Raw genomic sequence first — 72,089 nt, forward strand, 5'->3', positions numbered from 1 at the left:
GAATTTTAGTTGTATAAAATAAATATAATAAATGTTATGTAGGCTTTGAGCGTTCTTTCAAATTTCTGAATTTGAAATATCTGAAAAAATATGTTAAAAAACGTTGTGAGAAATTTTTCGATATAACTTCTATAGTCTGTTTTTTCTTTTTTATTCCCAGTATTCTTTATTACTCAGTATTCGTTAATTTTCACGAAATCCAGGTAACATTATGTCATTGATTATTTTCTTAAAACACCGTTTTCGCATTGAAAAAATTAGTTTTTCCTCGAAATAATTGAATGATCGTAAAAAAAAGAAATATTTAAAAGAAAAAATACATAAAAATATATTTAAATTTATATTTAAAAATATTTGATGTGAACAGAGATGTGACCTCTCCGGTGGTAGCGAATGAATTCTGCGTTTGCGAATATTCCTAAACGCAGGGGTATCCCCTTACTTATAAAACAATCAATTTTATAACCGATAAGAAAAATGACAAATAATTTGTGTTTTAGAATTTATGGCGCAATATCGATTAGAATTTCCGGTAGAATGCGAGTTAACCGGCAGAAGATGATTTATCGACGCCGTGAGAGATGTATACATATTGAAATCCGCGGTGAAATGGATGTAATGTCAACATTTTCATGTACGACAGGCCCCGAACCAGTGGTGTGTCATTCATCGTTCACTTTGTGTAATACCAAAGTAAACAAAAGTATGTATCTTCTTTCTCTCTTTAAAAATGTTATATTTGTACAAATCGCTCACTCCTTTAAACAACGTTATGACGTATATATATGTATAAACAAAAAAACTTTGTTTTTCAGGAGATCGTTTTTAAAGTTTATAAATATAATGAAATGTATTAAAAATAAATATCAAGCCACTTGTTGAACTTTTCACTGTGCAACAAAACATTTTAGGTAAAACTTGAATGTTTTTTCACAATTTGAAAAATATTTAGTGTATTTAAAAAAATAATTAAACAATACCTTTTCTTCAAAATGCAAAAACAACACTTTCTGTCCTGTAGCGGGTAAATATTAATTAAAAAAATATGCCGCTTTTGCTGGGATATAGTACATTTTCTGGGCATTCCGGAAAACATGCATGAAAATTGTCGATTTTCGATATATGACGTTGTTGAAAGGAGTGAGCGATATGTCAAATTGTAATAATTTTATTTTAATGACATGATGGAATGATTATTCCAAAACCAGTAGTCACGTATTAGTGTTTATTAAAGTGGTATTACACAAAGTAAACAATGGATGATAAGGAGTGTTTTATTACCATACTACAAAGTTATCAGTCCTTTTAATATACAAAATATTTTATTTTAATATTTAATGTATAAAACAAATACTATGTTATTATTTTGAATTGTTTGAAGAGACTTATAGCAGTAGATATTTTTTGAAATGTAATATTTGTTGTACGATGAAAAAGTGCCGACTACGCCACTGCACTGGGCCGAAGCAAGTCTAAATATCCGAAAATAAATGTTTCAAAGTGTGTAATAATAAAAACCGTTTCCTCTGCGCCGGCCCCATACACGCGCGCAGCATCCGCTCCGGCTCCTGCCTGCTATACGGCTACACGGCTACACGGCCACTGGGCTACAAGCGGCCGGCCCACGAGTAACAAGGTAACGACCATTGCCATATTCTTACGCGATGCACACTGCCAGGGGTATGCAAGCTTTTTTTCTTCTTCAAAATCGGTAAAAAAAAAAAAAATAATATATATATATATATATATATATATATATATATATATATATATATATATATATATATATATATATATATATATATATATATATATATATATATATATATATATATATATAATCATCTTCTTCTTCTAACCCTTGTCCGTACCCAACGGTGCGTAGGGTATTGCATTGTATTAATGTTGTGTTATCTTCATCGTTACTTACACGAAGGTAAAGCGATCACTCCTGCGCTTCAGGGACTAGTTTAGGGTAATATTAAAGATAAATTAGAGAGTAAAATCGCTAATCACAAAGAAAAAATATCATAATACAATAAATATCGTAATACAGAATAGGGCTATAAAATATCGTGTCAGGTTGTGGTCCCGTGGTTAGTGTCGCGGACTCTCGAGTCAGAGTATCTGGGTTCGAACCAACTAAACCAATCATTCTAAACTATTAAACTACTTAAAACTATTTAACTTTATGGAAGACAGCGGCAATTTTAAATACCTAAAAAAAAGAAAGATATTTGTGTTAGTCCAATTATATTTTCTCATTTGTTTCTTTTAAACATGCTTCTTACCTTATGTTTTTTGCACGTGTTTTCTTATTTGTTTTTTAGTCTTGTTAACCTTAATCCCATGTTCAAAAACGAAAATGTAATGGAAATTACTCATCGTGAATATTTTATATGTGACTTTTAAATTGTGATTGTATTATGTAAATTGTGATATATTATTAGAAATACGCATCAAATTGTGGTAGAGTGGGTTCGAACCGAGAAACTTTAACTTAAGAGTCCACGACACTAACCACGGGACCACAACCCGACACATTTGTTATTTGATTGGTTTATTTTATAACTTATTGTATTTAATTTATGGTTTGAAAACAAATCCCGGAATACCGCTAGAATTAGTTAAAACAAGAAAACTAATAAACATTCTAATTATTTTATTGTGATATTTTTGGATATTTTATGCAACGACATATTCAAGAATGAATCTGTGTACGAAATGGATGCTGAAAAGTTTCATTCGAATATGTATTTTTCATCAACCTATTCTGTTTATAGCAGATTAAATTGGTAAAGCCTTCTAAAATGATACATCGCTACATGTGACATATTTATCAACCTCTAGATTCCAGATTAATGTTTTTATAATACACTTCGACAAAAACCCAATAATATAATAGTGTAAACGTGACCTTACAGGGTATCCAGTGCCAAGCGTGTCAGAACGCACCGATTTTTTTGTCAAGTTTTCACACGCCATTGATAAGTAAAATCGCGCAATTTTCTTTAGTCAATGAAATCTTTGTAGGAATCCGATTCGACGGTATTTTTAGTTAGGTGCCACCGAGACCCCTTCACATCAGCTCAGGAAATGGCAGAGCGAGAAGGCGAAACCGGGCCGAGTATAGGCTAAAGACTATAAGCTTCGCGTAAAGTTCCGGATATGTGCATCAAAATATTTCTATCTTTGTCTCTCTTGTTGTATACGCGAAGATAAAAAGAGACATAGATGGAAGTATTCTTTCATCGTAAAAAACGGATATTTTCGATGGATGATAATTTGTATTGCGCCATCTCTCTCTTCCATGATGTGTGTAGAATTTGAGAACCGTGACATATTAGAGTGCGTATTGTGAGCTTGCTATCTGTATTACAAATAGACTATCAGTTATGGATTCAACATGGCCGGTGATGCCCGTGAAGTGCGAATTGAGGAGAGATTAAAAATTAAAATCGGTACGTGAACGTTCATTTGAGTGCTAATTTGTTTTCAACATAATCAAAAATAATCCTACCGATGTTGCGCGACGTGTGTTTGTTCAGTGCTGCGCGTTCTTTTTCCCGCTATCGAAAATTCTATACTCGTTCTAAAACAGGTGGTGCCGCAGAAGTTGACATAATACGAAAATTCGACGCTAAATATGAGTTTTTCTTATTGACGGACCTTCGACAACGTGTCTTCTTGTGGAAATTACACGAATTGTGCCTTCGAACGGCTGATTTTGGGCGAGGAGAGCTCTTTTCCGGAGCACCTAACCCCTTTTGTGTCCTAACATTTTTTGTTATGAATGAATGAAGTTGACTGTGCATGCGTACCTACTCCGACGATTCGTCGAGTTGTAAAATAGGCTTTGACTCATTCATCGTTCAATTAATGCCTATGTTTTACCATAATTTGCGTTATTAGACGGAGTTATTCACTATCCGTGGGATATTTTGTGTTTTTACGTGGGGTTTACGATATTTTGACATAAGCTGGTCCGACGACCTAACCTTACTGTCAATTCATTATTCCTTCGATTTTCATTCATATAATTGGTTGTTTGTTTTTTTTTGTTGAATCAGATGCTTTAATCGGTTCAGTCGGATAATAACATTTCGATATAATCGAATAGGTTAGCGATTCGTTCGGTGAAGGTTTAGCGTAATATGGATTTCTGTATTTTGCGGCGGCCATAATTTCTTCCTCGCGAGTTTGTATTTACGGACATCTTCCTGTTACTATTCATTTGGATCTTCTCGAAACTCACGCTAAATTGTTTCGATTTACCGTTTTTTATTTTTATAAAATTGCACAACCATTTTTAAATTTAATAAAATTCATCAAATTCATTTTGTTCTTAAAATTATTTTTGTGAGTTGGAAAGTGAGGACTGGGGGACTATTTATATAAAAAAACCTTTTTTATATATTTTTATGGACTTTTCCGTGAATTTTTCAAGTTTATGAATTGTTTGTAGAAACTTAATGGATGTATTTCTAAATGAGTTAATGCGTTTTCGCAAAAAGTGTCTCAAATCTGTGTTTTGGCATATCACCGACTGACCTCTATCCTTACTTCATGGGGTATAGATCACCGTCTTGGGTTGACTTATCGTTATCGTCCCGTGTTCCATTTTCTTGTATAAAAAAGTGGATTATAATTGATGAGACATAAGAGAAGGAGTACAGGATGAAGGACATATATATGTGAAACTTGCGCGACAAACATGTGGGGACTTGTATGGAGTTAGCTTTTGGAATATACTCGAGTGATATGTACACAAAAGTTCTCAGTTGCAATAGTCTAATTTTCAACTGAAAAAGTTTCTATAAAACTAATATCTATTGAAAGAGATATTTGCAAAAAAAAAAACTGTCAACTATATTGTGTAAGAAGTTTTGAAAGTTGTTTAAATTTAAATTTTCGTCTTAAGACGCATAAGAACACAACAAGTATAAAGCTTTATCCAAGTGACCGGGTTTTCATTGTTACCAACATTATCAGACTGGTGCGTTGTTAACGATGAATTTCAGTCACTGGTCAAATAAAATAAAGGTGGAAAAACCTTTATACTTAGTTGTTATTTTATTCTATGAAATGCAGTTCTACCAAGAAATGTCAGTACAAAACTTAAATTATTTTGTTTACATTATTAAAAGACATTTGTTATTTTGGAATGTTGCATTTGTTTTGGCTGTTTTGACCCATTTTTTGAATAATTCAAAATTTGCTCCATACGTAAAAATAATGCTTTTAAATACAGTGAAACCTCTATCTGTCGTTTTTAATGGCACCTATTGTGAAATAAACTATGAATGCGGGAAGAAGTCAATAAACAAGGAGATACGATCGAATAAAGATACCGTCCTCCCGATCTGCATAACCATTGGTAGTTTAAATTCTAATGAGAATACAAGCTTTAGATGTAAATAAATATATTTATTTAAAAAAAAATTACAAAGCTGAACAGAACCAAAAAATATTAAGTTTATTGCATTGTAAATAATCTGTGATCGACATTTGTTTTTTTTTTAATGAAATATTTCCGTAATTCAAAAGGATATTTTTGGCTTTGCATTCATATTTTTTTCGGCATCAGTGCGTAGTAGAAAGTTTTCAATCTTTCAGAGAGTGTGCATGCTTCTGAAAATGAAGTTACAGGCAGCGGCTTTCTTCATCAATATCGACCTCTTCCGCTGTATCCGTCAACCTTGCGTCGCATAAGCTTTCGATAGTTTCTATCTTACACGTTGGAACATTGTCGTTGAATGCAACAAAATTGAGAAGCATGTAAAAAACACATACAAAATATATCAAATATGCAGCGTAAATCAAACGATGAATGCGGTAAAATGGAGACAGAGGAACGATCGATGCGATATATTTTTGTATGGAATGAATTGGGGGTAGAAGAAATAAATGATACATCCGGGAAAACGATTATTCGAGGAACGATAGATAGAGGTTGCACTTTATTGTAATTTTCAATATAAATGTTGATTTTCACTGTCATTGTCAGTACCATAGAACGGGGCTACTTGAACTTTGATATGTTACTTGTGAGCCCAGTACAAAAAAAAATATTAAGATCTGTATTTGGTCTACAATAATGAACATATCAACATGATTCATTGTTTCCCTGACAGGTGACACTTATTGTCAAGATATGTTCATTATTGTAGACCAAATACAGATTTCATTTTTTTTGTTCTGGGCTCAAGTAACACATCAAAGTTCAAGTAGCCCTGTTCTACTGTAACAGAATACATTTTTTTCTGCTAAGTATGTATTATTATTTTAATATAGCATTATTATTTTTTCCTTTATAATTATCATAGTTTTTTACTGATTATTTAAAAATATCATTTTATTAATGAATTCATTGTCATAAATTGTAATGCTAAAAACAAATGCGGCCACCTCCAGCCACCAACTTTTAGATGATTTATATTTGTATGACTTCTTCTTCTTCTTAAAACCCTCATCCGCACCCCTATGGTACATCGAGAACCGTCCAAAAATATTATTTCAAACCCTGACCTATCCAGACAATACAAAATAAATAAGATCTTCACTGAAATTTCAATGTATTTAAAAAAAATATTTAACGGTTTTGGATTACTAAACTAACCATCACGGCGCTTCTCCTCAGGGGTAGGCAGAGAGAATAGAACACGAAACCAATCTGTCTTTGCAAACATTCTTCGTCTCTTCCACGTTCATGCATCTCCTCATAATTGTTTAAATCGTATTTGTTTATTTTAGAAAATTATGTAATAAAAATCATTGATTTTATTATTATTCAGATAATAATTTTTAGTTTAATTTATGGTGGAGATAGCCACCTTTGTTTTTGAACTGCGCAGTTATCAGTGAATGAGTATCATGTTATCTGGTATCATATGAAGCCTTATCTATTATCCAGGATATTGTATTTATTATGTCACAACACAGAAATCATTGTGTCTCCTTATCTGCACAAAGGACCTTATAAAGACTTAATTAAATGAATATCTTATCTTCTGCATTCTCACTGGTAAATAGGACTTGTAGTGGATTTGCATATGCATATGCCTACTTCACAATTTAAATTTTATCAATTTTGATCACAATTACATTTTTATTAACATTATTATTCATTATCTGGTAATCTATGATATAGTGCAAATATGTTTTTAAAAAAATCACTCTTCAAACACGCGGGAACTAATTTATTAGATTTATGTTTTGTACTTGGGAGTGTACATAACTGAAAATGCCAGCCTTTAAAAGGAACTTGGAGTGCGATTAGGACTCGCAGGGTCCGCATTTAACAGTATGAAGGCTGTCTGGAGATCGGATCTATACTCGGTGAAGACCAAATGCCGCCTATACACTGCCTGCATTGCTCCTGTTCTCTTAAATGGCTGTGAAACATGGCACCTTACAAGGGCCCAGAGCAGCCATGTACTTAGCTTGAAGAATAGGTGTCTGCGAAGAATTTTAGGCCTGCGGTGGTTTGACTTTGCGAGAAATGAAGTAATAACGCGTAGGAAGCAGCAAATTTTGGTTACAACTGTCGTTAAGAAAAGGCGATTCAGTTGGCTTGGCCATGTACTCCGCATGCCACCCGAGAACCGCCATCGAGCTTGCCTCTTTTACAAGGCATCAGGTTCTGACAATTTGTCGGCAGTTCTTGTCAGAACTTCGGGACGCGGACCTGAGTTAGGAGGATGCAAGGGACCTGGCTGCTGACAGAAGAGCCTGGAGACAGTTTTTGGACTCCATTTGCTCCACACAGGGAGCGGGTATGGCTTAATAATATACTGACATTTCTTGGTTTCTTTCTTGGACTACATACTTATTTGGTTTTTCCCCATATACTTTAGTGACCGAATTTCATCATTACTAACATCATAAGACTGGTGATGTCGGTAACGACAAAACCTGGTCACTGGTCAAATAAAATACATCTGGAAAAAACTATATAGTTGTTAGGTATTTTATTTTACAAGAACTTACTCTGACAAGTCAAATCATAGATGAATATCAGATTTTACTTGCTCTTCATCAAATTTCGTTCATTAAAAAATGAAATTTTATTAAACTGACCACAAATTGCAACGTATCTGGCGCATAAGATCTTCTTGATATCTATTTTAGAGATTGCAAGGTTCGCTATGGGGAAAATATGATTTTTGAACATGTAATGATGTCACACCTCATGGCGTCGTGATGTGTTATTACAACCAATGGCAGTTCTTTCCTCACTCTTGTACGCTTCATATGTCCAAACCATCTCAACACACACTTCTTAAGGCCCAATATTCGTTAAGTGGCAACTTTATTTTCTCTGAATGCAGGCAACATTTTACGTAATCGATTATTTTCTTAAAACAGCGTTTTTGCGTTAAAAAAATAAGTTTTTCTTCGAAATAATTATATGGTTTTGAAAAGAAAAATGTTATTGAAAGGAAATAAGTTTAAAAAAGTATATATAAATATTTTTTTACATATATTTAAAAAAAACAAAAAAATATCCGATATACATTTTTTTTAATCGGGCGCAAATAGACAATTTACCTCTCCGGTGGTCGGCCGGTGATTAAATTCTGCGTTTACGTTATATCCCTTTAATTTTCCTAAATTGTTTTTCAAAAATAGCTACTCACTTACTCGTTAAAGACGCGTTTGGAAATTGCATTGTATTTGTGTTGTCGCGTACGAGGCGTGTGTAGTATGGTCGGTGCTGTTATCTGTTCACACTAGAGTACTTGTAATGTTCCCCTGGTGACCTGATAAGTCAGGTTAAGGAACATCACTTCCTGTGTAGATATGGCCATTACGAGTCTTGTATCTCCTTGCGGCTTACACGATAACTCCGTCTATCCGACGTGAACACTGTTCCCCGAGTCTGCTCGCCCCAGTAATATAGGATACCTTCACTTTGTAATATTTGACGTGAACTCGTATAATCCACGCTTTGGTTCGCAAAACAAAATTCCCCTTAATACATTCCCAATCAAGATCAAAGCAATTGAAATTTCAGATTCATGCTCTTCCTGTTTATTATTTTTTTTCCTTTATTAACAGCCGTGGCCAATTTGTACATAATATATTAGATGTTGTATAAAATAATATGATGAAATAATTTGTTTTCTTTCATTAATTGATTCGGCAGTCACTTTGTGGTAAAATCTATCCATTTTTAATCAATGTTTTATTTAGTAAATACCACTATTTCTTAAAATCTACTGTGACACGTGTTTCGATGCATTCCGCATCATTTTCGATGCATACCGTTGATACGGTGTTTGAAAATGATGCGGAATGCATCGAAACACGTGCCACAGTGGATTTTAAGAAATAGTGGTATTTACTAAGTAAAACATTGATTTAAAAAAATATATGTTTTCTCTTTTTAAGTACCGTAGAACGGGGCTACTTGAACATTGAGGTGTTACTTGAGCCCAGTACAATTTTTTTAAATCTGTTTTTTGTCACAATAATAAACGTATCAACATGATTCATTGTTTCCCTGACGGGTGACACTTATTGTCAGGATACTTCGATTGATACCACGATGTAAATATTTTTTTAATTCAAGTAGCCCCGTTCTACGGTATATTAAACAAAGATGAACATATGAACAAGGAATTATGCAGTAGCCTGAAATATTGTAATTATTCTTGTTTAATAGTTAGGAACTGACATATTCCAGATATCGAAATCATTGCCGAGGGTTTGCATTCAGTGTATAGTAGTATTGAATCCAGACACTGTCCAGCTGTTTCTACAATAAAATATTTGACGATTTCTCGTATTTTTTGAGGCATAAATATTGATCATTTGCAATAACAAGGGACAGTCTAAAATTTTGTACAAGTTAATCAGATCAAATAGTTTTGTGAACAATTACCTAAATTTGCTTTGCTCCGCAGTTCACAGTTATTCAGATTAGATTTATTGTTGTAATGTAAATGAATGTCTCGTTGCAACAACAGCTTAGTGACCCATTCACAAAAAAATCACGTATTGTAATATTATTGAATGAACAAGAAAAGAGTTGATAATACGACTAGTTTAGCATTTCGGGGGCTTCACTCCGTCAGGCCGGGTCAAGTCAACAACACAATGGTTTCATTTGAATATGTCACCTTGAGATTTGCTATTTTTTTTTTGTATTATACATACACTAATGTCAAATTCGAAAATGTCCGCCTCCGTAGTGTAATGGCCAGCACGCTCGGGTACCGTACTGGAGATCCCGGGTTCGATTACCAGGGAGGGTCAAATAAATATAAGTGATTTTCTCACTCTAATATTTATTCAATATTACCCTGGACTGGTACCTGAAGCAGAGGGCTGATCACCTTTCGTTCGTGTGTAATGATCAAAATAGCACTGCGTTTATATGATGCAGTGCCCTATGCACCATTGGGGTGCGGATAAGGGTTTGAATGAATGAATGAATGTCAAATACTTGAAAGTGGTCAGGTTAGGAGTTGAATTGATCGTGGATATGTATGAACTTGGAACAGGCCAAAAATGTGTGCAAAGACAGAGTGGTGTGGCGTTCTATTCTCTCTGCCTACCCCTGCGGAGAAGTGGCGTGATGGTTAGTTAGTTAGTTAGTCATGCCTATTTTATAACATTCAAAAATTTAATAGGATCTGTTTCATAATTTAAAATTATCTTCTTCGTCTTATTCCTCATTACTGAGGGTTGTGACCCTTGTGGAAACAATGACTCTTCTCCAGTTATCCCTTGACTGCGCTGCTTGTAGCGCTCTAACCACCTTGAATCCATCGGTCCATCGTGTGGGGATCTTCCTCTCCCTCGCTTCCCCTCCAGGCTACCAATCACAACCAGTCGCTCCAGGCTATCCTCGTTGCTATGCGCAGCGTGTCTAATGAACTGAAGAATCCGTAATTTAAAATAAGGCAGTTTTATTTTTCTATGATTTGTTTTTTTTTTAAATGCGGTTTGTTGCGCTTTCCCAATCGTTATGAGCAAAGACTTCCGAGAATTTCCGCATGGCAGCTGTTAAAACAGTCAATATCTTCAATATGTTTCTTTACAAATTATAATATTTTGATAGTACGCTTGCAGAAATGCTTTCCCATATCAATAAGTATGTGAAGTATGGAGAATACAAATCTATATACCTTTTCACACAATTCTCTGTGTATCTTGATGATTTATTTCCATAATAAGTAGTTTTTATATTTGACACTGATATATATCTTTGTGTTTTCCCTTATGGGGCTTATACTGTTTCGACACGTGACACGTGTTTCGATACATTTTGCATCATTTTCAAACACCATACTACGTTGTTTGAAAATGATGTGGAATGCATCGAAACACGTGTCGCAATAGATTTTAAGAAATAATGGTATTTACTAAGTACAACTTAAATAAAAAATGGATTTATTTTACCACAAAGTGACTGCCGAATTAGTTAATGAAATAATTATTTAGGATAATTTATATGGCGCTATTTTCGTAAAATATTACCTCAAGGGCTATCAATACCGCATCATGACAATGCAGTGCCCTATGCACTACTCGAGTGCGGAAAAGGATCAGAAGAAGAAGAATGTAAAATGTTATGAATAAGTTCTCAGAGGAGAGATTTATAATGTTATTGATAAGGAATGGTGACAAAATTGTATTTTTATCATGGTATCTAAACACCAAGCCAATGGTTTCCAATATTTTGGCATTTCATTATTTGCCAACGTAATTATTACTGCTTTTTTTAAATAATTAAATAAATAACCGACCACTGCTTAATTTTTATAATCGACCAAGTATAATTTTTTGGTACGTTCTACACTTCTCTATTAGTTGTGATTAGTTTTAACACATTTTGGACGGATGATTATGACCAAATGTACGGTAAAGTATGTGTACATATAGTCAAGACCTTAACAAGAGATTGCTACATAATAGTCATATAAAAACATTAAATATGTAATTCCTTCTTTTCTGACTTTGAAATGAGGCCAGCGCAGAAGGTAAAAATACCCTTCCCGTCCTTAAGTATAAGCCGACCAAACGGGTAGAAATACCTTTCCCGTCCATAGTGTGTTAATATTATAATCAAACCCTTTGTACAATACCACTTTAGTGTTTATTTATGTAGACATCATAGTTTTTGTAATATTCTCAAAAATATATATAAAACTAATATTCTATATATTTAAAACTAATCACATGTTAATACATGTGATTAGTTTTTCGAACATAGTGTATGTTTTTACAGTTATCATATGAATTGGTCAACTGCTCCATAGCCCATACTCCAACTATCCAAAACTGTATTTTATTAGATTTAAAAATAAAATTGAAATTCCCACAGTTTGGTAGCCGTGTATAGTGTGTTGTTATCAATGCACACATTCACGCGACGGAAATGTGGTATGAATGAATTGTATCTGTAACACAGGTGTGAGTGTACCTCCGTATTGCCTCACACATGAATGAACACATACCAGACATTAAACATCATGCATAATATTTGCCCTCCTATACAGTGCGACATATTCTGCCAAACTCGGTAAATACAACTTTGAATATATGTATTATATGGAAGTGAAGTGTGTAGCTTTTAAAAGAAGGATGAAAGTAGACTGAATGCAGTCGAAATGCCATCTCTCAGTGCGGCAAAACCATGTATGATAGATGTTCCAATGGCGATATAAGGAACAAATGCTGAGATAAGCATTTTTTTTTTATTTATGAATTTTACAGAATAGTAACATCAAGTCATAAACAAGTATCACAAAATAAACTCTTGTACTATTCCAATTACAAAATTTACATTTGTAAATTTGTGAAAATACCTGGAAGAGTGACGGGAAGGAGGAAAAAGGGAATGATCAGAGTTCAAGTCAAAGACAAATGGTATGAAGCTATCGAAATGCTATTATCGATAAAATTAAGAAAGCTGTGTTGAGATGGTTTGGGGAAGTGAATCGAATGAGTGAAGAAATAATGGCACAATATATTTATGAGGCGAATTTGTTGGAAATAGGAGCGCAGGAAGACAGAGGAATGCTTCCCATGATCGAGTGTTTCAAATACTTGAAAGTGATCGGCTCAGAAGTCTAAATTGACGTGTATGTATTAGAAGACAATGGAAGAAGCGAACGTTTGTAAGGATAGAGTAGTGTGGCGTTCTATTCTCTCTGCCTATCCCTGCTGCATGTGAAGCGGCATGTTGCTTAGTAAGTTTAGTTGGTCTATGATTATGATGCACCCGATGCAAATTTGCACAGTCTTCCGCTGTTACGTTTGGCAGAAAGCTAGATGGATCCCGTTAAAATGCAAGTTTAAGTTTTTGTATTTTGTGTGTATATTGTTTTTAAATCGTCAAAAAAAAAAAAAAGATATTTATTGACGTAGTAGCCAAGTGGCATTGTAACCGAATTGATAATCTAAGGTGCTTATTTTCATCTTATCTGCACCCAATGGTGGATTCCTATCGCATAATACAGCTTCAATCGTAAATTTCTTAAATTTCCTCAAGGCAAGATGATCATTCTTGTCTTATAGATGCCAGTCTAGGGTTTCATATTTTTAAATCTATTCTCCAAATTTTCTATTAATGTTTAAAGTGCAATAAAACCTTGATATGATGGACTAATTGTGAGGGAGTGGGTGTCAGTTAAAGCTGAAAGTCTATTATATAAAAATAGGTTTAAAATAAATGAAAATACTTTTTTTTTAAAATATGAACACTGTATTTAGATACAAATAAACAGTACAAAACACAAAAAAAAATTATATTGATTGTCTTGGGACACTCTTCGTGAAGTGACGTTGCTGTTTGATATCGACTCGCTTGCTTTCGGCAATCCCGCTTGGATAGAGGAATCAGTTTATATTTGCACTTTTTAAGTTTTGAGACATAATTTGCGATTATTATGGCCGCTCTAAATTGTTTACATGCGGACATACTTGAATTTAAGCATGTATAATATTAACACACTATGGATGGGAAAGGTATTTCTACCCGTTCGGTCGATTGATGCTTAAGGACGGGAAGGGTATTTTTAAGTCACAAAATAAAGAGTTATCCGATGTTTTTATATGAATATTATGTACCAATCTCTTATTATTTTTTTTATTTTTTATAATCCAGATTTTGTGAACAAGTATTTGGACACACTCAAAATATTGTATACCAATCTCTTTGTTAAAATCTTAACTACATGTACAAAATTATCAAATCCCGTTGCCAGCGATCTATAGGCATAAAAAAAACACTCGTCTGAAATGTCTCAATTTGACCGGATTTTCGTCCGTTATATCCAAAGTTCGCCAAATACAAGTCTGTTATATCAAGGTTTTACTTTATAATGGAAAAAATATTGGACAGCTTAAAACATTTTTAATATGGATTGAGGATATATTTTTTTATAATGCTGTTATAATTCATGACTTATTTTATAAGTGTACGCCCTCTTTAATCTATACTTCTTTTAACTCACCTCCATTAATATAATATTACTCATCGGCATATCTGCTCCACAATGTTAAACCCCCCTGTCATTCAATGTCCTCTTTTTGTTTGTTTAAAGCAACTGACGCTGTCATCCTGACATCCTGGCTATGACTCCCTTACTGTTCCTTTGATTTGCGTAATTAGCATTACAAATGATAATACTAAATATCTTTTAATGGTTCGCATATCTCCACTCCTCTCCACAGCATTAATATATATCTTCTTATTCACAAATGTTTATCAGCAAAGACACTGAGACGGGTTTTCTTCAGTTCCAAGTATTATTCTATTTTAAGGACAGTAAACTGATATTTGTTTGATAAAACGATTTTTATTTTTTATTGTTCCTTAACTGGGCAGTTGATAGAAAAAATAATTTAAAAAATTAGTCATCGCTATCATGCATTATGAATTTTTAAGCATCTTTGAGCCGATAGAGCGATGGTAGTCAGAAAGGCTGAGATCTGAATTATGGGTGATTATTGTAATATGTATAAATAAGAACATGAGTTGTCTAAAGACAACTAAACTGAAGCTTCAACTTTAATTTCCGAGTTATTCCTACATACCTCCTCGGATATATATCTTCTTGTCATAATGGGATTACAGTTTTTGATTGATTTTACTATGCCGAACCTTATAATTCGTCTTTTTCTGTCCCTTAGTAGTCACATTCAATAGTGCCTTGGGTTTTCATTATTCATTTGATCCATATGGCCATCCTACAGGCTCTGAATCTTCTTAATTATACCTGTTTCTGCTGCACATTCTTCTTCTTCTTCACGAGCCCTATGTCTTCCACTTCTTGTCTCTTCCCTTTCTTTCCATTTCCTTTGGTCAGTTGCTGCTTGCATCCAGTTTCTACCCCCCACAGCGACTATGTCGTCGGACCATCTCTTTTGGGGTCTTCCGACGCCTCTTTAGTTCTCCCAATGTCTCCGTCTTAAAATTGATGTGGTCCTGTCTTGCAATATGTCCCACCCATTGAGTCTTGTCCGCAATCCATGATATCCTCTATTTTGGTCATGTTCCTGGTATCTCCATTTCTTACTTTATCTATCAGGCTTAGAACCGAGCATGTATCTTTCCATGGATCGCTGTGTGAACTCGAGCTTCTCTGCATTTCTCTTTGTCAGAGCCATAGTCTCTAGTGCATATGTGTTCACTGGCAGTATGCAGGATTTGTACACTTTTCTTTTCAGATACATACATAGGTCGGAACTCCTTATTTTGTAGAATTTGTTTGAGTTTGCCAAAAGCCGCCCAACTCAGTCCTATTCTACTTGGCAGCTCTGCCGTTTGGTTCTCCTTGCCCAGTTTTATCTTCTATACGTTCTATTCCCTATAACCTTCTATACGCTCTATTCCCTATAACCTTCTATACGTTCTATTCCCTATCACAGTTATAGGGAATGTGGATTGGTGTTTCGTTATCTTCTATACGTTCAGCCGCTTGATCCGTAGCATCAAACGTTGTGTACAACCACAATAGCTGCGATAACTGTGGAGAGTGATGTTTTTCACTGTGGATAGTCCTTTGGTTGTATAGAGTGCAACTTAGTGCACATTGGTCATTAGCATCATATTGAATTTTTTTACTTTTTAATTTTAATTTTTTTAAGTGAGGTCCAGGGATCTTGCATCCCTTATGTCACTGCGACCATATTAGGCCTGTTGTGACCTTCCTCTGTATCATAGCTCACTCTCAAGACCTACATGAGTCATATAGCTTACGACCTGTCTCGGTGATAAGAGCTTCACCTTCTTGGAGTCTAGTAGTGGTCCTCCAAGGATGTGACTTCGTTTGCGAGCGAGTGCGTCACAGTTATAGAGAATGTGGGTTGGTTTCGTTATCCTCCATACAAAATCTGCACACTGGGGAGTCATGTAGTCCAATTTTTGATATGTGTTTTCTCAGTCCGCCGTGTCCTGGTTAGGATCCTTATTTGTTTATTATTATATTGCAAAGCTGTTTTTTTTTCTAATTAATCTAAATTGGCCAGTTCCTATTGTATTTTTTTTATATCTCCATTTGTGTATCATAATTTATTGTTTATACAATTTTGTGTTCACTAATATTTCAACACGATTCTAACTGTTTTACGCATCTCCGTGTGGTTGCTGAATTACATCAGATCTAATTATAGTTTTAAGATAGTAGTAGAAATTGATTACTAGTTGTAGCATGAATGAACACTTCCTATCAAGTCAGGGGGCCCGATAATCATGTTTGTTTTGCAACTCTGAGACTTCACATATTGATAAGGAAATTACTTATATATTTTTTAAAGAATAATTGGCTTTAAACAATGCATTACAAATACAATAGAATAACTAACTAATTAATCATCACGGCGCTTCTCCGCAGGGGTAGGCAGAGAGAATAGGACGCCACACCACTCTGTCTTTGCAAACATTCTTCGCCTCTTCTACGTTCGTACATCTCCTCTAACATATCCGCCGATTATTTCGACTCCTAACCTGAATAACTAAAATTCCACATAACTTTTTCATCTACTTTTGGTAACCTTCAGTATTGGTAAAAGTGGAGCCTACTACCGATAACTTGCTATCGTTGCTACGTTTCCCAGTATGTAAAAATTATTCGGGGTTCGAGTCTTGCATACATTCAAATAAAAGGGTCTTTGCTAAATAAAAGCTTTCTCGGTCCGCCATAGATGGCTGTTGTGAGCTCATATGTACTGTGTCATGAGAATGATTAAATATCTAGGTCTACTTCTACGTCTTATTCCTCATTACTGAGCGTTGTGACCCTTGTGGAAGCAATGGTTCTTCTCCAGCTATGCCTTGACTGCGCTGCACGTAGCGCTCCAACCACCTTAACTCCATCGGTCCATCGTGTGGGGATCTTCCTCTCCCTCTCTTGCCCTCCAGGCTACCTATCACAACCAGGCTACCCTCATTGCCACGCGCAATGTGTCCAAAGAACTGAAGAATCATTTCTTGACTGTTTCGCAGATACTTTGTGGCATATTTTATAAACTTTATCAAATAAAACAACTCTGTTTTAACCACTTTTTATTGGTACACTTTTTCCAACCGATTTCGACAAGAACCTTGTCATCCTCAGGGTTTATGTACTAATTCTAAAACATTGAAGTACTCATAGTTAAGTTATAGTTAATTACCCTTCTCTTACGATACCAACAATTTCCACGCACTCCGTACACCATATGAAATGTGAATTTATTTTATAAACTGAAGAATCCCTCGTATACACACATTAAGATGTATATTTGTTTAATTTTAATTTGATGGTGACCTTTTTAAAAAAAGCATCATTATAATTGTTTCCGAGACGCCATATACTTTGTATTGTTACCATCAGATAGCGGATGGAATTATTTTGCGTTTAATGTCATTTTTAAGACTGGATTTAGAAGTGTGTAATTCGTGATGGCGGTTATTGTAGTGTTTCTACTCTGATGCATATTTTTCCCACGATTGTCTTTAAGTGGCGCTTTATAGCGTTAGAATCCCTCATCTCAAAACTATAAATTACCTCAACATATTGTACTTTTATGACTCACTTTTATAACTAAAATGTCTTTAACCTTTTTGATTCAGATAGCCTATCAGCAAAAGCTGAACTGGCAGTACACAACGGATTCCTGGTTCCAACCCCAATGTTTTTTTGTTTTTTTTTCATTGAATTTTTTTTTTACAAAATACATATTTAAATAATACAAAATAGTTGGTAAATATACAAAACATTTCAAATATAATGTTTCTACCTCTCTAGTAAAGAAGATACTTGCGTTTAGAGAGGGAGTTCATTTTACAATTATTTTTTTTATTTCTTTATATAAACAAAGTAAATTAGAAATAAACATAGTAAATTTAAAAATATATATATTCCTTGGTATGGAGTCTAGGTAAAAAAAATAAATATATATATTATTATATTAATAAATGGTAAAATGTCAAAATCCCCGCATTTTCCCCACTTTTTTTTTTGAATTACCTAACGTCAAGTGAAAAGCTGAAATCTAGCTACGGCTTATGCAACACCGTTTATCATGTCCCTACTCAGGCTTCAACTTTATAAGTTTCATAGCCTATGCCTACTTGCGAGTGGATTTACTCTTTATGTTTAAAATTACTATAATTTCATGTAATTCATGAGTGAAAATTCTAGGCAAAAACTCTCGCTATCTCGCTAGAAGCATGAGTTTATACGCATTTTCCCCACACAGTGGCAATCCCCACAAATTCCCCAAGCGTGTTGAGATTCTCCGCGGTTTGGGGAATTCCCCAGAGATTGGCAACCCTGCCTCCGTGTCTAGTACAGCAGTGTGGGTTATCTTCAAGCGACCGTTGGACACCGACCGATCTCCAGTCCTTATCTGACGATTAAACGAGATTCTACAAATAAGATCAACCGTTAATCTTTGAGCGGTCGTAAAGTATAACGCAATCTGGCTGCCTAATCTGCCGGTAATCGTCGATTAGATATTGAACAGCTGATTGCGAGGAATTACCGTCTACGTCAGTTGTACTTAACCGGTGCTCCGCGAGCTTGTTGCAAATGCTCCACGAAATTATGAAAACCTAAATTTAATGTTTTTTTTTAGATCAAGGGATCTTGCATCCCTTATGTCACTGCGACCATATTTAGTCTATTGTGACCTCCCTCTGTATCAAAGCTCACTCTCAAGACCTACTAAGCGCCCTTGAGGTAGTATTTTACGAAAATGGCGCTATATAAATTATCCAAATTATTTATTCTTTTATTCTATCAAGCAAAAAGTGCTCCCTGCCTTGGAAAAGATCCAGAACCACTGGTCTACGTACTCGCGCAGACCTGCCATTATTGTTGGTAATACACACATTTGTCGAGAAAACGGCTGCAAATATTTGATATTTGTTTTAAAATCGAGTATTACTAATTTCATTCATCTTTTACTCCTTATCTGTTGATTGTAATGTTGAATTTGATAAAAACGTGTTGCTAAGGAAGTTACGTTTATCAATGACTACAATCTTACCGATCTAAATGAGTAAACACGTCTTATTTCCTTGCTAGTAAATCGTATTATACATAGATGCGTAGCTTGGTTATACGTTTTTTTATAGAAAATGTAGTTTGTAGAGTTTTTATTAAAAATACACATACGTACATATTGTTAAAACGTTAAAAGTAAAAAACTATTACAAGTTTTGGCTTGTAAAATTATTTAAAAAAATCTTTATTGAAAAAATATTTTTTATACACATAAATACTTTTTAAACTCCTTACCTTTCAATAACTCTTTGCTTATCAGAACCATGATTTTTTCGAAAAAAAACTTAAACGGTGTTTTAAGCGAAAAATTACGTTAAATGTTACCTGGGTTTAAAGAAAATTAAGTTGCGTTGAAATTCTTGGAACTTATATACATATATTAAATATTGTTTTAAATTCGAAATATTTTGCTTGAATTGAATTTGAGTAGTGTGGTTGTCAATCATGGGTAGAATTGGTGAACGTTACACGTGTGTAAAGTGATCGCTAAGCCCCGTAAATGCTCAGACATCCATATTCTTCTTCATCTATGTTGAGATGTGAAAAATAAAATAAAAATAACTTCTTATTGGAGATCATCCAGATTTGTGAACAAGTATTTGGACACACTCGAAATCTCGTTAGGATTCGTTTAAATTCAATATCCACCCGCCTTCCATCACCATGATAATTTGATAAAGAACTTTTACTCGATTTAACTTCGAGGAGTATGACATTCGAAGGATCCGCTTATCCGTAACGCTTCGCGACCGACCTGTCGGCGACACCTGTGATAGAACGACTCCGCGCAGCATCCGAGCACCAACGTCCGCCGCCACACCTTACCCGCTGCTGATGTTTAATTCTTGCGCATTTCTTTTTACGTTCCCCGCTTTAGGAGAGGCCAAAAACTTACCACCTCGCAGCCATGGCACACCCACGCACAGGGACACGTACTGCGTCCTCTCGCTCGATCAGGAGGAGATCTTCCGGACCGCCACCATGGAGAGAACTCTCAAGTAAGTACCCCATGTATCTTCTTTCAATTTTTTTTTGTTTTTTTTTTTGTTTTTTTTTTTGCGTTTTTTTATTATTCTTCTTCTTCTGTGCGTGTCATGTAATTCCCCTGACGTCGACTATCACTTGAGAGTAATTGTCCTTGTCTCGGGCAGCTCTAGACAGTCCTGATCCCCGTCCATCTCGTATATTCCGGAGCCAGGAGATCTGTCTTCTGCCCACACCTTGTCGACTTTCTATTTTGCCTTTTATGATTAGGTACAATTGCGGTTTCGATGTCAATCATTTGTATAATGCTCGGACTTCAGTGCACAAAATATTTTTTTCTATAAAAATTGTTATATTTGTGTTTTTATTATTCTCAAAAATACCCAAATTTTATAATATTTCTGTGAGCCTAAGCGGCTCATTAAAAATTGATGTCAAATTGTGGTAGAGTGGGTTCGAACCGAGAGACTCTGATTTAAGAGTCCGCGACACTATCCGCGGGATCACGGGACACATATCGCTCACTCCTTTCAACAACGTCATATATAAAAAAAACTATGACAAGATCTGTTGCATAGATTTTGTCATAATTCGACTGTTAAAAAAAAAAGATTTTTCAGGAGATCGTTTTTAAAGTTTAAAAACATAATTAAATGTATTAAAAATAAATATCAAGCCACTTATTGAACTTTTTACTGTGCAACAGATCTTTTTAGGTAAAACCTGAATGTTTTTTCTCTATTTGAAAAATATTTAGTATATTTAAAAAAATACTTTTTCTACCTTTTCCTACCTAAACAATACCTTTTCTTCAAAATGCAAAAACAACACTTTCTGCCCTGTAGCGGTTAAATATAAAGTTAAAAGTATGCCGCTTTTGATGGAATATAGTACATTTTCTGGGCATTCCGTAAACATGAATAACTGAAAATTAACGATTTTTGATATATGACGTTGTTGAAAGGAGTGAGCGCTATATGACCATTTATACTTTGAGTTAAGTGTTTATCCTTTGAAAGGTGTATGATAGATGCTCGTTTTAGCGGACGCTCAAAACTACTGTGCTCTACTTGTACAAGCTCTCTTGGGCGCTCATCGTCTCATAAGGGCAGGGGCGTGCCTTCCATACAGGCAGAAAAGCAGTGTCTATCCCAACTTACCCGCGTGTCATATAAAAACGCAACCAGTACCTACCCTTCCTTACTGAGTAGTACCAGCTTACCTACTACCTACCCCTACTGCCTACCCCCTAGTACGTAGTACCTAGCTTACCTTACTACCTACCTCTACTGCCTACCTTAATTAATTATCTGTGCTCGGCCCTGCATTACGTTTTTTGCTCGCTTTTCTCTCACGGTGTTGAGAATACAGCCAGAGCAATAATAATTACTATTACTCTACGTGTCGATGGCGGTTCAGTGGGTTAAGCGTCGGCTTTGTGACTGCCGGATACCGGGGACAGTTCCCAGGCACGCGTTCTTACACCGCCCCAGCTCCGGGTGATAAGAATCGCTTCTGCTGTGAACTGAATTCATTATTATTTTTTTATTAGACCTATCATTACGCATTGTGGTATTTTACAAAGAAGTGCGGTTATAGCGAAGTGTTAATAATGTTCTCCGTATTGCACAATGGGGGCAGGAGCAACGGTTGTGTCGTCATTTTAAAAATTAATCAGATAAACTTTTTTTTTTAAGTTTTGTACTGTCATTTCTTGGTGGAACTAAATTTTATTTAATAAAACAACAACTATAGCAAGACCTCTATGATCCGAAACCCCTGCTAATCCGAACACGTAATTAATCCGAACGCCCACTCATCCCTTCCGCGCTTCTTAAAAACAGAAATGACGATGAAATATAAGTCAAATAACACATGAATGTGACGTCGAAAGTGAATAACTGTTTGACGCTGAAGCAGTAGCAAATATTTTCCATATAAGGGCGATGTCTTCCTTCAATACATGCCTAGAATGGGCTGACCCAAGTGGATATTCATGTGCCAGTGAAGATGCTTTTACGTAAATTGCGAGACAAAGCTTTTTACTTGTCATTAAATAAATCTCGACCAACTACAATAATAGATTTTTTAAAAAAAAATGCAAAAATACATTTAAAATTTCCCTACACATATACGAGTAAGTATGTTTTATTTGATAGAATATCCCACAGATTATCTGTACTGTAATCCAAACGCTCCACTAGTCTGAACAGAGGGTGAATTTTCGGCGTTCGGATTATATAGATCCTGTTGTATATAGTTTTTTTTAAAGCCCTGGAAATAGGTATCAAATTATGGTAGAGTGGGTTCGAACCGAGAAACTCTGACTCAAGAGTCCGCGACACTAACCACGGGCCGCAATCCGACACCTGTATACCTCACTCTTGCCTTGTAGCACTCTTCAGTATGGGTGTGGTATACTTTTTTGAAACAGTATATGGAAAGACCCTATGTAAGTTTAAATCGTTTAACTTAACGCACTGGCCGAATGAATGCGTTTTTGTTTAACCCTTGCGCGGGCCGCGGTGCGTGGTGCGTGGTGCCGGATGGGGGACATCGGACACCGGACGCCGGACGCAGGACGGCTTCCTGCCCGCATTGTGTCTTCACCCCTGCCAAAGCGCGACCTTTGTGTCGCTCCCGTTCTCACGCGCCCGGGACGTCCGACCCCTCTGGACGCCAGAGGTCAACTGCAGCCGGAAATCGGAGCGTCTAATTACAATCTCTTCTCCATTCCTCATTACTGAGGGTTGTGACCCTTGTGGAAGCAACGACTCTTCTCCAGTTATCCCCTGAATGCGCTCCAACCACCGATGTCAATTACAATACGTACTTATTTATAGATGCGACATTTAATTTGTGGAATTCCCTTATATGCACTTATTTATATATGTACATATGTGCAAACCATCTCAACACACCTTTCTTAATTTTATCGATAACGCTCATCTCAGCTTTGCATTTTTTCCTTATTTCACCATTCGAACATCTATCATACATCGTTTTACAGCACATTCGTAAGGGCGATCGCATTTGGACTGCATTCAGTCTACTTTCATCCTTCTTTTGCCGACTCCGTGCTTCACTCCCATACATTTTCATACTACGATAGTGAGAATCTAGAAAACCGTTTAATTTATTTTAGAAGGGGTAAATTATATGTGATTAGTACTTAGTAGAGATGTGACTAATGGGTAACTGTTACTTTTCGGTAAACGATTAGGCTGGTATTCGTTGCTTTTTCTCTTTACACTTCTTTCCGGCTTAAGTGTTTGATGTCCGACTCTCATGTATGTATATAAGGAGCTAGAGAAACACGCAACGCGCAGCCAAATTTGTGCACTGATTGGTGTGATTAGCCTTAATCGATCGGATCCAAAAACCGAATTGAGGAACGACTTCCTAAATAAGCCGTATATAATTAACGTATGTTTCGAATGACAATCGTTTGAAAATGCCTTAACTAGGCGAAACAATTTGTCACAATATTAATTTTTTAAGTGTTTTTGTTAATAAAATACAACTTGGTAGACTCAAAAATCTGTGTTTGATTTTAAAATTCATTCATAAAAATAGTATGTACTTTTAACAGAAGATAAAAAGGATAACATTTGCAATGATTGTGAGGTGGTTAGTTTTTAGCCGGGGTCGCATACCCGCACTCGTACTGCCTTTGTATTTTGGACACCGCTGATTTGTAGAAATTTAACATTCCTCGCCTCTTCCACGTTCATGCATCTCGTCATACACACCCGATTGTTTCGACTCCTAACCTGACCGCTTTCAAGTATTCGGCATACCTGATCGTGCCAAGTTTTTCTCGGTCTTCCTCTGCTCCTTTTACCAATAACATTCGCCTCATAAATTTGTTTTACCGTTCTTTCCTCACTCATTCGTTCTACATGTCCAAACCATCTCAACACACCGTCCTTAATTTTATCGGTAATGCTTGTCTCAGCTTTGCATTCCTTTAGAAATTTAATTAATTGTATTAAGATAGTGATTGTGCAATAAGTGATAAATTTACGATATCGTCAATGGGAAATACGTCACGGCGGAAAATGACTGCGCCAAATCTATTTGATTCATTGCCTGACATCATATTACAAAGACGCACACTATCTGCGATAGCTATCGATGAAATCTGGAAAATTCTATCACTTGACAAACAGGATGTGGCTAGTTTCATTAATTAATCGATTAATCAGTACGCGAATTAGCTAGTTACAAATTATTTCGAACTTTATCTCATTAACTGGATTGCCTAGGAAATGTTGACATTTCCTGAGACAAAGTCTGAAGTCATTTATCATCTGATAAGGAAATATAGTGCAGAATTTCATCGTAGTTAATGCGATTAAGGGGATATTCGCAAGCAGCGTTACAGTGCGTATTTATTCCACCGGAGACCACCGGAGAGGTCACATGTCTCTACGCCCGATTTTTTTAAAGAATCTATATTGGATATTTTTTTGTTTTTTGGAATACACGTACATAAGTAAGATATAGAAAAAATATTTTTATATATTTTTTAACTCCATTCATTTTGAAAAGAAAAGGGTTATTGAGGGGTAAGGAGTTTAAAAAATTATTTTAAAAAAATCATGTTCTAAAAAAAAACAAAAATATATAATGTTTTCTAAAAAAAAAAATGGGCGTGACCTGACGACCAGTTCTATGCGTTGCCGCTAACTGAGTTTCATTATTGCGAGTATCACCTTAACCACAGATTTTGTCTGACTTTTCTATCTCATACGCTTGTTAATCATTGGAGAATGTTACCCAGTCCGTGAAAAGATCACTTAAACCAGCCAATTAAGGGTCGTAAGACATTTACCCCGACAATATATACCCATCTCGATAAGTTTTTCATCTTCGTTGCGATAGTAATAATAATAAATTTGGATAATTCATATAGCGCTGTTTTCGTAAATTACTACCTATTGTATTGGGGCAATTTAATCACTCTTGGCGATATCAATTATATCTGTGAAGTTCATCTAAATTATGGTCACCGCGTTGAGTCGATGCGCGGTGCCTTATGCACCGTATGAGTACGGGCAGGGATCGCGAGTCGATCCCGGCTTGAGCCATCGATCATTTTACATAACAGTTTCAACATCATAATAAGCCATGGTGCCTATCCGAAAGGGATAAGCGGAGACTAGAGACTTTTGAGATGTGGTCCTATAGAAGACTTAAGAATTTCCTGGAGAGACCACATCACGAATGAGGAAGTTCTCCAAGGAATGGAAGGAGGAAGGCACCTGCTCGGGACCTTGTCCGAAAGGCGTGCAAGATGGATCGGCCATGTAATACGTCAAGAAGGTCTCTTGCATGCCACCATGGAGGGTATGACCGAGGGGACGCCCACGCCGAGAGTACCCGGAGGACCTGTGCTGAGACTAGGACGTGCGCTGCTCATCATATGCACATTTCAAAAGAGCCGCACAAGACAGGGAAGAATGGAAGAGAAGAACAGAGGAAATTGCTGCAAACCAATCCCAGGATTGAAACCAGAGAAGAAGAAGACTAAGCCATGACGTTTGACGCTTGACCCATTCGTACACCATGGTTGATTAGTGATTACTTTCCTACAATACGACGGCTAATATTATGTAGTGTCAAGTTCTATCCCGGCCCGGACGGGAATGTCCGGAAGTGCTCGTTAACCGGTCCGGCAGGCAGATGTAACCGGAAGCCCACACACACACACACAGAAACCCGTTTCCGAATGCGACACAAAGGTGTGCGTCGGAATATTTCACGTATGTGGGGGTAATGTAACTCGAGTGGGTGGAAAACGTCGCGGGCTCTCCTCGTCTTGGATGACGTTTATCGAGTTTTTATTTTTTAAATTTAAAATTATCGGTTTTATAAAAGCCTTCGATTCTGTACTGCGGCATTTGGCTACACTGCGTGAGGTCCCGAATTCCATTCCTGGCTGAGTCAAAATAAATTGATGTAATTAAAATAATTTATTTTCATTAATTAATTAATTCGGCACTTTGTGGTAAAAATGCATCCATTTTTTTATTTCAGTTTTATTTGGCAAATATCACTATTTCTTTAAATCTATTGTGACACGTGTTTCGGTGTATTCCGCATCATTTCATCACCTTCGACGTCCCAAGGACACAACTCTAAAATTTAGACTTAGATTCGCATACGGTGTTTGAAAATGAGGCGGAATGCATTGAAACACGTGTTACAATAGATTTTAAGAAATGATGGTATTTTCCAAGTAAAACTTAAATTATAAATAAAATTATTATGTTTTACTAAAAATAAAAAAACGGATTTTTTTATAGAATAGGGGGTTATATAGTATGTGGTTATTGGTACATAATCGAAATAATTTAATTATCGGCTTTAAAAACTAACTTATGTCATTGCAACATATTGTTCATTATATTTTCTTCAAACCCCCATCCGCACCAGATGGCGCATAAGGCACTGCATCATATAAACGCAGTGTTATCTTGATTGTTAACACATGAAGGAAAGGTGATTAGCCCTCCGCTTTAGGTACCATTCCAGGGTAATATTGAGTGGAAAATCACTTATTTATATTTATTTGACTCCCCCTGGGAATCGAACCCAGGACCTCCAGTACGATAGCCGAGCGTGATGACCATTACGCAACGGGGCGAATATTATATTTTACAATAATGATTTATTACTTACGATTTTATTGAGTAAAAAGTAAATATGTCGATAAAATAATAGTTAAAAAGTAAATATTCGTTCCGTGTAAGTTGCGATGTCGCGGCGCCGCACGTTGCGCAAAAGTGTTGCTAATTAGGAAGTGCTTTTGTGCGCAGGAAATTCAATGAATAGAGGTGCCCTTTGGGAAGACAACTGGACAGTACGTACGAGCACATGTGCCGGCCGACACTCGGGGCTACTCCATTATCCGGGAAAACGTTCGCCACGTCAGGAAGCCTAGATGCTTCTGTATCAGATCTGGGCATGCGGTGGGACAGCTATCAATAGCGACTGGCGACTAACGACCGGCGACTATTGACTAACGACTAGCGACTAGTGACTGTTTTTAAAGATGGGAATTGCATTTATTATTTACCTTGCTTATTATGTACAAGGTTTATAATAATTAATAATATAATAATTTAAAAAAAAAAGAAAAGTACACATCTCAACATAGGTGAAGAGGAATATGAGACTGGGTGTTTACAGGCAGGTTGTGAATTCCATATGTGCAGAAAAGCAGGGCCTATCCTAACTTACCCGCGTGACATATTAAAACGCCACCAGTACCTATCCTACCTTACTAAGTAGCACCTAGCTTACCTTACTACCTACCTCTACTGCCTACCCTAGTAGTACCTTTTTTATTATTGTTTTATTATTGAAAGCTGTCCCACTATGCTTCCTGACAGATCTGCTCTTGCTAAGCAATTTTTTGTTGTTGAACTAAGTTGCGAAATTTATTGAAAATGTGAAACAACATAAAATTGTATCTCGATTTTACTGTGAATTCACATTTAAAAGCTTTCAATATCCCTTTCACTGCCAATCTAAATAAATACAAGTTTGTAAATCTGTCACCAAATTTTCTAGAAGTACCCCGGTGTAGGCAGTGAAAGGGATTAGTATTGAGTAGTACCTCGCTTACCTTATTACCTACCTCTACTGCCTACCTTAATTAATTATCTGTGTACGACACTGCATCGGGCCATTATTTCTCCACCGCGCCGGCCCTGCATCTCGTGTCTGCTCGCTTCTCTCAGCTTACGACCGTCATAGGCTGGTTTAAGTGATCACTTTACGCGCGTGTAACATTCGCCAATTCTAATCACACTATTCAAATTCTCGAAACTTCTAGATACATATATTGATCAAACTCGAAATATATTGCTCGACTTCGCTAGACTTCACCAGAGACATCTATGGTGGGACGAGGGAAGCTTTTAGACAGACATTAGTATGATATTTTTTAAGCGTTATTTTTTACTTTTGTCTAAGTAGCCCCGGTTTACCGCCTCTCGGCGCCGACTCGTAATTTCTTGCGTTCAAATTACGGAGCTCCATAAAATGATCAATTCAGTTTGATGGCAATATGGTGCAAGAGAGGAAATTCTAAATTTACAGCTCGAGCACGTTTTTCCTTCCACTCGCGGGAGTGTCCCACTTGGTGACGTCACTGCTGACGTATATTTCATTCAAGTCAATTGGAGACATTTTCGCATTACGAGGACCGACCCACGCGCCTGTACCGTGTAGAGATAATTCCGTTTTTAGGGAAATTTCGTGATCAATGGACGTTGATAAAATGACGCACGTCAATGGTTTATTTATAGAATTCCTTAAAGTAGTAGTAAAAATACGTTCGTCTTTCGGTGGTTGTACGACTAACTTCCAAACCAAGCTACATACTCGTATTTATAATCCGAAATCACTATCAACGATCTTCGAATATATTGTAAATAATAAATATTTTTTTTTGACATCTCATCAAAGATGAAGAAGAATATGGAAGTCTGGGCATTTACGGGGCAATCTCCATTCTACCAATGATTGAACCATATTATGTTGTGACATAAAAAATATAAGAATAAAATAACAACTTACTAAGTATGTAGTTTTTTCCAACTGGAATTTTATTTGACCAGCAACCGGGTTTCGTCGTAACGGACACCATCAGTCTCTGTCGACCACCAGTCTGATGATGTCGGTTACGACGAAATCCGGTTGCTGGTCAAAAAAAAATACACGTGCAAAAACTGCATAGTTGTTATTTGAAGCGCCCTTGAGGTAGTATTTTACAAAAATGGCGCTGTATTAATTATCCAAATTATTTATTATTATTTTATTCTAAATAATACAGTTCCACCAAGAAATGTCAGTACAAAATATAATAAAAAAATCTAACCCGAAACTTTTTTTTTGTCCGCCTCCATAGTGTAATGGTCAGCGCGCTCGGCTACCGTTCTGGAGGTCCCGGGTTCGATTCCCAGGGGGAGTCAAATAAATATACATGAGTGATTTTCCACTCAATATTACCCTGGACTGGTACCTGAAGCGGAGGGCTGATCACCTTTCCTTCGTGTGTTAACGATCAAGATAACACTGCGTTTATATGATGCAGAGCCCTATGCACCATTGGGGTGCGGATAAGGGTTCGAATGAAAAACCCGAAACTAAACGTTGATGTTTCAAAATGTATCGAAACAAGGAGTTATATTATTAAAGAAAATACTTGTTTTTTTACCACTTGAGTTTATTTTATGACGACTAGTTTCGGAAGCTAAGCTTCCATCTTTAGGTCTAAATGTAAATGTCTGAAGATGGAAGCTTAGCTTCCGAAACTAGTCGTCATAAAGTATACTCAAGTGGTAGAAAAACAAGCGTTTTCTTTAATGATTTCATCATGTCTTACCACAAAGTAAATGCCGAAACAATAAATAAAATAGGAGTTATATTAATGAGTCATTTCCCCACTTGGAATATATGCGTGTAGATACACCCCATGCGCCTAGCACGGCAATACGGCAGCACGGCAGCACGGCAGCACGGCAGCACGGCCGTTCTAATTATAACTACCGCGTCTTGTGGAGTCGATAGTTTGGAGAGGCCTGCTCTAGAGTCGGTGCGGTGTGTATGGTGATGGTGTATGGCGCATGTGTGTAGAGGAAATGGGACTAAGTCTCGAGGAAATGACGTCACCACTCATTCACGGCTTCGGCAAGATCGTTACAAATATAGTGCATAATAAAATACATACATAGTCACACTTCCATGAAGGGATTTTCAAATCGGTATCGAGTGCCACTTCATCTATAATATTCGGAGCACGGTGTTTATATCTCCCAGGCAAAATATAGGCTGTTTTTTTAGAGGTATACAAATTAAAAATGAAAATTTTTTTTTATGTAAACCATGGGTGGCCAACCTGCGGCCCGCGGTCACGTATGACGAATATATTTTTAAATCAGTGACAAACTGTTTTATACATCAACAAAATATATGCGCTCAAGTATTATCTATGAGTCAAGTCATCCATGTTTTTACAAAACATATGCCCCACGATTCCAACAATAGAATTTAATAGTAAGTGCGTAACAACAATAAAAATTTCCTGATATAAGATGTTTTATATATATAAGAATTTAGTGCCTTTGGATCTACATACGTTTGTGGAGCTTTTTTCCAAAATGAAACAATAAAAATAAAAATAGGGCGTCAATAACAGACGTAAATCTCGAAAACTAGTTAAGGTTACACCTTTAATATCAAAATAGATTTAGAAAAATCAAGTAAGCGAAAAGGTCGCAGTATTATTTTTTCTCACAATTTCCCGGATTGTACTTTCTGATTACCTCTGCATCCAAATTATTCATAATACTTACAAAAAAATCAATAAGTGTGATGTTCGTTGTTATAAAAAAATTCTAATGTCTGTATGCGGCCCTTGGAAAAATTTTAGGTCATCAATGCGGCCCGGTGTGCAATTTGGGTTGGCCAGGCCTGATTTAAACCATATCCGCTCCCTGTGGAGCATATGGAGTCCACAAACTGTCTCCGAGCTTTTCTGTCGGCTGCCAGCTCCTTTGCATCCTCCCAACAAAGCTTTAACGGGAATTCAATAGATGCCACTACAAACCTTAAATATCGCAATATAATAAGCAAAAAACAGTTTCCCGCTACAGCGGTAAATTTTCTGGTAATTATGATTACAGTCTCCCGCGAACGGTAATTGGCTGACTGATGACTGTAAAACTCGCCTCCCGCATAAGTTGTGTTGATTGATTTTCATTTTTTTTTTCGTAAAACTCACTAAAAAGCGTATTTCTAAAATTGTGCCGGTCGGGGTTGTGGAGGCGTCTGTGTACCGGCCAACGTCGGGTCGGAATCGGATCTAGCTGACTAACTGAACTAACTAAATACTTATCCCTTTCACTGCCTACACCGGGGTACTTCTAGAAAATTCGGTGGTGGTTTCCTACAAAGATTATTTTATTTAGATTGGCAGTCACAGGAATATTGAAAGCTTTTAATTCATTCATTCATTATTCACAGTAAAATCGCGATACAATTTTGTTTCACATTTTCTATAAATTTCGCAACTTGGTTCATTAAAAAAATGCTTTGCAAGAGAAGGTTTGTCAGGAAGCCTAGATGCTTCTGTGTCAAATATGGGAATGCGGTGGGACAGCTTTCAATCTAATTTCTAATTTCTAATATTAATAATGATAATTATTAATGGAATAATTTCTAATATTCGCTGATTAATTTAAACAACTCTTGTCCACTATTAAAATCAACCTATAGTGGCGTGCACATATAATTTACTAGGGTAGGCAGTAGATGTAGGTAGTAAGGTAAGCTGGGTACTACTTAGTATGGTAGGGTTATGTTTTTATATGTCACGCGGGTAAGTTAGTATAGGCACTGCTTTTCTGCATATAAGTATGGACTGCACGCCCCTGCCTATGGCTATCTTTTTTTCATAATAACATCTCCTGAAATGTACCGATTGTGCTGTGAGATTTTTTCCCCGATTCCACGTTAATTTGGTGCCATTATAATCAGATTAATTGCGACATGCGTTACTATTACTTGACGTATGAAAATCGGAAAACAATGCGTAATTATCTATAGATTGCCTAATAATTATCCCAGAACGGAGCAGCTTTATACCTAGATTTCGGAATTTTCAACGAGAGTAGTACTAGTACCAATTAAAGCAAATTTATACGTAAGGTGAGGTGAAATCTAAGGCCGGAAATAGACTAGCAGCTTGGAGCGGGCGGTCGCAACCGCTTCAAGCTGCCGCAGTTGGACATTCTGCAGTTGCAGCACGAAAATCTCTTTCCGTTTTATATGACTCTCTATTCGAATCGAACACAGACTACATAGGCAAAAGGGATATTTGCATTTTTCGGGAATAATTTAAGCATTCATTTTCCACTTTTATATTTTAATTTGTAAATACAACTATTAAAATATATTGTGACACGTGTTTTAATGCATTTTGCATCATTTTCAAACACCGCATTTGAAGCCAGCCAAGCTTAAGTTTTACTTACAACATTTTGGTCAAAAGAATTTTGTTTGATGTGTTTCCGTATTTTGGATCTTATAGTTATATGGACGTCACCATAGAGTGTGTATTCGTTAATTCGCAACTTAATTTTATCTAAATCCATCAACATTTTACGTAATAATTTTTTTTCTCAAAACACCGTTTTTGCATTGAAAAAATAAGTTATTCTTATTAAAAAGAAAAAAATATATTCTTTACAGAAAATTGGGACAGACATGTGACCTCCCCGGTCATCTCCGGTGGAATGAATTCTGTGTTTGCAAATATCCCCTTGATTGTACGCTTTGCTGGGAGGTGCTTTCTTGTGTTATGCGAGAGTAATTCTTAACAACATTTTGAGTGTGTTCAAATACTTCGCAAATCTGGATTATCTCCAATTATAGGAAAATTATATCACATAAATAAAACATACAAAAAAAATTATATTGTGGTTGTCAGCCATGAGTACACGGCTGTCCAAATTTAAAACACAGTAAGGGACATTTTTTTGTAGTACGTTTTTTTTTTGCATTTTTGGACTAAGTAAAATCTACTTAGTCCAAAAAAGCAAAAAAAAACGTACTACAAAAAAATGTCCCTTACTGTGTTTTAAATTTGGACAGTCGTACAATTAGTGTATGCTACACGTGTGTAAAGTGATCACTTAAACCACCCTATGACGGTCGTAAGCCCCGTAAATGCCCAGACTTCCATATTCTTCTTCATTTGTGGTGAGATGTCAAAAAAGAATACAGTAATTCTTGATATGTAAGGATTGTTTTGGCATATATTTATTTTGACACCCCAGGAATCGAACCTGGGACTTGGGAGTGCAGATACCCCCCGTTCGCCTAGCGCGCCACGTACCTGCGCGTCGCGGTACATCACCATCGGGCCGACTGTCCCACGGTCGTGCAGTCGCGCCGCTATACGGGGGGAAAGAGAAATCACGCACCGCGGCAATTATTACATTTTTTTATTTACCCGCCATATTATTTACGAGCGGCAATCATACGGAACAATGCGTATTGTTTAGACGGAACACGGAAGTAACGGGATGGCGGCCGCGCACTCACGTGTACGCTCCACGTACGCCACTGCCTACTCAGCGGGAAAAATGACAAATAAATGCACCTACGACCGAAATGCAACATGATCGATCGTGAATGGACAATTTTTACTGCAGCTTTTCCCCTTCAAATCGGACGTTTCACAAACCAAATGGATCATTCTCACGATGTGTTATTATTGGCTAATAAATTAATATGAAAAATCACAAGACTATCGGTAACGTTCTTATAGAAATCTGTCGAGAAGTAAGGGAGATATGAAGGTTTAAACTTTACATATTTTAATAAAACGAAAAACGGACGCCGCTATACGTCATCGGGTGTTATGGGGTGTATCCCTTTATATATCTGCTTTAAAGAGCTGTAAAGTAGTAGTGTGGATTCGTTTCTGTGACGGCATTCGTTACCAACTTACGAAAACAACGTTTTTTTGCGAAGGCGAATTTTGCAAAAGAAAATGATGAATGAAAACATTGATTATATCGGCTGTTATAAACACAAAACGAGTCTTACACAATCTTTTAAAGTTGAGTATGTTGAATTATGTATTCCTCCCGAGTGATAATACCCTATTGGACGCCTTATAAATCAAATTGGACGTTTAACAAATTACTCGTTTTAAATTGTACGTTATATTGTATTTAATAAAAATGTTGAATTTTAAAAAATAAACTCATCTTAATACTACTTATACCGCCAGTGTACACATCTTCCCATTAATAATGAATAAAAGGTAATAAATAAATAATAAATAATAATAAATCCCTTACTGCACCTCAATGGTGCATAGGGCACTGCTTCATATAAACGCAGTGTTATCTCGATCGATTACACATTAAGGAAAGGTGATCAGCCCTCCACTTCAGGTACCAGTCCAGTGTAATATTGAATAAATATTAGAGTGAAAAAAATCACTTATATTTATTAAACCCCCCTGGGAATCGAACCCGGGACCTCCAGAACGTTAGGCGAGCGTGCTGACCATCACACTACGGAGGCGGACAAAATTACTCGTATTAAATTGTACATTATATTGTATTTAATAAAAATATTGAATTTTAAAAAATAAACTCATATTAATACTACTTATACCGCCAGTGTACACATCTTCCCATTGATAAAAAATAAAAAGTAATAAATAAATAAATAAGAATAAAAAGTAATAAATAAAAATAAGAAGAATAACAGCTTCTACCCCCAACAACATCTACGTCATTGAACGTCCCGAGGACACAACTCTAAAATTAAGACTTAGGACACAACTCTAAAATTAAGACTTAGGACACAACTCTAAAATTAAGACTTAGGACACAACTCTAAAATTAAGACTTAGGACACAACTCTAAAATTAAGACTTAGGACACAACTCTAAAATTAAGACTTAGGACACAACTCTAAAATTAAGACTTAGGACACAACTCTAAAATTAAGACTTAGGACACAACTCTAAAATTAAGACTTAGGACACAAGTCTTAAATTAAAAATAGAATTAGAATCTTGAATAAATCATGTTAGTCTGAGAAAATGCCATTGCGAATGTATTGTTTTATTTGTTATAAATAATATAGAGTAGATAATCTATATTATGATAAAACATTTTATGTATTATGACCCCAATAAAAAATAATCTATTATTTTAAATTGGCTTCATTGATTAGTTAAAAATAGAAGGCAACAATTCTTTTGATATACATATTATCATTTTAACATTTTGGACTTTATTATCTAAATCTGTTTTATTTGTAAGTCAGACCTGATTGATTATTCAAAATATATTACATAAATTATTATTGTAGATATATTTAAATGTCCAAATTATAAATATTAAAATATTTATTTGATTAAAAACTTTTTACATATCGCTCACTCCTTTCAAGAACGGCCATAAATCAAAAATCGTCAATTTTCAGTTGTGCATGTTTTCGGAATGCCCAGAAAATGTACTATATCCCAGCAAAAGAGGCATATTTTTAACTTAATATTTACCCGCTACAGGGCAAGTGTTATTTTTGCATTTTGAAGAAAAGGTATTGTTTGATTATTTTTTTTAATATACTAAATATTTTTCAAATGGTGAAAAAATCTTCAGGTTTTACCTAAAAGATCTGTTGCACAGTAAAAAGTTCAATAAGTGGCTTGATATTTATTTTTAATACATTGTATTATATTTTTAAACTTTAAAAATGTTCTCCTGAAAATCGATTTTTTTGATTTATGGTGTTCTTGAATCCTTTCACTCCTATGAGCGTTATATTTTAAGACACTTAGATTGGCATTGGTTTTGTTTGCCTTCGTAGTGTAATGGTGTTTTGTTTGCCCCTAGAGGTCCCGGGTTTATTCAATATTACCCTGGACTCTCTGGTGCCTGCAGCGGAGGTCTGATCACCTTTCTTTCATAAGTTAACAAACACTGCGTTTATATGATGCAGTGCCCTATGCATCATTGTAGTGCAGATAAGGGTTTGAAAAATAAGAAGTATATTCTTAAGTAAGTTCAGATCTTTTGCTCATGTTAGCTACTACGAACAGTACTATGAACAAGCGCGCGATCATTCAAAATCAACCATTATGTATTTTTATTAATTTTGTCCAGATTTGGTTATTTTTATTTGAAGTTGTTAGGTTAGCCAGGCTTATGGGCTTCTATTGAAATACCGCCACAGTCATATTTCGTATGTTGTATACTTTTATTTTGACTAATTTATAATGGTTGATTTCAGTCCACTGTTCGGGGAGGAGTTCCACTTCGACGTGCCGCGGCCGTTCTGCTACCTGTCCATCTACGTGTACGAGCGCGACCGCGACCGCCACCTCCGGCAGGACAAGGTGCTGGGCAAGGTGGCCATCCTGCGCGAGGACCTCAAGCGCTACAACACCCACTCCGACTACTGGTTCATGCTGCGGCCCGTGGACGAGGACTCGGAGGTGCAGGGCAAGGCGCACATCGAGATCCTCTGCCACCAGTCGCCGCCGCGCTCGCCCTCGCCCTCGCTCGCCGCCTCCAGCTCCAGCATCGACCGCAAGCTCCGCACCAAGCACGGCGCCAAGTTCGGCAGCTGCTCCGGCGCCGGCGGCAAGAAGGCGCTGAGCGGGCTCGCCAGGTCCGAGAGCTTGCGGAGCGCCGGCCTGGCGCTGCCGACCGACCCGGTCTACCACCAGGCGTCGTCGCGGAAACACGCCTCGCTCAACAGCGCGGAGACCTACAGAGTCCAGCAGCCGACCTACTCGCCGCTCTCGGAAACCTACACGCCCTCCTACTCCGACTTCTCTCCGGAGAGCAACACCTCCTCGGACATGTCCCCGGTAGACTATGCGCACTACCACCCACTGCCGGAACTAAAGAACAAGATATCCATCCGCGTCCGGGAGTGCTCCGAGTTGACGCTGAAAAACGGACAGTGCCACCCGTACGCGATAGTGACGGTCGTGTACTCCAACGATAAGAAAGTGCGGCGTAAGACTAAAGTTAAGAAAAAGACGTCGAATCCGCACTTCGACGAGTGCTTCGTGTTTGATATGACGCTCGACAGTGACAGTGCTAACAAAGACAGAGAGATCGCGAGCGGTAACCCCTGCACGGTAAGCACCGAGCGCTCGAATCCGATTATTTTTAAAATTAATTTATTGTGACATGTCCATTTCCACTCTGTTTCATTCATACTTGATTTTGTTATCTCTTTGATAAGATTTGCATTCATTTGGTTCTCACGATATCTCCATTGTTTATTTTCAGTCTGTGATATGTATCGTTATGTACGTAATATGAGATTCTTCTACTTTTCCCCCGAGTCTATTAATAATAAATATACCATAGGATTATGTTTTTTCCTCCGCAGAAATATCCCGCTTTTGAAGGATTAAATCTGGGTTCTGTAGATTTTTTTTTATATCCATTTTTTTAAAGTCATTAGTTAGCCAATATTTCAAAAAATCGGCACACAAGTTTTATCTCAATATCTAATTTTCTGCTCTATTTCTCAAATATTTTTTATATTTTAAAATGTCAACTTTGTAACAGCAGTTACCGCCATCGTTCAGGTACCCTCGAGCCTTAAATAATTTTTTGACATCTTTACCGCGTGATTTTACTGCTACATATGCTCGCATATGACACAAATGTTTTCTGTGTTAGTTTGGAACGGTTATGTGGCGACCAGCATGCCTACATTATAAATTAGGTACCTGCCTAGTCAGAGTCTGCGGAACTGATAATTATTTTTGCTTTAGTTTATATTTAGACCCGAAGATGGAAGGATAGCCTCCGAAACTCCGAAAGTCGTTAAAATAAAATAAATATATATAATTTATATTTGAAGCGATTACTTTGTGATTTTCAATTTTTTAATTGAAAAACAACTTTGTTTTAAAATCACCATAAATATTTTATTATAACTTAATTCTAATATCTACCGGTTTCGAAGCTAACCGCTTCTTTTGCAAGACTGATTCATACTAAACCACTATCTATTTAACAAAATTACAAATATTTTGGCCATTAGGTAAGAGCTCGAGTAGATCTCAAGTGGCTTTATTCTTTATGTTGATTAGCAGTCACAGTAAAAAGGGGGGATCAGGGATGTTAAGTGATTGGAAACATATTTAATAATGGACTTTTACTCTGGTATTTGTTAGTAGTAAAGTATTATTAATTGCTTTTTTAATTCTTTAGTCCTCAGTTGCACGCGTTTAACTATTCACTCGAGATCTACTCCAGCTCTTTTGCCTAGTGGCCACAATATTTACAATTTGTTAAGTAGATAGTGTTTTATTTATTAACTTGGCGTTTAATTTGTAGAACTCCATTTTAATTTATGTATTTATTTTAAATCAAACACAGATTTTTTGAGTCTACTAAATTGTATTTTATTAACAAAAAACACATAAAAAATTATATTGTGACAATTGTTTCGCCTTGTTAGGGCATTATCAAACGAATGTCATTCGTTTGATAATGCCCTAACAAGGCGAAACAATAGTCACAATATAATTATTTATGTGTTTTTTGTTAATAAAATACAACTTAGTAGACTCAAAAAATCTGTGTTTGATTTAAAATAAATACATAGATAGTGTTTTAGTATTAATCAGTCTTGAAAAAGAACCGGTTGGCTTCTAAACTGGTAAACAATATAATTAGGTTAAAATAAAATATTGTCCGCCTCCGTAGTGTAATGGTCAGCACGCTCGGCTACCGTTCTGGAGGTCCTGGGTTCGATTCCCAAGGGGGGTAAAATAAATATAAGTGATTTTTTCACTGTAATATTTATTCAATATTATAACCCTGGACTGGTACCTGAAGCGGAGGGCTGATCACCTTTCCTTCATGTGTAAACGATCAAGATAACACTGCGTTTATATGACGCAGTGCCCTATGCATCATTGGGGTGCGGATAAGGGTCTTATTATTATTATTATTATTAAAATAAAATATTAATAGTGATTTTAAAACAAAGTTATATTGCAATTATAAAATAAATATAACTCAAGTGGTAAAAAACAAGCGTGGAGGTCCTCACCAAAAAGTTACATTTTCAATATTGCACAAAAATATCCGTTGAATACAAATCTGTTCTGTTTACTGTATTCTATCAAAATCTTAATTAAAGTTGCTACAAAACGTGACCAATCCTGTGTTAAACCAATATGAAATCATTAAATCGCACCTAACCTAACCTAACCTAACCTAACCTAACCTAACCTAACCTAACAATTTTAAAAGCTAGAATTCCTGATTATTATCATTTATAATGGAAACGTAACGTTTTGGTGAGGACCTCCACAATTGTTCTCCATCCATGTGGAGACGCGGGTAATCCAGATGTTGTGTTGTGTGCGCAGGTGTGCTCGCGAGGCGGCTGGGCGGAGGCGGAGGCCAGCGAGGTGTGCGTGTCGCTGTGGCACGACACGGCGGGCGCGCTGGCCGGCGGGGGCTCCATCTTCCTGGGGGAGGTGCGCACGCCCCTGCGCCCCCACGAGCCCTGTGCGCCGGCCCTCAACACCAGCGCCTGGTCAGTACTAATTAAAATCATAATATTCATTTTGGATAATTTATATAGTAATTTATAAAACCTATAAGCAAATGCGAAACTGGCAGTACACAACGGAGTCCCGGTTCCGACCCTAATGTATGGTAGTGAAACATGGAGTTGGCAAAAGAAGGATGAAAGTAGACTGAATGCAGTCAAAATGCGATCTCTCAGAAGAACGTGCGACAAAACGATGTATGATAGATGTTCGAATAGTGAAATTAGGAAGGAATGCAAAGCTGAGACAAGCATTATCGATAAAATTAAGAAAGGTGTGTTGAGATAGTTTGGACATGTAGAACGAATGAGTGAGGAAAGAACGGTAAAACAAATTTATGAGGCGAATGTAATTGGAAAAAGGAGCAGAGGAAGACCGAGAAAAACTTGGCACGATCAAATATGCCAAATACTTGAAAGTGGTCGGGTTAGGAGTCGAAACAATCGGCGGGTATGTATGAGGCGATGCATGAACGTGGAAGAGGCGAAGAATTTTTGCAAGGACAGAGTGATGTGGCGTTCTATTCTCTCTGCCTACCCCTGCGGAGAAGCGGCGTGATGGTTAGTTAGTTAGTTAGTTATATAGTGCCATTTTCGTAATATACTACCTCAAGGGCGCTTACTCAGATGTGAATTATGATATGAAAATGATAATGATAGACATACAAATTATTCAAAGATACGTGGTCAACCGGCCGAGTCTGGGGAAGTGAAGGAGCCATACTATTGCCCCTTTTCCTTGGTCTTGGTGAGTCGGAGCATGGCCAAGATGTCGGGCAAGAGAGCAGCTTGTGGAGCTCCTCGTCATGGTGTTTATCCACATTCGCTAATGAGCATGTGAACAGGATGTCAGAAAACAGACTTCCACATATCGCCCTTCAAGGAAACCCTGAAGGACGTAGATCCCCAGGCAGACCTCCAAAAAAGTGGAAAGATAGCTGAGAGTCAACACCCCGAGAGCGACAGGCGGAGGCACAAACAGATCCTGAGGATCTATAAAAAGAAGATGAAGAAGAAGCTAATATGCGGTTGCTTGCAGGTACTTCCTGCGGTCGCGCAGCGGGCAGCGGGATCCGCGCGGCGCCACGCCCACGGGCACGGCGTACTCCTCGGTGACGGGTGCCGCGCTGGGCTCGGTGCGCCTGACGCTGCAGCACACGCTGGACCGCATCCTGCCGCCGCCGGCCTACGAGGGCCTGAAGGGGCTGCTGCTGCGCGCCGCGGCGCCCCGGGCGGGCGCGCCGCCCGTGGCCGCCTCGGCCGTGTGCATCCTGGGCGAGCTGGTGGGCAGCAAGGCCGACGTGGCGCAGCCGCTGGTGCGGCTCTTCGCGCACGAGGACCTGCTGGTGCCCGTCGTCAAGGCGCTGGCCGACGCCGAACTCTCCACCCTCTCGTGAGTTATGATTATCTATTTTTTGATCTCGGCACAGATGAAGAGGAGTACATATTAGGACATTAAATTACATTGTATTATTCATTACAATGACATCACTCAAAATTTGTTTTAACACACTAAGGATGGGTATTTTTACGCGTACAGATCGCTGACAACGGGATTCGATAATTATCATCATATAGTTAAGACCTTAATATAGATATTGGTACAAAATATTCATAAAAAATATGAAATAATTCCTTCATTTCTGACTTTGAAATGAGGCCAGATTAGAAGGTAAAAATACCCTTGCCATCCTCAGTGTGTTTACATTAATAAGATTTAATTAATGTAGATGGAATAGTTTATTTGATATTTTCCTTAATGTCTTCTTCTTATTCTTCTTCATGAACACTCTGTCCTCCACTGCTGGATATAGGTCTCTTCCCCTTCTTTCCATTTCCTGACCGTATTGATTTGCCCGAGCCAAATATAATTATGTATTTGTTTTTATTGACTAACCCGAGCAGTGTTCAGGTAGTCCTTTTTCCAGTTGTTTGGTGATGATTTTGCCAAAGACTGTAAAAACACTCCGCATGTATTTGCCAAATAACGTTTGCGTATCGGGAACACAATGCACACGCGTGCAAATTGACGATGTACCACCGATGACTAAACTGTGGGGATAGATACATTATGATGTTGCGTGTTGGAACGGCGATACGCCAAGACAAAAATGCCAAATATGAATGGAAAAATTCACCAGATAAAATCCAATGTTTGTTTGTTACTTTTGTAACATTATGAGGTACTTTATTTATTGTTTCGGCATTAACTTTGTGGTAAGACATGTTACAATGATTAAAGAAAACACTTGTTTTTTACCACTTGAGTTTTATTATGGACTACATGTTTCAGAAGTTAAACATCCATCATTCAGGTCTGTATGATAACTAAAATATAAAATATAAAATTGTTCTATAAATAAGGAGAGTGGAAAGTAAGGGGAAGGGGTTAGTCAAGGGACGGAGTTTGAAAACAAAGGAAAAATGGAAATGGATTTTATATTTTATATTTTAGTTATTATACAGACCTGAATGATGGAAGTTTAACTTCTGAAACATGTAGTCTATAATAAAACTCAAGTGGTAAAAAACAAGTGTTTTCTTTAATCATTGTATTATGTGGTACAATTACACGAACATTCAAATTTATACTCCCTTTGAAACGGGATAGTTCAAAATTATAAACAACCTTTCCAGTAAAAAAAATTTGCTCCTGTAAACATGGCTTTGATTCGCTCGCCCTTGAAAAAATAACTGTCCTTTTATACCTGGGATGAAGTTACTGCATTTGTAATGGCATAAAAGGGTGCGGACGGTATTCTTACCTTGATTTCAATTCATTTTACATATTATTTACTTACTTTAGAAGAGCCTAACATTCTCAGCGTGACATGAAATATCTTCTAATTATAGCTAGCATGGAACGTGTTAATTGGAGTAATATTTTTTTTTTTTTTTAAATGTTAGTAATATTAGTATATAACTACTCACCTTGCTACTAATATCGTAGTCATACAAGAGAAAGTGACCAAGTGCATTTTTTTACAAAAATGTGAACATTCACTATTTGATATCTTACTAGCCAAATATTGCCCTGAAAAAAATCCTCAAGGATTTTAAGCTTAATATATTGACTTGTTGAAAATGACTAACTGCATTGATGTTTATTTTCTTGCCGAGCAAAAGTGACTTAAATGGCCCTCCTGAACATTTTACGCTTTGTTAGGTCACTTTCTCCTGTTCGACTACGATATGTATTACTAACATTTTTGTAAAAAAATATAAAAGTAAAAATGACTAACCACAAAGTAAATGTTTTAAATATTTATAATATGTTTTGAGAATGGATGATATGTATTTGTATTTACGGTAATATGAGTTTTGTTGATGGAGAGGGTGTGTGTGTGCGTACGCAGGGACCCGACGACCATATTCCGGGGCAACACGCTGGTGTCCAAGATGATGGACGAGGCCATGCGGCTCACGGGGCTGAGCTACCTGCAGCAGACGCTGCAGCCCGCGCTGGAGCTCGTCATGCGGGAGCGCCGGCCCTGCGAGATCAACCCCTCCAACGTCAAGGACCCCGCCGCCGTGGACGCCAACATGGCCAATCTCCAGGAGTACGTCGAGAAGGTCACTATCCCATCCTCACTACTATCCGCACCCCAACGGTGCATAGGGCACTGCATTATACAAACACAGTGTTATCTTAATATTTTTCAATTCAAACCCTTATCCGCACCCCAACGGTGCATAGGGCACTGCAATACATAAACACAGTGTTATCTTAATATTTTTCAATTCAAACCCTTATCCGCACCCCAATGGTGCATAGGGCACTGCATTACATAAACACAGTGTTATCTTAATATTTTTCAATTCAAATCCTTATCCGCACCCCAATGGTGCATAGGGCACTGCATTACATAAACACAGTGTTATCTTAATATTTTTCAATTCAAACCCTTATCCCCACCCCAATGGTGCATAGCGCACTGCATCATATAAACACAGTGTTATCTTGATCTTTAACACACGAAGGAAAGGTGATAAGCCCTCCACTTCAGGTACCAGTCCAGGTTAATATTGAATAAATATAAGAGTGAAAAAATAACTTATATATATTTGACCCCTCCTGGGAATCGAACCCGGGACCTCCAGAACGGTAGCCGAGCGTGCTGACCATTACACTACGGAGGTGGAGTTTTAAACATTATTATATTGAAACAATTTTCAACCGAATTTGGTATGGTAAGAGTATATCGAGTAGATTGAGAGATGTGGTGATTATCGGTGCAGTTCCTGGAGGCGATCACGCAGTCGTTCTTACACTGCCCCGCCGTGATGTGCCGCCTGTTCGACGCACTGCGGCAGAGCGCAGCACAGCGCTTCCCGCGCAACTCCGAGGTGCGCTACTCCGTCGTGTCCGGCTTCATCTTCCTGCGCTTCTTCGCGCCTGCCATCCTCGGCCCGCGCCTCTTCCACCTCACCACCGACCAGATCGTAAGTGTGTACTAATGTAACCAAACCTCAAGGGAATAATGGCAATAATCCTAAATGTTGTTTCTACCGACCACAGTTGAAGTTAGCTCTGGTAAGTATCAAAAAAAAAAAAAAAAATGTTTTCAATATCATATTGATATAATATTTTGAGAAATAAAAAGACTTTGTTTTTTGATCCACTGACATGTCGCTCACTCCTTTCAAGAACGTCATAAATCAAAAAACCTGAACCAACCAAAAACAGACTAGTGATATTAATCACAACGTTTAATACCATAAATCGCTCACTCCTTTCAACAACGTTATATAAAAAACTGATTTTTCAGGAGAACATTTTTAAAGTTAAAAATATAATACAATGTATTAAAAACTAGTTAAAAATAAATATCAAGCCACTTACTGAACTTTTTACTGTGCAACAGATCTTTTTAGGTAAAACCTGAAGGTTTTTTCTCCATTTGAAAAATATTTAGTGTATTAAAAAAAAAATAATCAAACAATACCTTTTCTTCAAAATGCAAAAACAACACTTTCTGCCCTGTAGCGGGTAAATATTAAGTTAAAAATATGCCGCTTTTGCTGGGATATAGTACATTTTCTGAGCATTCCGAAAGCATGCACAATTGAAAATTGTAAATTTTTGATTTATGACATTCTTGAAAGGAGTGAGCCATGTGATTATTTGGATGTAACCAATGTGAGTGGATCAAAAAAAGTCTTTTTATTTCTCAAAATAATATAACAAAAAAATACATCGCAAGTAGCCGTCATAGCTGGCCAACAGCACGACCACCCAGAAGAACGACTTGCGCCATACTAAAAGGAGATTGGCGGAAACAGTATGAAGCCGCGTGCGCTTGTACACAAAGCACGGCACACACGCGCACACTTTATTATTTATTTCAATTGCAATTGAGGTGGTATGGGCACATAGGACGCAGAGAACCTGATCATACTGTGAACCAGGCAATTGCTGTGAATCTTCTTCAAATGACATCTAGAGGAAGACCAAAAAGTTCATGGATAGTGTAGAGAGAAAACATGGCCTAGGTGATATTGCCCGAGACAGAAGAACCTGAGGATGAGGAGAGCTGACCCCGACAGTCTACAAAGACAATACGTTGAAATATCTGGTCAACTTGCATCATTTGCATGTGGCGTGTGTCTTGTATGGATATGGTGACACCGAGTGCTGGTTTGTTGCAGGATCCGCAGACCAACCGGACCCTGACGCTGATCTCTAAGACTATCCAGTCCCTCAGCAACCTGGTCAGCTCGCAGACCTACAAGGAAGAGTATATGGTCACCCTTTACAAGCGCTTCTGTCCCAAGAAACATGTGAGTACACCCCCCCCCCCCAGGGATTCAATTTATTTTATTACAAAAATGTTAGTAATATTAGTATGTATATAACCACTCACTGAGATTTTTATGTATACCGGTTTCGAGACGTACCCGTCTCTTCGTCAGGACAATCAATACCACAGCATACAAACAGTACTACCCTTCACTACCATAGCACTATTTATACACTTAAAACTACACAAAAATCATATAAATCCAGTGAAAGGTGATCAGCCCTTCGCTTCAGGTTCCAGTCTAGGGTAATATCGAATAAATATTAGAGTGAAAAAATCAATATTTATTTGACTTCCCCCCTGTGAATCGAACCCGGGACCTTCAGTACGGTAGCCCAGCGTGCTGATCGTTACACTACGGAGGCGGACAGATTCAGCAAAATTTACTGTAACAAATTAATCGATCAATCGGAACCTAAAATCTGGTGGCGTCAAAAGTCTGCGTAATCCGAGGGCATGTACAACTAGCACGCACATCCATACATGTATAAACACTATGCACGTATGGATGTGAAGGAGGCGAGGAGTGTATGTCAGGACAGAAGAGTGTGGCGTTCCATCCTTTCTGTCTACCCCTGCGGTGTAACGGCGTGATTGTAGTATGTAGTAAAAAATTTAAAATTACGGCTATTTTCATTATAAAATTTTATTATAGAGTGCGTGGAAGTTTTTGGTAAGGGAAGGGTTATTAATTCTGAGTATTTCAATGTTTTAGAATTTAGTACATAAACCCTGATGATGACAAGGTTCATATCTTCAAATCGGTTGGATAAAGTGTACCAATAAAAAAGTGGTTAAAACAAATTTGTTTAATTTTGTAAAGTTTATAAAATGTGCCACAAAGTATCTGCGAAAAACATTCAAGAAATTTTAATTTTGAATTTTTATGATTGTTTTCAGGAACAGGCCATCAAGCAATTCCTAGAGATCATATCTTCCAGCACGGAGACGCAGAATAGCACCATGCAAGATACCCCCATTCTGCTTAAAGAAGGGTAAGTTCCGCAACATCGCTCGCTGCATAGGATACTTTTAGATACTCACGTGGAAATTTTATTAATATGTTTGTATTTTGTATATTTCTCGCTTTCTGCGCACTGCGCGTAGGAATGGGTAAGTTGTTCCAATTCCATTGCAGGTTCAATTAAGACTGAGATCTCAGTTGTTTAAATTCTGAACGGACGGCCGCGCTAGATGTAGATCGTGCTTCCGTATGCATTTTTTTTTTAGAATATATCGTAGTCATACAGAAGAAAGTGACCAAGTGTATTTGTTAATAAAAACGTGATCATTGACTATTTGATATCTTACAAGCTTAATATTGCCCTGAAAAAATCCCAAAGGATTTTAAGCTTGGAAGTATAATATATTGACTTGTTAAAAATGACTAACTGCATTGATGTTTATTTTCTTGCCAAGCAAAAGTGACTCAAATGGCCCTCCTAAACATTTTACGTTTTGTTAGTTGGTCACTTTCTCCTGTACGACTTCGATATGTTGTCATTTGACTTTTCTTTAAAATTTATATTGAAAAGTTATTTTTACCATTGTTTCAATTCATTATCTTTTAATTTTTTTTCCAAACTATAAATGTATTTACTTAGGAGAAAAACTTTACTTTTCAATACAAAAACAGTATTTTAAGCATAAAATTCAATTATTTAGATATTACCTGGGTTTAAAGAAAATTAAGTTTCGATTTATCATATACATATTGGAACTCAAACAACTAAATAAAATAGTTCCTATCATATAATTTTTTTGACATCTCAACAAAGATGAAGAAGAATATGTAAGTCTGGGCATTTACGGGGCTTACGACCATCATAGGCTGGTTTAAAAAAGGGAATATTGGTCGGGGTATAGCCTGGTTTACGAGAGGTTCCACCGTATGTGAAGCGAGACGTGCGGTACTTACTAAGTGTCGGGTGTGCAGGAGCATGATCAAGAAGGCGCAGAACCAGCGCTTCGGGCGCGCGGGGCTGAAGCAGCGCCACTTCCGGCTCACCAGCTGCGAGCTCAGCTACTCCAAGGCCAAGGGCAAGCAGCCACTCTGCTCCATCCCGCTGGCCGACATCGTGTCCGTGCAGGAGGTGACCGAGACCCACAACCTCAAGATGAACAACATGTTCCAGATTGGTAATTATCCATTTATCGCTACTAAACATTATTTGTTTATTTAATATAGTTACATTTTTCAGTACAACATAATACAATTTCTATACATTTATACATATCGCTCACTCCTTTCAAGAACGTCATAAATCAAAAATTTTCAATTTTCAGTTGTGCTTGTTTTCGGAATGCCCTGAAAATGTAATATATCCCAGCAAAAGAGGCATATTTTTAACTTAATATTTACCTGCTACAGGGCAGAAAGTGTTGTTTTTGCATTTATAAGAAAAGGTATTGTTCAATTATTTTTTTGAAACATAATAAATATTTTCAAATGGAGAAAGAATCTTCAGGTTTTGCCTAAAAAGATCTGTTGAACAGTAAAAAGTTCAAAACGTGGCTTGATGTTTATTTTTAATACATTGTATTATATTGTTAAACTTTAAAAACGTTCTCCTGAAAAATCAAGTTTTTTGATTTATGACGTTCTTGAAAGGAATGAGCGATTTGTATGCAGTCTGTTTACAGTTGTGGCCCCAAGGATCTTTTTTTTTCTAATTTTGCAGTCAATGTGTTGTTATTGTAAAAGGCATTAGCCGTTAATAAAATAAGCACCGAGTTTATCATCTACCCTTTGGAGAAAACGTCGCCAGCGCAGTCGGTGTAGCTATGGAGGTGACGGAATGAATAACGCCTCGCTTGGAATGTCCCCAGGGTACCAGAACCGGGTGCTGTACGTGCAGGCGGGGAACTGCCTGGAGCGGAAGGAGTGGTTCGACCTGCTGAGCAAGCTGTGCGAGGGCCACCGCCCGCCCGCGCAGATGTGCCACCCGGGCGCCTACTCCCTCGGCCGCTGGACCTGGTAACCGCCTGCCCTCTGTCTCTCACTCTCCACTACCCACTACCCACTACCCACTCCCCTCTGATTCCCAATGACCAGTCACTCGGTCATGATGGGATGCCCTTTACAGTTGGCCGTTTGGAATGGAGTCTTTTTATTTTGGTTTTATCATGGGCAAAATGCTATAAGCAACATATTTTATTGAATAAAAAAATATTTAGACCACTAGAGATGTTTTATATCAAAATTATCTTTGTATTTGTGGGTTTTCTTAGACAGCATCATTACGATAATGTCACACAAAGATTTGTTTCAAGTATGTGTGTGGTTTTAGTGTTTAAATACAAGCACAGATGGCAGTACAAGTGCCATTTTAGAAGCGGGTGTTCATGTACGCTCATATTTCTTTGAAGTGGCCATAACATAACATCTTTAACCTTTTCATGGCTGCAAATAAATTACGCTGCAGTGCTCAGCAGGCCGGGTATTTTTTGTAAAAATAAATATTTTCTAAATATTTTTTTGTTGATATTGTTATGTTTATTAAATAATAATTTACTTTCCAAGTATTATATCCTGCATCGATTGTTAGTCTTATTCTTACGTTAAACCAGTTTCATATTTTGTCACACTAAGTCACAAAGCCGCCTCTGCCTCCGTAGTGTAATGGTCAGCACACTCGGCTACCGTTCTGGAGGTCCCGGGTTCGATTCCTAGGGGGGTCAAATAAATATAAGTGATTTTTTCACTCTAATATTTATTCCATATTTCCCTGGACTGGCACCTGAAGCGGAGGGCTGATCACCTTTCCTTCATGTGTTAACAATCAAGATAATACTGCGTTTATATGATGCAGTGCCCTATACACCATTGGGGTGCGAATAAGGGTTTAAAGAAAGAAAACAGAATGTTCAGCAGGCCGGGTATTTTTTGTAAAAATAAAAATTGTCCAAAAAATTTTTTGTTATTATGTTTATTAAATAATGATTCACTTACCAAATATTATATTCTGCATCGATTGTTAGAGTTTTATTGTTACGTTAAACCAGTTTCAAATTTTTGTCTGATAGGCATGTTTTTATAGCTTCCGAGATATCTCATCTCTGGCAGCCATCGGGTTATAATATAACGACTTTACAGACAATAACATTCACGTTCCCCTCTCGTTGCAGCTGCTCGAGCAGCAAGCTGGAGGCGGCGGGGTGCTCGCCGGCGCCGGCCGTGGCCCGCTCGCCGCCGCCCGAGTTCCGGCTGCGCCTCGACCCCTCGCGGGACCTGCAGCGGATCCACTGCCTCGTCATGTCCGTCATCCGGGACATCGAGAAGATCGACCTCAAAATCTGTGAGAAATCTTACTTGAAAACTCCTCAATGCTTACTTGTCAACCTGGCCGGCTCCAACTGGGGGATCCAAATCCCCCATATCGCTCACTTTCAAGAATGTCATAAATCAAAAAACTTGATTTTTCAGCAGAACGTTTTTAACGTTTAACAATATAATACAATGTATTAAAAATAAATATCAAGCCACTTATTGAACTTTTTACTGTTAGACAGATCTTTTTAGGTAAAACCTGGGTTTTTTCTCCATTTGAAAAATATTTGGTATATTTAAAAAAATAATTAAAAAATGCATTCTCTTCAGAATTAAAAAAACAACACTTTCTGCCCTGTAGCAAGTAAATATTAAGTTAAAAATATGCCTCTTTTGCTGGGAAACATGCATAACTGAAAATTGACGATTTTTGATTTACGACGTTCTTGAAAGGAGTGAGCGATATATGAATTTTAGTATTATAAGAGCTACTTACTACTCCATGTGTTTTGTAATCTTAAAAATAATATTAATTCATCAATTCATTTGTGCACATAGATGCCAAGGCTATAAGGTTTGCGGACGAGTGGTATTTATGTGGCTAAAGAAGGTTTCTGTTTGGCAGCGAGCTCGCCAGGCGCGGCGGTGGAGGGCTGCGAGGACCTGGTCTCCTACCAGCGCACCCTGAAGGAGCTGAAGAAGGTGTACTACGAGCTGGAGGGCAAGCACCGCGCCTCGCAGCGACTCGAGGACCGCGAGAAGAAGCTCGGCAGCAAGTGAGTTCCCATTCCTATCCACTCTTATCTGTTTTCTCGCTTTAAAATATTCCATCCCTTGGGAATTGAATCCGGTATCTGAGCTCCATTCACATCCCATCAGTCATGTTCTGCATTACTAGCTGGGCTCAGCTGTCAATCTTTGTCCTTGTGTGAATGCCGCATAATCTAAGTTAAGAAACCCGATTATTGAATGGAACAATTGTATTGTTACAGACAAGCTCCGATTGGAGACGACAACTACCTGAATCTCCGCGAGCGCGCTCCGCAGGTGGTGTTCGGGGGCGCAAGCGCGGGCGGCGCCTCCCCCTTCCGCATGTTCCCGCCCTCCCTGTCCCCCGCCCCGCCCCCCCTCGCCCACGCCCCGCCCGACCAGGCCGCGCCCAGACCCGACGCCAGGAGCCTCCTCAACAGTCTCTACGTCAGCGCCGGCGCCGCGGACCCCGACAACCCTGTGCCCGGCGGCGGCTACCTCAAGATGAACTGCGCCGATCCCGAGAGAACCTCCCCTCCTACCTGCGAGTATGTCGAAGTGAGACCCAAAATACCCGAGAAGGAAACCAAATCTAAATCCGGTTTACCGTTGTCGCCCACGTATAAACCCGGATCGGCGGAGATCACGCCCGAAGAAATTGCGGAAAAATCTCAATTCCATTGCCGCGAGTACGAGTTGATGTCGGATTTTTCCAGCGCGGCGAAAAGAAAAGAAGAGGAAACCGACGAAGACATCCCGCCGCCGGTACCGCAGAGAGCCCAGTACGGCTCTCCCACCAGACCCGGCTACCCCCCTAAGGAATCCGTCAAGCAGAAGTACCGAGAGAGAGCCAAGCCGGGAACAGGCGCCGAAGAATCGGTCCGGGAACACAAGTGCCTGGAGCAGTACGAGCCGAAGGGCAGCGAGGATGCGGCCGCTTTCCAGTTCCCCCTGCGGATAGTGGAGGACGGCGACCTCGCGGAGGACAGGACCGGCGCTCCCGGGGCCTTCCCGGAATCCAGATCTCGAAGCAATTGCGACGAATACGGCGACACGGAGAACAACGTGCGGAAGTCGACCATGGACATGCGGGAGGCGAGCGTGGACAGTGCCGACGCCATCGCCGAGGCGGAAGGAGACGGCGCCTCCTTGAAAAAGAAGGCCAAGGAGGATTCCGGATTCTTCTCCAGGAAGAGCAGCCAGCGGAAATCTATCCCGGTCAAGTCCAAACCGTCGAACAAGAAGACCAACAGCGTCGACGGGGCTCTCGGAACCGCCGAAGCTCCCGGGGAATCGGTTCCCAAATCCCAGTCGGCCCTGTCCTTCTTCAAGAAGAAGTCGAAAGGCAACGCGGACGCTGTCAGAATAGCCCCCATCTATTGAGGCGAGCGTTGTGGAGTTGCGGTCTCGTAGATTAAGCGTAATTATGTACGCGTGTATACATAGTGTACGTGTAGTAGTGAGGAATGGCGACGCGCGAGACGGAGACAGAAGGGAAGAGTTCCGGAACTACTATAAAAGGTGCTAATAACTGTGATGCGAGGCATTGTCGGCGGCTTTCGGATATGCAAACAAAAACAATTTTGAAAATAATACGAGCGAGAGGTATATTTTTTTCACAGTGTTATTTCTAGAAATTATCTATCTTTTTACAAATTATTATTATCGTAATAATTAAGGAATTTTGATTCTCATTTTTATTAAATCTTAATGTGTAAAGTTTTTTCCTAATGTTCCATCTATTTATCGTACGCGAACTGAATTCTCGTTCCGGCGCTCATCTCCCGCCATTTTTACCGGATTTATTTTGGTTTTGAATATTTCGATATTCTTAGTCGAAATAAAAATACCCAATCTCATCCATTGACTTTCCACTTGTAAGATTCCATCAATGCTGAGATTCCTGCGAAGAAGAAAACTGCGGTACTCTGTTATACTCGCGCAGTTTGCGTTTATGTTTTCCTGGTAAAACTACCGTTAACTCGTTTCATTTTTATTTTTCCAGTACTATTATATTTTATTTGAACCCATTTTTTTATACATCATCGATAGATAATAGTATTTTTAAATACAATCATTGAAAATTCCCACTATATTATTTTTAAAATACTCGGGATATTTTGGCATACAATCATACGTATATAGGATGAAATTCATTGAACGTTCATGACAATTTTTATGAGATTTTTTATTAGGAACACAAATACAATATATGTATATGTAGGTGTACATATATACATCTAAATATACATATACAAATACCATATGTTTCTAATAAAAAGATCTAATAAAAATAAAAACATTCTCGTTATATTTTTAACTGTAACAAATTTTGATTCATCACTCATCTTCGATCATTATGCTGTTCAACTACCAAAAATAAAATTATGTCTTTCATTGATATCATTTCAAAAATAAAATTATGTATGTATTTTTTAATGATTTGTATTTGTCACAATTTTGTAATGTTTATTTGCTGGGCCATGTAATATTACAAAAAAAAATCTAATTTCATTTGAAATTTTTATCTACAAATTTTATAGTGTTGAGGTTTGTTGGAAGGCGTTCCGTGGTTATGTTTGTCGAGTTTGACAGTGCCTCCTAGATCTAATATATGAGCCTCGCAGAAAGATTTGGTAAACTGCGCATTATAAATTTTATACATATGGAACCATTTTACTCGTCTAGTATGTTATAAAGTTAGTTTTGTTTTAAATATGTCTCAAGGATTTATTTCTTCTTTGACATGGTCTGATGACTAGTTTTTACTGGCAATTTTTTATGAAATTCCGCTGTAAAAATGTATTTTACGCTTCTTTATATTTTTTCGTTGGAATAAGAAAATGTTTTATACCTTTGTGATAAAGATAAATCACATTTTCATTTAATTATTTACGAGTCAATATCCACCCAGTGATATATCCGCGGTTGATTATTCAAATTCAATCGTATTTTTTGTTTCCAAAATACTCGAATTACAGTGTCGCAAAATTTTTCGCAGCAGGGTTTGCGTATTAGTTCTAGGAGTCTTCAGAGCTATTAGGTTTAAATATCATAGGAAAGAGATATAAAAACTGTTCTATATTTATGGCTAAAGTTACATATTATTTTTAATGTTTTATTTTCTTTCTTAAATATGATTTGTACAAATTCAGAAGCTTTAAAATTTCTTAAGTTTTACTTTAGTACATACGTAAACTTAAGGAAATATGGGAGGCATTGTTCGCCAACTCGAAAATACAAAATATCCTTCATAATTAGTATGAAATGAGGCATTTTTTTACAATTGTCTATTACGAAACGAGGTCACCTCAAAAGGGACACAATAATTTTAAAAAATAGATCTGTTTTCCTGTTCATTTTATGAAATACTAAGTTTTTGTATTTTTACACATACATTTATAATAATTCAAATACAAATCAACTAATGTTTTTTTTTTTTAAATATTTATATTATCACCATTCTTATGCAAAACATATGTCATTCTTATATGTACAATGATTTTACTTATTGGCAATCTTTAATTGAATTTTTTTAAATCTATTTCGGTTGGTGATCTGATCAAGCAATATGAAAGTTAAGTATACAGAGCTTAATGATACTCTTTTGTATTTAGCTATGATATTGATCATATATTTGCGTTTTTACATTCTACTATTATGGTAGGATGAATGAATTAAATTATTATCAATCTCATTGCTGTTTTGTATTGTATATAAAGCCACTTGCATTCCTCTCCCAAATACCTATTACATGGTCTTATTGTGTTTCAGACATAATATAGAGCAGTGTTCCGCAAACTTTTTATATTCAAGGTACACCTACCAAATTAAGACATTTCAGAGGTGCATATTTACCATATTATGGTAACATATTTAACATATTATTTTTAATGCCAAATGTGAGCCTACTTAACTGAGCACAGGCAGTCAAAACTTGGAACAATTGTGTTATTTTCACAAAACTAGACTTTTTTCCGCAGCGCACCAACTAAAGGCACACGCTTTGCGGAACAATTATATAGAGGAACGTTTACTTTTTTAAAAAATAAAATAAAATTCTACGGATTACGCCACTGTCTAGTTTTCATATTGTTTGAGATTAAGCCACCGAGTGCTAGAAATATTAGAGATTGCCGAATGTATTGTCGTTGTCGTAATTGTTTGCAGTCCCTTCTGAGTATGGCCTCGAAAATTGTCTCAGTTTACAAAGTTTCTGTGCCATTTGAAAAAAAGCATTTCTTTTTAACGTTTGCCGTGCATCGGAATATTATACACCGCAGACTTAGAAATAATTTCTAACAAACAATATGTACATACATTGCCATCGCAGATTTAAAAATAATACGTTTAAGTTTACTTATCTCCCAAATAAGTAGTAATCTTAGTTTAGTTTAATGCGTAATCTCAATTTGTCATAAGTTTATGTACATATTTATTATTAAGTTTTACCATTATAATTTGTAAATATTATTTATGTTATTTGAAACTCACGCATGCCATTTCATTATTTCAAATTGATTTTATCCATCGAGACATCAAAATTAATTTGACTAACTTATGATGTCGATCTTGCGATGTGTTCCTACGTCGAAAAGCGAGTTGCCATTACTAAATATTGAATCCTCATTTTAATTCAGAAATAACCTTAAACTATAATGTTTTCATTGATTGATTCCACAATCGCTAAATGTTTTACTCAGTCATTGTTTCTTAATATCTAAAATGATACATCCAAACACGTGTTACGATAGATTTTAAGAAACAGCGGTATTTATCAAGTAAAACTAAATTAAAAAATGGCTAGAATGTTTTCATAGTAAAATTTGAGGAATGAATTATAAAACTCACAATGTTTTGAAGCATTCAAATGAGTTTGCATTATGAGTGACAGAAAAGGAGCAGTGTCTTACATCACACAAGCTAGTACAAGATGATGCATCCTCGGGTGTCCCAGTCATTACCTCTTATCTCCTTTCCCTCTTCTATTTCCTCCCTCGAGTACGAAGATTGTCCTCGTATGGGTTGGCCCAAGATAAACAATTATAATTGACCGTTTTAAAATTGATTTTTCTATTATATGTATGCATTTTATTTAAACAAACAGCTCTGCTTATGCTATTTTCATGTGGCCTGTAATTTTGAAAAACAGGGTTTAATTATACCCATCTCAAGTTCACATTCCTTTGTATCTCTCCTTTCTTAACACACTAAGGACTGGAAAGGTATTTCTACTCGTACGGTCGATTGATACTTAAGGGAAGTGTAGTTTTACATTCTGCGCCGGCCTAATGTCAGTAAGAAAAGACAGAATTATTTCTTCTTCCTGTTGGTGTAGGCCTTGTGGCCTGTTTTTAAGAGGGATTGGCCACCTGCAATATCCATTCCCGGCTGTCGATTCATCATCACCATACCATTGTCTCCTTCGTTGGGGAAGTCCCCACCTTACGACATCTTTTATGTTGCATATTTCCCTTATCCCGGTGTTTCTTATTCCGTCTCGTAGACTCTTGTCAGATATCTTAGAGTCTTTATTTATTAGAAATAACTCTGGATTTATTATTTCCTCATTCCGACTCCGTACAAGTGTTGCGGGACTCCTACCTCAGAACCAGTTTAGCTCGATATGGAACACTCGCAGCATCGACATTAAACTATGGTGTTATTTTTAACAATTGACTAATTTATTTATATAGTTATTCCACCACCCAATTTTAGAACAAATTTTAATTTTATGTGTTCAAAAATTAGTTCTTTATGCGTCAACAGAAATCAATATTGTATCTTTAAAAAAATTCTTGATCAAATAATAATATGTATAAGCTATAAAAATCATCTCAAAATATTGTAATAGTTGTACCGCATTCACAATTTCAATTTGAATGACTCGATCAGACATAATGCATCGAATTGTCGAGTGTGTCGAAATCTTCACTTATAAAACCAGATTTTACCACATTTTCATTAATATGTCAACATAAATGAAAAAGTTTTTTGAGATCATAAAAGAATATCTGTCATTGGCTGGTTTAAGCGGTCACTTAATCCAGCCAATCGCTTAAACTTGTCAACAACAGCACTGTAAATACCCAGACTTCTATATTCCATTCTCAATAACCTTATTCGTCTTTGTTGAGATATTAATTTTAGTGTTAATAAATAAATTATTTATACAGTTATAATTAAATCATTTTGCTATATCTCATGCGATTATGATCGAGTTAACACAGCATCAAACTAATGTGGTGTCCTATGCACCACTCGGGTGTGGATAGAGACCAGTAGAATGCACTTTGTTTCATATGATTCCTTCACCTGTTAATTATTTGTCTAACCATTTAGTTTTAAATAGTACAAATTGATTGATTGAAAAATGTCTTATAATTTTTCATTATGAATTTTTTTTGTTGTTTTAAAAATGGGAACTTTAAAATTGCCCGAAAATAATTCATGGAGGTATTCACACACATCTTAATGTTAATTTAATGAAATTGTCTGAACAAAACAAAGTGTCGCAAATATATTGATTGCCTTTGACGCTTAGAACATGTACTGTTAATTATTACGTTTCAAGTTTTTTATTTTTAAAAAATATTACTTTATTTTAATGTTCTCAAAACCAGCCTTATTTAGCCATCGCAAATTATGAACAACGTCTAATAGTTATTATCATACTCACATTGCTACTTACATAGACAATTTATTAGTCTACTATTTTGAATTTCTAAAATGTATTTTTTTAGAGCACTATTGTAGAGAAAGAGTTTTTTAGAGCACTGTATGAGCATTTTTTTGTAAAGTACTGAGGGACAGTGAACAGCGACAGGGAAAGTGACCCCTACCAATTGGACACCCTCAGAGGTGACTACAGGCGCCAAGATCTTATAGTTGAACGATCATGTTGACTCGATAAGCGCCGTCATCTCGATTCTCTTATCGTAACAGCGGAACACGCTGCCCGAGGAAATGACACGATTCGATATCTCCAGGAGCTGTGAAAAACACAAATGGAGTTATCGAATCTGATGCGGATCGTGTGAATGAAATATGGCGTGATCATTTCCACAAAGTCTCGCCCTCCTCCACCAACCATCCTCGATATTCCCACGGAAGCTGCGTCAAGCGTTCCGCGGGCGGTCGCCATACCTGATGGTCCACCGACACAGGCAGAAATTAAAGTCGCCTTGTCGAAATAAAAAAATGGGACTGCCCCTGGTGCTGACGGTATCCACCCGGAATTCTTGAAATGCGGCGTTGCTGGCATTATTGGCCCTTTACACCAGTTAATGTCCAGTGTGTGGGGAGAAGAGCGATGCCCGAGAGACTGGGTAAATGGGGAGATTACCGCGTTACGTAAGAAGGGTGATCCATCTAACTGTGACGACTCCCGCGGCATTACGCTATACGGCGTGCCGGGGACGTAGGAAGGGAATTTTAATTATATGTTAATACTATTGTTAAAAATAAGTTTTTATTTATTCCTATTCATTTTTGTACGCCATTTAAATTATTAATAACTGATGTAAATTACAACTGTGTTTTATTACTTTTTTACTTTCCCGAATCCTTCATTCAAATAAATATAGAGGACTTTAGCTTTTAATATTTATTTATGCTAATATGACCTATCCTGGACCATAATATTAACTGAAATGCAGAATTGGCCATCTCACCTTTATGTAAATTAACAAAGTTGACACTGTCGATTTGATGCATCATTCAATGCGGATAAGTCAGAAGGAATCGATTTTTTACTGCAGTTACGAGGGGAAGATTTGTATTTTTTTGGTAACTGTAAAAATATTAATTAAACAAACAAAAAAAATGCCCAAGTATTTTATATGTTTAAAACGATCGACATGCGATGTTCTGACGTGAAAGGCTTGATAAAGCCCAATGACCTATTAAAAGCCCTCGTTAAATAAAATAAAAATGACATCTTGCATTGGATAGGTTATTATTTACCAATGAAAAGATAATCGCCAAAAGGTGACGTTTGACAGTTTCTATGCATTAGGCACCTGCCTATCATTTGTGCGGCATTTTGGTGTAGTATCTAGTAGGCACTGGAATTTAAAGCAAAATTTAGGAATCGACAAAACAGAATTAAAAAAAAGAAGTGTGAACCTATGGTTTGGGTCAGTCGCCATTGATATTCTTATCGTAGACAGGAGTGCACTCAGAAAGGTGGTGTTTTTGTATTTTATTTCGAGCCGGTTGGGTAAGAAATTGAAAATACAGTTAATACATACGAACTGCTCTACATGACGCGAGTGTTTTTACCTAGAATTTTCCACTCAATAAATTTACGAAATTATAGTAACTTTAAACAAATAGAGTAGACTCGCTCACATGTAGGAATAGGCTAACTTAACTTGTTGAGTTGGAGCCAAAGTAGGAACAAGATAAAGTGTGTTGCATAAACCGCAGCAAGATTTCAGAGTCACTTAGACGTTAGGTGATGCTCTACATGAGACTTTTTAAGATACCCACGGACTACGCTTGCATGCATTACTATATAATAGGTCATATAATATGAATAATCTATTTGTAACACGATAAATAATATGTAACATTTATTTGTAACACGACGTACATATTTACTTGTACGTACGGCATGCTTGTTTTAAGTGAGTTTAGAGATTATAATCACATTCGGAACGAATCAAATTCGTAATTCGAGATACCACTGAAAAACTATTGTATTCTTTCCAGTACCTACCCTTTATTATAACCCAAAATAAAATATATACCCACACAAGGGCCATGCCTTTGAGGGATATTTTTTGTATTAAAAATCAATTATATTACTAACAAACATACACAATAAATCATAAGTGTAAGTCCATCTCCAAGCTGGAGAACTTAGTATCTTTATTGGAGAGAACTGCGTTATTAATTCAAATTAATCTCAAAAGATTGTAAAAGTAGAAATGTCTATAAAATGAATTAAAACTTTAAAAAAATCTTTTGTAATCATATTAAATAATAATAAAAAATATAAAAAATTTGTACTTGTAATTACATTATGTTGTGAAATTCATATTCAATTAAAATAAAGAAGAAAACAAAACCACACCGCTCCGCACGTGCCGCAGCGGCGCTCACTGAGAGGCTATCAATTACGAAATAAATCTTTTATTTGGTGACAACACTATTTAGTGAAATCTATTGTGACATAGGAATATCGGATATAAATTCTTTACAACAGTTTTAAAATGCCCGTGATTGGATAATAGCACTCATGGGTTAATTGTGATCGGTGGAAATAAAAAAATAGCATTTACATGATGAATACAATTACATATGTATTTAATATAATATATTGTGACATGGGTTTGGATGCACTCATTATTATGAAGAAAGAAAAAACAAAATAAACACAATGACTGTCATTGTCAGTGACAGTGTTGTTCACCAAATAAAAGGTTTATTTCGAAATTGATAGCCACTCAATGAGCGTCGCTGGTTTATTATTATTTTTTCTTTATTTTAATTTTTTGTGTTCATTTCACAACACAATATAATGACAAGTACAAAAATATTATATTAATACAAAAAAGATCCCACAAAGGCATGGCCTGTGTGTGGGTTTACATTTTATATTAGGTTATAATCAAGGGTACTGGAAAGAATACACTAACTAACTAACTAACCATCACGCCGCTTCGCCGCAGGGGTAAGCAGAGAGAATAGAACGCCACACCACTATGTCTTTGCAAACATTCTTCGCATCTTCCACGTTCATGCTTCTCCTCATACATACCCACCGATTGTTACGACTCCTAACCTGACAGCTTTCAAGTATTTGGCATACCTGATCGTGCTATGTTTTTCTCGGTCTTCCTCTGCTCTTTTTTCCACTTACATTCGCCTCATAAATTTGTTTTACCGTTATTTCCTCTCATTCGTTCAATACACTGGAGATCGAAAATTGATCCGATGCTATGTAATTGCGCAATTGACTGGTAATCATTGGTTTTCTAAGAACGTGTGGGTAACCCAAGTAAATGAAGATTAACAAGTCTATTTTATTAGTATTTTAATCAAAATTAGTTTATTATGAAGTTTATAAGGACTATTTTTGAACGTAATGGAAAACGGAAAAAAACGTATCCCTACTATGCCTTCAATCTGTCATTGTGCTAGTTCGATTTTTCTTATTTTTTAGTAAGTTATCGGGTGTGTTGTGACATTAAGAGTTAAACGACATTTTTTCAGCGAATAGTGGTCATGCACAAGTTATACTAGTACGTAGACAATAGCAATTATGTATTTGCACTAGCAAAATTCACAAGTGACGGTTTTGAAACGAACGAAAATGCCAGAAATGCAAATTTATTCAAAATTTATATTTATTATGAAATGTCAGAAATTTTGTGAAGCGTAACAAAACAAATAACAATTTTATACACACGGGATACTGAGCGAGGGTAATATAGTAAAAAAATGATTTTACCTAGATGAGGGTAGGATAAAAAAAATCGGGATCGACATAACACCTATTTTATATGAAATAGATAATAATGTCGGGTTGTGGTCCCGCGGTTAGTGTCGCGGACTCTAGAGTCATCGGTTTATCGGTTCGAGCCCACTCTACCACAATTTGATACCTATTTCTAATAATGAGCCGCTTAGGCTCACAGAAATAGTATGAAATTAAAGTATTTTTAAGCGGTCAGGTTAGGAGTCGAAATAATCGGCGGGTATGTATGAGGAGATGCATAAACGTGGAAGAGGCGACTAATGTTTGCAAAGACACAGTGTTGTGGCGTTCTATTCTCTCTGCCTAAAAATCGTTACTAGTTGAAATTTTAACAGGATTATGATTAAGGAAAAAGTTTGAAATTTTCATTCGTGACACATCCCATTCGGCCCTGCGTTGTGACGTATCGGTGTAGTTAGGTACCAAATGAATGATAAGGGGCCAGTTTGCCTCTTATCAACTCCGGCGATAAGTCGCATGCGGTAAACAGTACTTAGTTTTAGTTTTGGTATAGCGCAAATATTACCGAAAATCATGTGCTCTTAACTTCCTACTTAGATTCAGTGTAATTCAATAAAGTAAGAATGATTAAAAATCACTTTCCATTACGCCAACAAAACTAATTAATGCAGCGACATTATGTCAACCGCGGCCGCAATATAAATTGTCATCAAGTGAAAATGAATACGTTTAAATACGAAATTTAGTTGAACAGATTTATTTTTTTATCTTGTGCGTAACTTGTTAATACTTTTATCAATAAAACGGTAGTGTAAATTATGATAAGTTTACATCCCCGTTTATGAAATCTATTTTAACCAATATACTATTTTTAAGTAATATATTATTTTTTAATGTTTTTTTTGTCATTTAAAAATCATTTGATTTTACCATATTTAAGTGCAAATGATTTTTTTAAAGGTAAATAATAAACTTTTTATTTTATTTTATAGATTTCGCAACACTTCGAAATGTCTTATGTATGGATTTTAAATAGGCTAAGAAAATGGTAAGATTTTTTTGTTTTAATAAGTTTATTTTGATTATACAAATTGTTTTTTCTTATAACACCCTTATCCGCACCCAACGGTGCATAGGGCACTACAATTTATGAAAGCAGCGTTATTTTGGATGTTAATTATTTATTTATTTATTGAAACTTCATGTACAAAAAATAAATATGTACATTGGCGGGCTTATTGCTAAAAAGCAATATTTTCCAACCAACCAAAAACAGACACGTGATTTGGTCAAAACGTTTGATACCATATATAGCTGTTTGCAATCAGAGGGTAGATAGTACTTGAACATTAGAAAAAACACAAACTACGAATTAACATATAAAAAAAACATAAATTACAAAAGATGATAATAAGGAGGGCAAAGGAAAAAGGGAGTTTAAGGAAGGAGGTAGAGGGACTAAGGGAGGAGGTTAGATGTTTGATGTTCGCATATATAACCCTGATCCTGGCGTTTCTTATTCTATCTCGAAGACTCTTGGCTGATATGCTTCTTGGAGTCTTCATTTTTCACACTCTTTTCATTTCATGCATAAAACGCTAAAACTAAACATTTGAAACTAAGAACCTTTGTACAAATAGGTCGATTTACATGGCAAATTATGTATAAGCGAAAAAATACATATGTTTCTTTTTGTAATTTAAAAAATATATATATTTCCCTTTTTAGTACGCCGCCAGTACGCCAGGTCGTATACAATGGCTTCCGGTGCAACTGTCAAATTGCGCGCCAATTCAAAAAAGACATCCAAGTGAGGCCGATAGAGAAGGTCGTCATAGCCAACAGGGGAGAGATAGCTTGCAGAGTCATCAGAACGGCGAGGAAGATGGGCATCCAGACCGTGGCCGTGTATTCAGACGTCGATAAGAACGCTATTCATGTTCAAATGGTATGTAGCATAGGGTGTTTTTTTAGAGGTAAACAAATTCAAATTTTCCGCTATAAATTGATGGTGAAATGTTGCGCCATCTTGTTGAAATCACAGCTCCGTCACAACGATGCCATTCAACTGAGGTACGAAGTAGTCAGTAATCGTGGTTTTGTAGCGCTCTCCATTGACCGTAACATTCTGGTCTTTAAAAAAATATGGACCAATGATTCCACCTGCCCATAAAGCACACCAAATACTGACTTTTAATGGATGTAAGGGTGCCTCGGCCAAAGGCTTCTGGGTTTTCTCCAATCCCATTCGGTAATTCTGCTTATTGACATTAACCAAAAATGTGCCTCATCAGTGAAAAAAATTTTGAGCTGAAAAAGAGGATCAAGCTGAATATTGTTTTCGGCCTATTCACTGAACCTACGACGCGCATAGACTTATGATGAAACGCACTGCCTACAAATCAACTGTCAACTGTCAAATTATCGAAATACAGTTGATTTTATTTGATTTAACAGAAATACATACTTTTCATGTTCAGGCTGATGAGGCGTACCACATCGGTCCGGCGCCCTCCCAGCAGAGCTACCTGCGCGGAGACAAGATCCTGGAGGTGTGCAAGCGCTCTGGCGGCCAGGCCGTCCATCCGGGCTACGGCTTCCTCTCCGAGAACCTGGAGTTCGCAGAGGCCTGCAAGCAGAACGGGGTCATCTTCATCGGACCGCCCTCCTCCGCCATCAGGGACATGGGAATCAAAAGGTGATAAGAAAACTAGACTTTTCTCAATACAAAATTAACAATTTCTATTGACAGGATGAGGCGAGAGAAGGCATCGTTTATCCGGTGAGGAAATTTGGAAATACTCCTAAGTCTATCTGTGGAGGTCCTCACCAAAACGTTACATTTCAATTGTAAATGATTTTAAGTAATCAGGAATTCTAGCTCGTAAAATTGTTCCGTTTTGGTGCGATTTAATGATTTCATATTGGTTTAACACAGGATTGGTCACGTTTTGTAGCTATTTTAATTAATATTTCGATAAAATACAGTAAACAGAACAGATTTCCATTTAAAAAATTATTTTGTGCAATATCGGAAATGTAACTGTTTGGCGAGGACCTTCACATCTGGCTTCTTCATTTTGATTGGGAATACGAAAAATGATAATTCAATATAGAAGGAGATAAAAGGTTTCTTTATAGTATTTTTTTGTAAATACTTACTTTCTAAAACGTGAGATATCTACTAGTATTAGGTTCATCTTCAGTGTAAGAATGGAAAGAGGCTTAGCTTGTGCTCATCTTATTGCAAAAAAAACTCTGTTTTCTTTTGAGATAAGAAAACTCATCAGTTCACCTTAGTTTAAAAAAAAATTATGAAAAAAAAAGTCATTGTATTATGTAAACTTATTCTGCTGGATAGATACTTGTATATTGGCACTGATGTACAAAGTTGAATATTTAGTTTTTGTTGGTCATGTTGTTAGCACATCCAAGGCCATAATGTCAGCCGCCGGAGTGCCGGTGATCCAGGGCTACCACGGGGAGGAGCAGAGCGTCCAGCGCCTGCAACAGGAGGCCGCCAGGGTCGGGTACCCCCTCATGATCAAGGCCATCAGGGGAGGAGGTGGCAAGGTATTACTTCTCACTCGTGCTCTGAGCTTTGTGGCTTACAGTAGCGGTCTAAACCTCCTGTTCGTTCGTGTCATGTCAGATCCCCCTGACGTCGACTTTCACTCGAGAGTAATTGTCCTTGTCTTGGGCAGCTCTAAACAGTTCTGTTCCCCGTCCATCCCGTATATTTCGGAGCCAGGAGATCTGTCTTCTGCCCACACCTCGTTGACCCTCTATTTTGCCTTTTATGATTAGGTGCAATAGCTCGTACTTCTCTCCTTTCAGCACATGCCCCAGATAGGATGGATATCTTCCGGATCTCGATATCAATCAGCAACTGTCTCCCTGCTCTTGCTCTTTGGAGTACATTTTTGTTGCTGACCATATCGGTCCATGGAATGCTTAGCATTCTATGATGTAGAACCTACGATGAGAAACCTCCTGTACGCATTTAATTTTTATATCTTTTTCTTCTTCGTGTTTCTTAGTTGTCCCAAGAGAGATTTCTACAGCTTCAGCTTCTCTGTCTCGCTCTATCTAGAACAGCCCTTAACTTCCTCCAATCCCTGTCCTCAATTATGATAAAAATAATAAGAAAAATATATGAACTGTGAGACAAATCTTGATTGATATAATTTTTTGATCTATTGTATTATATCTAGGGATCATTTAAATGTATCATTTACTTAAATTGTGTCCATTGATTTTGATATTAAAATGAAGATATACGTACATATGTTTTGTATAACAAAATAATCATACGATATGTAAGCAGAATATGCTTTAATCCTTGTAGATATTAGACAGGGAGAAACTTATAAACATTTGAAAAAAATCTCTGTCTTGTTTTGAATCTTGACTTTGAGATTTAAATGGAACACATAACATATTTTTCTTCTCCGTCTTATTCCTTGTTACTGAGGGTTGTGGCCTTTGTGGAAGCATGAATCCTTCCAGTTATCCCTTGACTGCGCTGCACGTAGCGCTCCAACATCTTAACTTGATCGGTCCATCGTTGGGGATCTTCATCTCCCTCCCTTCCACTCCAAGCTGCCGATTATAACATGTTACTTTTTATCATAGAATTGTCACGTATTTTTTCTTTTCTTCATATAATTTTTGATAACAGTATTGCATAAACACATACACGCTAGGAGAATTTTTTCTTTATTTTTTTAGGGAATGAGGATCGCGGAGACTGAAGCGGATTTCCTTTCAGCACTCGAGTCTGCTAAACTAGAAGCGATGAAGTCATTCGGAGACGATAATGTCCTGCTGGAGCAATATGTCATAGACCCGAGACACGTTGAAGTTCAGGTAACTAGACATCTTCATTCAGTACCTGCAATATGTTACATAGTTAATACATAGTTAATAACCATCACGTTTGATTCTTTGTGAAGGTGTTTGCTGATATGCACGGGAATGCGGTGCACTTATTCGAGAGAGATTGTTCTGTGCAGAGACGGCATCAGAAAATCATCGAAGAGGCGCCAGCTGTAAGTAAACTACCGGAAACGATTTTTAATACATTTTTTTCCATTACTAACGGCCGTAGCCAATTTGTACAAAATATATTACATATTGTATAATTTATGATAAAATAATACATGTTTTTCTTTTTAAGTATATTATTCGTTCGAAAAGTACTTATTTAAACAAGTATGAACATATAAAAAACAATAAATTATGCATTAGCCTAAAATATTGTATTTATTATTGCTTTATAGTTGGGAAGTGACATATTCCAGAAATCGATATTGCCTTCGATTTTGCATTCGATGTCTATGAGTATTTCCTTTTTTTATATCAATCATGGGTAGAATGGCGAATGTCACACGTAATCCATATTCTATTGTGTATGTCATCAATTCAGAACTTACACTATACATATGCATATATCAGGGAAGAATGGAGAATGTCACACAAATTCCATACTCTAGTTGGTGTCAGAACTTACACCATATATGCACATATCACTCATGGGTGGAATGGGGAAGTCCAGTTGACGTGTGTGGTCGGTTTCAGCCGGGCATATCTGCGGAGACCCGTCGGGAGCTCGGGCAGGCGGCCGTGCGGGCCGCGCAGGCCGTGGGGTATGTGGGCGCGGGCACCGTGGAGTTCATCCTGGACCGGCACTCGCACGCCTTCCACTTCATGGAGATGAACACGCGCCTGCAAGTGGAGCACCCCATCACCGAGATGATCACAGGTTCAACCAACAATCAAATTCATCAATTTATAACATTTTGAGCACCCAGATCCAACAGCCCCTCATACTGGAAATATTTCTTTCCTGGTCTCGATCCTGTGGATTGGTCTGCAGCAACGAATGACATGTCCATGTCCATAGCCATTCTGGTCTATTTTCCGAAACCCTCTTTAGCTCCTCATTTGTCAAGCAGCCCGTGTACTCGTATAAGACACTGAGGTATTCGCAGCGTGGACGTCCTCTGGCGTTTATTCCCCCAATCGTTCCCTCTATTCTTTTGTGCAGGAAACCCTCTTATCTCAACTTGAAATTAATTAGTAAAAAGTCCGTTTAGACAAAAAATTGCAAGTTGTACACTGCTAATTTGTGCTAATCGCTCGAAGAAATACTGATTTATCAGAATTATCTGGTAAATATTTATATTTACCGGATAATTCTTCTTCTCCTGTGCTTGTCATGTCAGGTCCCCCTGACGTCGACTATCACTCGAGAGTAATTAATTTTCCTTGTCTTGGACAGCTCTAAACAGTTCAGCGCCTCTACATTCCTGATTCCCATCCAATCTCGTATATTCAGGAGCCAGGAGATCTGCCTTCTGCCCACACCTCATGGACCCTCCACTAGGTGCAATAGCTCGTACTTCTCTTCTCTCAGCACATGCCCCAGATAGGACACCTTCCGGATCTTGATATCAGTCAGCAACTGTCTCCCTGTTCTTGCTCTTTGGGGCACATATCGGTCCATGGAATGAGTAGTATTCTAAGATGTATCCACATTAAATAAGAGTACCACATCGATAATTAACGTACATAGCTGTAAAATTTGAGGATTGAAGAACGTTTTTCTCATATTTTGTTTATGCTTTAGGTACTGATTTAGTGGAGTGGCAGCTGAAGATAGCGGCCGGCCACCCACTGCCGGTGGAGCAGGCAGACATCGTCATGTCGGGACACGCGTTCGAGTCCCGGATATACGCGGAGGACCCCCGCGGCGGCTTCCTGCCCGGCGCCGGAGTCCTGAGTCACCTGAGCGCCCCCGGCGGGGAGGGCGTGCGCGTGGAGGCTGGAGCCCGCATGGGAGACGAGGTATAATACAATAAGCCGACACTTTGATTTATATACGTAGAGTAATGGTCAGCATGCTCGGCTACCATATTTAAAGGTCCCGGGCCCGATTTCCAGGTGGGGAGCCAAATAAATATAAGTGATTTTTTCACCCTTTACTTTAGTCTAAGGGCTTTTAAGGTAGTATTTTACTAAATCGCACAAACCCTCTCACTCTAATTTCATCCAATCTCTCTACATGGCCCTCTTCTTTAATCTTATCAATATTGTTACTCTTCAACTTTATTTCCTCCATACCAGCATAATACAAATCAAATATCATATGTTGAGAAAAGTAGATACTTGTATTTTTATGCATTCCATGAACTTCTTTATAGGTGTCGGTTCATTATGACCCCATGATTGCGAAGCTGATCACGTGGGCTCCGTCCAGGCAGACTGCGTTAGACAAAATGAAGGATGCTTTATCTGATTATCAGGTATATATTTTCATTGTCATTTATTCGGCATCCAATGTTATACAAGTTCATCTTTAAGTCATCATAGATTATAGACCTCTAAACTTCTTCTGAGGAGTTTAACATGGTTTCCTCCCAGCAATGAGCAAATGCTGAGAAGTTCCTGATTGGCCCACACTAGATTATCCCTCCTGTTCCCAACACAGATTTCAATAAAAACATATTTATTTAGTTAGAAGAAACAAAAATCCACTTAATGATCTATAAACCTTGTTATAAACAAAAATTTACCCAAAAACCACAAGCCGTTGAATTGTGATCGAATTTTTTTTGTCATTTAGATCACCGGATTGGAGACAAACGTAAACTTTTTGCTGGATCTCTGCAAGCATCCAGCTTTCCGATCCGGAGACGTCCATACTTCCTTCATCAGGGATCACGAGGCCACCTTGTTCCCGGAACAGATCCTGGAAGACGACGTACTAATCAGAGCCGTATTGGCTACGGTAAGTACATTTACATTATTTCTGAATTATATAAAAATTATACATAACTTTTATCTTCTATACTTGCTTTCTGTCAAAAAAAAGACAAAAAGCCACATATTCCGTGGAGAAAAGTATGCCTTTCTACACATTTTAATAGAGGGAAAGGTAGGGGGCAGACGGGGCTTGGGGCGTAAAAGAACATCACGGGTCAAACATTTTCGACAGTGATTTGCAATAAGGGAGGCAGCAGCCCTCATCAGACTGGCCTAGGATCGCGTAGATTTAAGGAGATGGTCGCCAACCTCCGATAGGTTTGGCATGAGAAGAGGAAGACTTATTTTTTATATGGCTCTGCCAAAATATACTAATGCTTTTAGGCCGTTAGACTGCGTTACAGGCGCAGGTTTAGGCTCTCCATTCACTTGACCGCTCCTAGTGTAGCTTTGTGAAGGTATTTAAGGCCACGAGGGTGTCTTCTAGTAGGGCACTCCTCCACTATGTGCTGGACAGCCTAGTTCTCTGTCTCATAATTGCATCTAGGAGACGGCGTCAGCTCGCGTCTGTGGAGCAGGAAGTTGTACCGTCCTCGCAAGTTGCGAATCCTATTTAAGGTCATCCACAGTCCCTTCAGAAGAACCCTGGGACCTTCTGGTTTGGCAGAGTAACAGTTCATGATTTTTCATACCATTCTTCTCCCATATGGATTTCCAATGAAGCATCCTTACATCGATCTTCGATTGTCTAGAAGAGGTTTCTAGGCTTGACTAAACATTTATTTGGATGCTAAAATCTTCCAGCTTTTAAGGACATTTGTCCTTGACCTTTTTTTACCTTCTATAATTGTTGTAACTATTATTCCTTTTTTTCAAATAGGTTCTTAATGACCAAATGGAGAGTACGAAGAACATGAGTGACAGCGGTATTCACGTGGCGCCTGTAGGATGGAGGCCGAACTATCAACTCGAGAGGACATTCAAGTTTTTGTATAATGGAAAAGGTACGTCTTTTATCAATCCATTGTTGCACTTTTTTATCTTAATCAGGTATTTTTATATTTCATATACACTTGGGTCTCTTTATGCGATAGATACGTTCCACGGGGCATAAAAAAGGACTTGAACAACATACAAAACTGGGGGATAGGTCCCATTATTTTTAAAAACCGCATAACTTCAAATCAATATGATAGAATGTACCAAAAATTGTATAAAAAAAGTTTATAAATAAATCATAAAAATAAAAATACAATATATAATAGGTCATATAAAAAGTATCTGCGGTTTTTTGCCATTAGATGATGTTAATGCCCATATATCGAGTAAAACTCACTTGATTGTTTCAAATGAACATGTGCTTAAAAGAAGACATTTTAGTCTACATTTTTAAGAAAACTGTTTTCCAATTCATTGCTTTTGTAATAAGCTAAATTGATTTGAAAATGAATTAAATATCTGAAGAAATACGCTTTGTGGTGCTTTTTTACTATTAAATGTTAAAAACGTTGCAAAAATTGCCGAAAATTTTATGAAATGTGTACGGTGAGAATGCTTTGAGAGGACCCAGGAGTTGTTTGCTTTTACAAACTTCAGGTACAGTTAGTGTCTCATTCTCTAGTTTATCCAGTATATGTCGATAGGTGTTCTTAATATAATATTTTTTAAAAGTGAAAAGGATGTCCTGATCTAGTGGCTGAATTAAGCATGTCGTGTTGGGTGAAAGAAACACTATTTTCACATAAGATTTTTTTATGCGAATTCGCATAAAAAAAAACTTGAACTACCTACAAAAATAAGGGATAAGTTCCATTACATTTGAAAATCGCATGAAAAAGATCCGCATAAAAACAGACCCAAGTGTATATAATAAAAAACAGATAAAAATGTTGAAGTTTGTTTTTTATTTGTTTCGCTAGATGTCTCCGCCAAGGTGGTGTACGAGAAGGAGCCGGGAACCTTCAGCGTGACCACCTCCACTGGAAAGGCTTGTAAAGTGTCTGGAAAACTTAGCAAGGAAAATAACCGTTGGGTTCTGAACTCTACTATAAATGACGCCAAGAGCAGATGCAATGTCGTCTTCTCCGAACAAAATGTTCATATCTTCGATAAGGTGAATTTTTTAATAATTTGAATATTATATAATATACTTATAGATATAAAGTTCTTAATAAATATGCAAAAAAAAAACCTGAAAAGTTTTTGTTGATAAAATTGAAGGATATATTGTTCGTCAATTTATCCTTTGATTGATGATCAAATTGCTGTATTAATTAGCCTGTTTTTATCATTGGTCAGTATATAGCACTTTTATAAAATATAAAGGTATTGCAACAATAATGATGTAAGTATAAAGTAAAATTATGGACACGCGGGGAATTTAAATATTTTACATCAAACTGTAACTGTAATTCTCTGTAGTATAATTTTCGAAATAATTTAGTTACGGCATTATTCGCAAACATAGAATTCAGTAACGGATCGGCTGTGTGATGGGCCACACTTCTCACCATGCCCAAATTTTTTAATTCATATTGGATTTTAAAAAAAAATTAAAAAAATGTTGTTATTTTTTTTTTTTTTAACTCATCTTTCAATTACTTTTTTTTCTTTTCAAAACATTACATTTATTTCGAAGAAAAACAAATTTTTCAATATTTTTTCAAGAATTGGAAAATGAACTCCCTCTCTAAACACAAGTAGGTATCTACTTTATTAGAGAGGTAGAAACGTTATATTTGAAATGTTTTGTATATTTGTCCGCCTCCGTAGTGTAATGATCAGCACGCTCGGCTACCGTTCTGGAGGTCCCGGGTTCGATTCTCAGGGGGGGTCAAATAAATATAAGTGATTTTTTCACTGTAATATTTGTTCAATATTACCCTGGACTGGTACCTGAAGCGGAGGGCTGATCACCTTTCCTTCATGTGTAAACGATCAAGATAACACTGCGTTTATATGAAGCAGTGCCCTATGCACCGTTGGTGTGCTGATAAGGGTTTTATTAAATTATTAATTTGTATATTTAACAACTATTTTGCATTATTTAACCCTTCACTGCGTGACTGCATGACTGCATTGACAGTTCGTCTTCGAGAGACAAGTGAAGTTATTATTTTGGCGTTCATAGCGCGTCTTTTGGCTAAATTATGAACTAAATACGTGAGTTATGAATGTATCATATCAGTAACAACAAAAAATGGTTGCTTATATTTTTAAAGAACCTTTTAACACTAACTTTTGGGTATGTAACAAATTTGATACACCATGCAGTGAAGGGTTAAATATGTATTTTGTAAAAAAAATAAAAAAATAAAATAATACTAAAAATATATACAAAAACTGTGTTTTAAGAAATAAAAAAAAGAATATTAATGAATTCTGTGTTTGCGAGTATGTCCTTAAAGTATGTTGGACCTTTA

At 37.1% G+C, this 72,089-nt stretch overlaps 2 protein-coding genes across 2 annotated transcripts in view; both read left to right on the forward strand.

The window, feature by feature from the left end:
• Nucleotides 1–3,397: 3,397 nt before the first annotated feature.
• On the forward strand, nucleotides 3,398–54,512 carry RasGAP1 (Ras GTPase activating protein 1). Its single transcript, XM_088271421.1, has 14 exons — nucleotides 3,398–3,461; nucleotides 20,386–20,506; nucleotides 36,330–37,188; nucleotides 39,448–39,617; nucleotides 40,672–41,025; nucleotides 42,989–43,205; nucleotides 43,872–44,075; nucleotides 45,282–45,413; nucleotides 46,334–46,428; nucleotides 47,370–47,572; nucleotides 48,263–48,410; nucleotides 49,562–49,731; nucleotides 50,329–50,479; nucleotides 50,696–54,512. The coding sequence occupies exons 1-14, from the start codon at nucleotides 3,407–3,409 to the stop codon at nucleotides 51,834–51,836; spliced, it is 4,020 nt and encodes a 1,339-aa protein (XP_088127547.1). The 5' UTR covers nucleotides 3,398–3,406; the 3' UTR covers nucleotides 51,837–54,512.
• A 6,867-nt stretch (nucleotides 54,513–61,379) lies between these two features.
• Mccc1 (Methylcrotonoyl-CoA carboxylase 1) overlaps nucleotides 61,380–72,089 on the forward strand; it is a 12,451-nt gene continuing 1,741 nt past the window's right edge. Inside the window, exons 1-13 of the mRNA XM_088271419.1 lie at nucleotides 61,380–61,517; nucleotides 61,893–61,948; nucleotides 62,629–62,848; nucleotides 63,381–63,598; nucleotides 64,326–64,473; nucleotides 65,632–65,769; nucleotides 65,856–65,951; nucleotides 66,481–66,664; nucleotides 67,532–67,749; nucleotides 68,106–68,207; nucleotides 68,528–68,692; nucleotides 69,548–69,671; nucleotides 70,587–70,780. Coding sequence (XP_088127545.1) covers nucleotides 61,911–61,948; nucleotides 62,629–62,848; nucleotides 63,381–63,598; nucleotides 64,326–64,473; nucleotides 65,632–65,769; nucleotides 65,856–65,951; nucleotides 66,481–66,664; nucleotides 67,532–67,749; nucleotides 68,106–68,207; nucleotides 68,528–68,692; nucleotides 69,548–69,671; nucleotides 70,587–70,780 — 1,845 coding nt within the window. The 5' untranslated portion in view covers nucleotides 61,380–61,517; nucleotides 61,893–61,910. The remainder of the gene's footprint in view (nucleotides 61,518–61,892; nucleotides 61,949–62,628; nucleotides 62,849–63,380; nucleotides 63,599–64,325; nucleotides 64,474–65,631; nucleotides 65,770–65,855; nucleotides 65,952–66,480; nucleotides 66,665–67,531; nucleotides 67,750–68,105; nucleotides 68,208–68,527; nucleotides 68,693–69,547; nucleotides 69,672–70,586; nucleotides 70,781–72,089) is intronic.

The sequence above is a fragment of the Brachycentrus maculatus genome, unplaced genomic scaffold, assembly GCF_059751285.1.
Source record: "Brachycentrus maculatus isolate JH-2025_06_01 unplaced genomic scaffold, ASM5975128v1 h1tg000440l, whole genome shotgun sequence".
NCBI lineage: Eukaryota > Metazoa > Arthropoda > Insecta > Trichoptera > Brachycentridae > Brachycentrus > Brachycentrus maculatus.

Bases quoted from the DNA above. Each gene is read 5' to 3' on its own strand.
- RasGAP1 (XM_088271421.1), top strand. From the start codon at position 3,407: ATGGCCGGTGATGCCCGTGAAGTGCGAATTGAGGAGAGATTAAAAATT. The intron at 20,507-36,329 runs GTAAGTACCCCA...GGTTGATTTCAG, and splicing joins ACCATGGAGAGAACTCTCAA to TCCACTGTTCGGGGAGGAGT. The intron at 41,026-42,988 runs GTGAGTTATGAT...GTGCGTACGCAG, and splicing joins GCCGAACTCTCCACCCTCTC to GGACCCGACGACCATATTCC.